Genomic DNA, 68,422 nt, shown 5'->3' on the forward strand with positions numbered 1-68,422 from the left:
CAGGAGGGAGTGGTGTTCGGGCAGAGGGGGAGCTGACAGACGGCCGAGCTGGAGGGCATTCAGAGGCCCTGGCGCCCCGAGAGCCAGTGTCCGGTGTCTGGCTGGCCCCTAGCCTCAGGCTGGACTGTGGGTGCCTTGCCCTGTCGTGCAGATCGGGACGCCGTTTCTGGAGTTTTAATGTTTGAGCAGGGCCGAGGGCATGAGGAGAATGATCGCTGATGGTGGCCGGCACAGGGCCACGTTGACGGAGAGGGACAGTGGCGGGGTGGCCATGGAGAGCGGCCGAGCGGGTTTTGGGAGCCGGGCCTGGAGGCTGAGAGCAGGCGGGCCTGAGGGGACCGCGGCGGGGCTGGAGGTGAACCTGGCAGGAGGGTGGGGCAAGGCCTGTGGAAGGCACTGGGGCTTTTTTCCAGTGACACCGGGAGGCGACACATCCGATCTGTGGTGTACACACGTCGTGACGCTTAGGGGAGAGTGGCTGGTGGGCAGACAGGCCGCAGGCTCACAGTAAAGGAGGCAGGTGACGGGGGGCCAGCTGACTGGCGTGTCTTTGCAGTACCTGCTCCACTACCTGTTGTCCGTCAAGAACTGGCTGAACCGTTACAGCTGGCAGCGGAGCCCCGTCTCCATCACCGCCTGGGCCCTGCTGCGCGACAGCTACCACGGGGGGCTGTGCCTCCGGTTCCAGGCTCAGCACATAGCCGTGGCGGTGCTCCACCTGGCCCTGCAGGCCTATGGGGTCGAGGTGCCCGCTGAGGCCGAGGCCGAGAAGCCATGGTGGCAGGTGAGGTGACTGCGTTGGCAGTCCCCCTTGGCGTGTGTCCCCCTCTTCTCTGCCTGAGGTCCCTGTACCTGGTGTCACATTTCTTTGTAGTAATTATCCACAAAGAAAGATACGGGCTACTTGGGAACCTTGAAGCTTGAGGATACTCTGTCCTAATAGTCTAAGGCAGGCTCTCGCCCTCGACACCGTGGACGTTCAGGGTCGGATGTAGGAGCAGGACAGCGCCAGACGTTGCCAAGTGCCTCGGGATAGGGATCGCCCCTGGCTGAGAACTACTGAGGCCAACCAAGCACTTTTTTTGAACTGAGTGGGAGCTTGTCGTAGATCCGAGGTTAGTAAGTCTGGCTTCACGTCAGAAGACGTACAGGGGGTGCTCTAAAAAGACAGCGGTTGGTAGGTAGGTAGATAGATGATGTGCGGATGGATAGGTGATGGTGGATGGTGGGATGGAGAGATGATGGAAAAGGAGGCAGTTGGATGATAGATGGGTGGGTGGATGCATAGATAGATAAGACAGATGACACCCCGCTTCCCCGAGACGTACTGAAAGCTGAGAGCAGTTTGTCGAGAGCTGGGTGAAGTGTGTCTGTCAGAAAGGCTGCAGTCCTAGCGGGTTTCCCTGGGTAGTCCCACCGTTCCTTAAAATGGGATTTTGACATCATTCTCCGTTTTTCCTTTCCTGTACTTGAAGTTTGCCGGCCCTCTCTTCATGATACCTTTGTCCCTCCTTGTCCTACAATGAGATTCCATGTAAGCAGACTTTGAGGTGACGGAAGGCTCCTCCTTTTTGGGCACCACCCCTCCCATGCGAACCCACAGTGGCTGCCTCCCCCTTCCTGAGGCTCCCTCCCCCGGCCTGCTCGCCCTTCCTGGGAGCTCACAGCTTCTTTCTGTGATTCACTGTCCTTTATTGCCTGTCTGCCCCCCAGCCCCCCACCGCACCCCAAGGCCAGGGACCTTGTCTGCTTCATCAGTGTCTGGGCAGGTGGGGGGCAAAGGGCGGCTGCGTGGACAAAAGCATTGCTCCGTGCCGGGCTTCTTGGGGACTTCCAGATCACGTGAGCCCAAGGTCCCCACTCTGTTGAATCAGGTGGCGGCGCAAGGGGCCGCTGCTTCCTGGCCCGTCCTGGGCTGCTTTCCTCTGCGTGTCCTCCCTGCTCTCCTTTCTCTTCACTTGTTCCTGACGGTGACCGGGGCTGGAGCTGCCGCAGCAACCTCTGCCTCCCGCTCTGGGCCGTCACCCCTCACCCCTCGTGAGAGGAGAGCACGGAGAGCAGCTCCGCCACGGGCCTCTTTTCTGGGCGACACACACGTGCCCAGCAATCGTTCTCCTGGACGACGACGCCCCTCTGGGCGGTACGCCCGCGCTTCGCTCGCTCTTGTCTTTCCGGGTGGCTCCGAGTTCCGTGCACGGGAGCGGCCGGGCATCCTTTGGGCATGTGAGGGCCGCTTGCTTGGTGCTGAGCGGCTGCTGACGAGCCGCCTGCCCAGCCCCGAGGTGCTGCCTCTAAATCGTGAGACATTCTTACTGCTCACCTGCTCTCAGCCACCACTTCTGTGAAGTCACCTGTCTGCCCTCGAGCGTGGCAGCAGTGGCAGCGGGGTGGCCGCTTGTGCCCAGGTGCTTCGGGCCTCTGGGTGGATGAGGCTCTGGCTCTAAAGCAGTAGCGAGTTGTAGCGGGTGTCGGAATCCCCGTCTTTTGGAGGCCGAGTCCTGTTCCGTGGTGTGGCTGGACCGCGTCATGTTGGTTCGTTCCTCCATGAGGGACACTTGGATTGTTTCCAGCTTTTGGCCCTGGACTACTTTTTTTTAAAAAAAATAGTTATTTATTTACGTGGCTGCGCCGGGTCTTAGTTGCGGCAGGCGGGCTCCTTAGTTGCAGCTCGCATGTGGGATCTAGTTCCCTGACCAGGGATCGAACCCGGGCCCCCTGCATTGGGAGCGCACAGTCTTAACCACTGTGCCACCGGGGAAGTCCCTGCCCTGGACTATATTTTAACGGTCATTTCTTGGCTTGGGGTCTCCAAGAGCATACAGCTAGTGGACCCTGACAAGCAAGCCTGTATTTCTTTTCTTTTTTTTTTTTTTTTAACATCTTATTGGAGTACAATTGCCTTCCAATGGTGTGTTAGTTTCTGCTTTATAACAAAGTGAATGAGTCATACATATACATATGTTCCCATATCTCTTCCCTCTTGCGTCTCCCTCCCTCCCACCCTCCCTAACCCACCCCTCTAGGTGGTCATAAAGCACAGAGCTGATCTCCCTGTGCTATGCAAGCCTGTATTTCTGAAGTATTTATTTTCCAACCGGAGTCCAGGGGGTGACGGCTGATCTTCCTGAGCCAGTGGTCGAGGGAGGGGCTGTTTCCAGGTCACTATCTCCCACCTGAAGTGACAGCCTGTGGAGAGTTCACGCTTCCTTTGGTGGCCATGCAGGAGGGTGGACTCAGGTCCAGCTTTTGCCCCAGCTCAGCCCTGGGCCTTGACCTTCGTGGTACCTTGATTCCCCAGGCAGCACCCCCCGGCCCGGGGGCCACGGCATCCAACCAAGTGCTCCTTGTTTTGCTTTTTACTTGCCGTGTCATCGGGGTCCCCAAGAGCATCCTCAGGCTCGCTGTGCTGCCGAGAGGACTCACAGAGTTCAGAAAAGCCCTTATGCTCGTGGTTATGGGAGTTCGGCTTAGTTACCGGGGAAGGGTACAGGTTGAAATCAGCAAAGATAAAAAGGAACGGAGGACAGGTCCAGGAGAGACCAGATATGAGCTCCCAGGTCCCTTGGCCCTGGGCAAACCGAGACCCTCTCATCAGGCAGGGGCCTAGAGTTCCCCTCCCAGGAGCCAGGCCAGGACCGGACCTTCCTTGGGAACGTGCAGAGTTAAGCCCTCTTCATTTGGGCCCCTGGGGACTCACGTTGCAATTTTATAAGCTCCGTGGCACAGTCAAGTGGCGGTCTGGGGACTTCCCTGGCGGCCCAGTGGTTAGGACTCGGCGCTCTCACTGCCGGGGCCCGGGTTCAATCCCTGGTCGGGGAACTAAGATCCAGCAAGCTGTGCAGCGTGGCCAAAAAAAAAAAAAAAAAAAAGACACGTTCTGGTCCAGGTTAGAGAGCAGGTCCACGTGTTCCCTAGGGGTTGGCCTAGGGTAGAGTGGGGTCCAGGAGACCTAGCCTATTTCTGGAAATGAACTCCCCACCCCTGCTCCCATACCCAGAGACTGCGGACCTGAGAGCTCCAGGGGGAGGCAGGAGCCCGTCACCAGCTTCCCATGCAACCCAGGACAAGTCCCCTCTCCTGTATGAGTTGGATGATCACCACAGCCTCTTCCATCTGGAATGTTCTCTGCTTTGTGATCAGCCTCGGCAGGCTGGACCTGAACCGGCTGTGCAGAGAGCCGCCCTCGTTTCCAATAGCCGAGTCCCCATGCCATCCCCCACCCCTGTGCACTGTGATTCTGTGCTTAGTGGCGGGTGCCTTGTTTAACGGAGAGGGAGTCTAACCGGAACCTGTTTTCCTTCTCCTTTCTAGGTGTTTAGTGAAGACCTTACCAAGCCAATCATTGATAACATTGTGTCTGATCTCATTCAGATTTATACCATGGACACAGAGATCCCCTAAGGCCCTGGTCCAGGCCTGCCCAAAGAGAAGTCCGTGACGCTCGGCAGCCTGGGGATGGCACCGCCACAGGGCCGTGAACGCCGGCCCCCAGAGGACCAGCTGGAAGGGCTGGCGAAGGCGATGACTGTCCCCGGCAGCCGTGGTCTGGACAGTGACAGGAGCCACGCCTTCAGCGGGCGGGCTTGGAGTTCACCGCGAGGGGCTGCCGAGGCCAGGCGCCGCGTCTGCTTTTGTCCTTTGAGAGGACCTGACTGCCGTGGAGGGTGACGTCATCGGAAGGAAAATCAAAGAAAGGATGGGACTGAGCCCCTGGGGATTTTTTAAAAGCCTGATTTATAGAATGAATGAATGTGCAACATAGATGGAACTTTATTTTGTGTAATAAAAGATACAAATGAACTGGGACACCCGGTGTTTGCTCTCTAGCCCGTGCTGCCCTGGTGGGTTTGTGGGTGCCATCCAGACTCGATTTCCCCTCAAAGGCTCTCCAGGTGGAAGTGCCTGGGGTAGGCCCTCCACCACTTCCGGAAGGTAGGATGGCACAGCGTGTGCCCGTGTCACAATGACGTCCCCTAGAAGGGCCCACGTGTCCTCCCTCTGCTGGGACCCTTGCAGGGCTTGGCAATCATTCTGCTTGGCGAGTGAAGTTACATCTTGGAAAGAGGGATTAAGGAGTATCATTTGAGTTCAAGAAGACCAAAATGTATCCAGAAAGTTACAACTTTTTATTAAGGCCAAGAGAGTGAGTCAAGATGCCGAGTCTAGGGAATCTCGGAGCCGTGCCCCGCCCCCCGACTCCCACTCAAATGGCACTGCTTCGGGAAGGACTGCTCTTGGGTGTGCCCTGGGGGAAAGAGGCCAGCCTGGGCGGTTGGTAGGACGCACGCTGGTAGGACCATCCCTTAACACATGATGGCATGGGGGCTGGGGGACCGTCCCAGGCAATTCACCACATTTGCGAGGTTGTCACCAGGGGAGCGCAGGCTCTGGCCACTGGCCACCATGCCCTCTGGCACCCACAGGTATGGGGGCTGGTTGGCACGCCCAGGGTCCACTGGGTGAGGGGCACAGGGAGGGGCCACTCATGGGTGACAAGTCAGGCAGTAGGGCTTGCTTGAGTTTGCAAAGTGATTGTGTTATTTGTCTTTAGGGTGAAGGATATGAGTAAATGCCCCTCTTCCACTGTGTCCTTTCCAGCTCAACTGGGTACCCTCTGATGACAGAGTCTGTGCCAGAGCACAGGGCCGGGGCTCTGAGCGCGGACAGTGGAGGGTGAGGGGCCTGGCTGGCAGGCCTCTGAGGGCGGCTTCGGCTCTCTTGCCAGTCCTTTCTGCCTCGTGCTTTTTAAAAAGCACCTTGCCTCCATCACCCCCTTCCTCCCCGCAGGCTGGACCCAGCTGCCCCCCACCCCGGCCTTGCCTGCCCCATGTGGCCTAGCACTGCCCTTGTTGTCCCCACCCCAGCCGAGAGCCACCGTGCTTAACAGGGCGAGCTCTGGGCTGCGGGGCTGACAGCAGCCTCTCTGGAGTTTCTGTGGCCCTAAGTTTCCTCTCACGATTACCAGGTATCAGTCTCTCGATGGGACTCAGTTTCCCACTATGTAAATCAAGCAGGTTGGACCAAACAACTTCAGACTGTGACTGCTCACTGCTATTTAAAATCCCTCCACCCATGTGTGTGCCTGTCACACTGCCCTGGGGACTTGCTGGCTTTGTGTGCTGGCCTCTGGGCCTGTCAGCTCAGTGCTTGTCACTAAGGGGTCATCTGTGTGTCTTCCTGATGCCGCTAAGGCTGTGAGCCCCACCTTCAGTGTGTGTTGTCATTGGAACAGAGATAAGGATAGGTATTGGGACGTATGTGACACTTTTGAGGAATACGTGACACGGCCAGCTGTGCTTTGTGCTTTGTAAGGACAGTTCAGCCACAGACTATGAATTAAAACCTGTTGCAGGGTGGTTTCCTTTTGTTTGCTTTGGCTTCCTATTACTGAGGCTTTTATAAAAGATAGTATGGATTAAAGATATACAACCTTCCATCTCCTTTATTTTAGGTTCAAAAAGGAGAGATTGAGATAAGATTTTCTAGAACCTGAAGCTTCCAGGAGCTTTTCATTCCAGAGCACGTCTTAATTACTGTAAAGTGATAAATGTTTGATCCTTCCTCGGCCTGTCAAGCCAGAGGAAGGAGGGGGCAAAGCAGGTTCTATGTGGGGCTCGACCCATCTCTTCTTTTCCAGCTGGGATGGGGAGTGGTGTCCCCCAAAGACACGTTCACATCCTAAGCCCCGGAATGGGACCTTATTTGGAAATAGCCTTTGCGGTGTTGTCAAGGTAAGATGCGATTCTACGGGAGTAGGGTGACCCTAGTCCAATATGCCTGGTGTCTATAAGAAGAGGAGAGAGACACAGAGATAGGCCTGTGCAGAGGGAGAATACCAGGTGAAGACAGACTCACAGGGACAAGGCCCTGCGACGATGGAGGCAGAGACCAGAGTGATGTGTCTACAAGCCAAGGACTGCCGGCGATGCCAGAAGCTGGAAAAAACTAGACTCCTCCCCTAGAGGCTGCAGAGGGTACGTGGCCCTGCCACACCTTGATTTCAGACTTCTGATCTCCAGAACCGGGAGAGAAGAAACGCCTGTGCTTTAGCGCCCCCCATCTTCCGGTTTGTGGTACTTTGTTACAGCAGCCTAGGAAACGCACACGTGGGCCTTCCCCCAACTCATGGCACCTACCCCCGTTCCCAGGCTGCCAGCTGGTAAAGATGGCGTCCGGCTTCGTGAAGGGATGGGTGTTATAGTACCTTCCTCGCCCCAAGGCATTTGGCTGTGTACCAGTTTCTTCCCATGGGAACCTGGGTCATATTTGATAGTGGAAGTCCATGAAAAAGAGAATTCAGGCATAAATGAATGCGATCTCTCCAGAAGGTGCAGCTGTCTTGATATGGCATTTGGCCCAACCTAGGCTTACTTAGAGTTATGGTTCGAGGTGGCTTGTGTGTCAGTGAAGCAAGAGCTCCTGTATTTGTCTGTCTGCTGCTTTCTGCCATTTGTCTCTGGCCTTTTTTGGAAGTATGGACTCTGGTGGTTGGAAGGGAACGTAGAAGCCATTTTGCTCGTTTCTTGGCAGCTTCCCTGGAAAATGCTTTCTCTGGCACTGCCAAGTCTACAAGGGTGACATGCAGAGTCGGGGAATAGAAACATGAGGAAACAGGATGCAGGGACTTTTGGCACCATTGCCGCGGGAGTCATTCACAAATCTTGGGCCAGAGCTGCCTTCGTGGCTCTACTGGTACGGCACGGCTGTCCCCAGCACGGGTGTTCAAAGATGCCTAGTGAGCGAAGGAATGAACGGGGCAGTGACGCTCGGAGCAAGTGAATGGGTGCGATAATGGGCTTTCTTTCCATGGCTTTGGTTTAAAGAGGGAATCTGTGATTGGAACCCTTGTGCACTGCTGGGGGGAATAGAAAACGCTGCTGGTGCTGTGGAAAACGGTCTGGCCGTCCCTCCAGAAATTAAACGGAAGATAACCATAGGATCCAGCAATTCCACTTCCAGGTATCTACCTAAAAGAAGTGAACGCAGGGGCTCAAATAGGTATTTGTACACCCGTGTTTACAACTGCGTGATTCACACTAGCCAAATGTGGAAACCACCCAAGTGTTCATTGAAGAATGAATGGACAAACAAGATGTGGTCCATCCAATCAGTGGAATGTTATTCAGCCTTAAAAAGGAAGGTCGCTCTGACACCTGCTACAACATGGCTGGACCTACAAGGCATCATGGTCAGGGAAATCAGCCAGACACAAAGGACGGATACTGTAGGACTCCACTTGTATGAGCTGCTTAGAGCCGTCGGGTTCCTAGGGACAGAAAGTAGGATGGGGGCGGGGCACGGGCTGGGGGAGGGGCAGGGGGGCTAGTGTCTAATGGGGACAGGGTTTCCCTTGGGGAAGATGAACAGTTCTAGAGATGGATGGTGGGGATGGCTGCACACCAACCTGAATGTACTTAACGCCGCCCAGCTGGGCGCTGAAGAATGGTTAACGTGGTAAACTTGATGTTATCTGTACTTTTCCACAATAAAAAACGAAGCCGTCTGCATGCGTGCCAGGGTTCTGGCATTTGGGTGGCGTTCCCTGCTCCCACCCTCCTCTGAGGATGCCACCCTGGAGATTCAGGTCAGGCCCTTCCAGGTCAAGACAGTTTGAGGCCCACCATGCGAACCTGACCCCACAGGGTGGTCGAGCCCTCTCCTCCTTCCATTAGGATTGGCAAGGTGGCCACAACCCCAGGGGAACCCCGCTGCCCCCGGGGCTCACCCCAGCTTGGTAAAGGGAGGAAGACGCTTCTCTTTAGGTCTGGAGGAGAATTCACCAAATAATAAATCACACACGTTACCCAGACTGAGATTGTGGGAGCCTTTCATTTTTTTTTTCAATACACAGAAATTTTGGTCTATTCTTTAAATTAGGAAATTCAACTACAGACTTTAAATTATTATGCATCTGTGGTCTTCCTCATTAAGATATTTTTGTTCATCTTTATAACAGGCAGATAAAAACGTAAAACAGATTTAATAACTGAACACAGTTGACCAAGCCATTCCATATAAGATAATGCTTTAGAGAGAGGGGCTTCCCAACGAGATAGGGCCCCTGGCCTGAAGACGCACAGAAATGAGAGCAGCGATCTGCACCCCACACCCCATGGAAAGGCAACCTAGGGACTAAACAATCGCCGTGTACAGGAGGCAACTTTGGACAGCAGCAGCAAGGCTTTGTGTCTACAACAGAGGATGAAAAGAAGCCCGTGAGCATAGCATTACTCAGTGTATATTCTTCAATTTAAACATTTCCAATTTCAGTTCTTGTTTAAGAACACACAGACCCTCAACAAATTGAGTTGCCCTGTTTGTTGTTGTTTAAACAAGGACATTAGGGAACAATTTACAAATGGGTAACATTCTCAATGTGCCCTTTGGAAGAAAGGGATGGCTTTAAGTTATCGGTAGCTGGCATTTGAAGTGGGATTTGCTTTTCTAACCGAAATTCCTTTGCCCGGGGTGACATGGCATTAATGTTAACAGTGGGGACCGAGCACGCTTGGGACGCCGCCTGCCCGGAGGCACACAGACACAAGTGGAGGCAAGGCGAGCCCTGGCCAGGGGCTGTGGGATGGGCACGGGATGGGCGAACCAGCCTTGCCACTGGTCCAGCTGCTGCTCAACTGCTGAGCGAGCCCCTCCACCCCTCAGCTCCCAGCTGTCCCCCAGCGGCTCAGCCCCAGGCCCAAGCGACAGGCACCTGTACTAGCCGTGGCTGGACCCCAACCTCCTCCCTGCAAAATGTGAGACAGAAGAATTCTGAAGGTAAAAGAACCTCTGCTTTTTCTGCATTTCCCACCCCGGTTGTCACGCATTCGAGGAAAACTGAGGCTTGGCACGCCGCGTGCCCACACTGCCAGGAGAGGCTCCCGAGGGAACCGTCTGGGGAGCCCAGGCCCAGCTCTCCCCACCTGCAGACCAGGTGCTCAGCCGATGACGTGGCAGAGCTGACCTCCTCAGCCTTCCGCACTCGCCATTACAGCAACAGAGACGAGGGACCGTCGCTCCCAGGGGCTTGGCCTCCCCAAGGTCGCCGTAGGCGGCTGCAGACCCAAATCCATGCCCTTGTGGGTCACAGTTGTCCTTGAACGAGAACATCAGGATCCGAAGAGCGCTTTGCGGGTGGTGACTGAGAACTTTTCCCAGTCGCTTTATGGGCGTCTCAGCGACAGCTTCTTGGCATTTGCCAAAGCAGAGCGGGAGTCCAGGTGGAGGCGCCCAGGGGGCTGGGGTCTGCGCTGCGGCCGTGCCGGCTCCTCCTGGGTTTGGATGGAGCGTCTGTCTCCGCTTTCTTTCTGACTCTCTGCATTCTTCCCCACCTCCACCCGTGGACCTGGCTCTCCTGGGGCTGCTCTGGGGATTCCGGATCATCCCAGGAGGTCAGGCATGGCAGGTGGCCTGGCTTCGTGCTCTTGAAGTTGGGACTCTGACAAAGAAATCCTACCCACTGGCCAGATTTCAGGACTTGGAATTGGAGTTGGAACCAAAGGAAACCGAAAGCAAAACTCCCCCTTCGGCCTACTGGAGGGAATCATTCTCGTCAATACTTTGGTATTTTCCTTTTCAATAAAAATTCCATCGAATGGTGTTTTTTTCTCTATAGGCAGGGGTCTCAAAGTGCAAATGTTCCTACTGTTTCAACTGTAACCGTTAGTACGGAGGATGGAGGGGACTGGCGGGAGGGGAGCAGTGCGGGGGAGGCGCGTCCCAAGCAACCAGAAGGATATTCTTGCAGTCTAGTTCCCTGAAAAAAACCCTGCCGCGATAAATAATGAAATCTCAAAATGAAAACACCCGATAAGAGAAATGGAAATATCATGCCGTTAAGTAGTTCCTTATTCTTTAGATATGCATCTGGTCCTACGTGCACGTACACGTCTATACGCGCACACACGTGGCTACGCACACATGCACACACAGGCTGACTGCACGCGTCCTGGGGAGGGGGTGCTGGGCCGGTGGACCATCTGGGTGGGAGCATCCTTCCTGCAGAGCGGTGCTCGCCTCTTGTACCTGTTGAGCCAACTGCTCTGCAGCAGGTGCCGCGAAGCTCTCGATAAACCGAAACCGGCCCTCTGCCGCACTGCACAGCCCAAACAGGGAACATCTGGTGGAATTACAGTGTTCGTTTAAAAAAGCTTCCATAGAAAAAGGGGGGAACACGACTGTTCTTGGTCTCTCCTTCCTCCTCCTTCCCCTTCCTGGTCCTCCTGAGTAAGAAGCCTAGAATGCATTGGCTTCTGGCAGGTGCCTTGGAGCATCTTCAGCGGCCTGGCGGGCCCTCCTCGTGGCCGGTGCCCTCGCCCGGCCCGCCCGGGTGCGTGTGTGTGCGGGGAGTGCGCGTGCCGTGCCGAGAGCAGTTCTGCTTAGAGGGACGTCTCCACGCTGTGGAGCGGGCTCCCGGGGCGGGAAGAAAACACTGACGAGGTAGCTGACTTGGTGCCGCGCGTAGTCAGGTAGACGCCGCTGTCTATGGCGTTGTTGTTCTGGTTGGGGGAGGGCGGGGGCGGGGCCCGCAGGCGCTCCTCGTTCTCGTCCACGTCCGTGTCATCGATGAGTGGGATGTTGTGTGTGTAGTCATTGATCAGAAACTCGGGCGTCGCCATGAAATTATGGATGGAGGTCTTGGATTCGGGTCTCTCCAGGCCTTCGTAGAGGGAGCTACGGAAAGCTTTCACCACCCGGATCTGGAGGGGGAGGGGAGGGCCAGTGAGCAGGAGGGAGGAGGGGGAGGGCGAGGAAGGAAGAGGGAAGGAGGCCATCAGCGGTGAGTGCAGCCCACACCCACGGCAGGGGTCACTGCATGACAAACGTGTGTCTTTTGGAACAGAAAAGTCGGAGCCCTCCGCCCCGCTGCGTCTCCCTCCCGTCGCCTGATGCGCATGCAGGACAAATGGCAGTGACTTTCTCTAGGCTGAACTCAAGAGCAATGGATTCACGGGACTCCTGGCTGCTCCCTCCCACCCCTTCCCCTGCACTGAGTTGGGGGGGGATTCCAATGTGGGAGCCCGGAAAGATGACTGGGCAAAGGGACAGTGCTGGACACTGGGCTCTCCACTTTCTCTTCCCAGAGAGTCCGAGGAACTTTCCGGCAAGAGCAAGTCCCCAGCCTGTGGGCACACTGCAGGCCTTTCGCGCGTTGGCTCCCCTCCCTGGCTTCTCGGCGCCCTCTCCTCTGCCCCCCCGGCCCCTGTGGCAGCAGCCCGCGCTGGCCAGGCCCAGACACACCTGCCCATCACTCCCCGTGCTGCTAAGTCCGACGGCCCTTCTGTGTCTCCATCTTATTTGATCCCCCAGGGGCCACCTGCCCCTCTTTCTGGGAACTTCTCCTGGCTCCCCTGACACTGCCCCTGTCTGGCCCTCCTCCTACCTCACCGGTTTCTCTGTCTTCACCTCCTCCACTGCTTGTGACTCTGTCCCAGAGTGCCCAGAGCCCCGGCCTGTCCCTGTCCCCCTCCTCCCTGTGCACACCCCCAGGCTCACCTCCTCGCCCTGGCCACAGCTCTGGGCTCATCTGGCTATAACCATGGACTGCGGCCCAGGCCCCTCATCAGAGCTCCAGGCCTAAGAGCCTACCAGTCCCCCATCTGGAGGCATCCAAGATGGAAAATGGCCCCATTTTTAATTTACACCGGCCAAGCCTGTCCTGCTCGGATGCCCTGATTCACCAGCTGGATGCGTTTGATCTGGTCGTCATTTCCCTTCTCAGACCCTTCCGTCCTGCATCTCCTGCCATCAGAGGCCCTTTGTAGTCTGCCGATACCCGCCTCTACAGCCTTTCTCACTCTCCTCCTTTTCACTCTCCAAACCACACGACTTCTTTCAGTCCCCGGAATTTGGTTGGGGGCCATATGCTTCCCCCACTCACATTTGCTACACCTTGTTCCCTGGCTGCCCCGCTGGCATCTGCAGACCTCAGATCAGCACAAGTGCCCCCTGGGGAGAGGCTTCCCACAATGCCCTGCTCCCCAGCTACCGAGGCCCCAGCTGAGCTCAGGCACCCCTGACCTCCGCACCTCCCGCAGGACCCTGCTCTCAGAACTAGCCCCTTGGCCTCCGCTGGCTGCCCTGCCTTCACCTCCACATGTGCTCAAGTCTCCTCGGTTTGCTGCCTCTCTCTGCTCCTTCCTTGGGCCCCCAGCCTGGGCTCCCTCATGTTTCTAGAAGGCAGAATCGATGGGAAGCCTTCAGCTGGGCTTTGCACTAGCCAGCTGGTCCTGTGCTGAGATGGGGAGGCCAGAGCCTCCCTATGTGAGTGGGTGGACACAAAGTGAGCTCTAAAGCCATTTCCAGGTCCAAGGTCCTAGGGTTGGGTTTTCTTGGTTTAGACAAGGTGTTGGCAAACTGTGGCCCAAGAGCTAACTCTGGCCCTCAACCTGGTTTTGTAGATAAAGTCTTATTGGGTACACGGCCATGCCGTGTCCTCTGAAGGACATGTCCAATGTTCATTGCTGCCCCCTGGTTTAGACCATGAATCCCTTTCGACCCTCCAGTGTCTGGATCCCGGGGTCAGCCAAGCTCAATGCTCCTAGGTCAGTTTAACCCAGGAGAACCTCACAATCAAGGGCCAAAAAAAAAAAAAAAAAAAATGAGCCCAAGGGCTCCATAAAATTGGAAATTTCTGATTCCATATCTTAAATCCAGCTAGGATTTTCTCTGCATTTGGTACAGCCACATCTTCCAGGTCGTAGATGGCCATCATTTGCTGTCGGCCCCCGCATTCCCCAGACTGGCTTCCGAGATCGGGGTGACACAGAAGTTGACAATCATTTTCCTTTTCTGGTGCCAGGATTGTGGGAGAGCCAATGGGACACTGGCTGTGGCTGTGTGGTGGTGGAGGATCTACTCCGGCAGTCAGCCACCCCCTCAAGCCACAGAAATGGGAGCAAGTGGCGTGCTGCCGCCCTTGGCCCTGGAGGCCTTTGTGGTAAGTTTGCCAGCAGTGCCCCGGTGCCCCTGGCTACATCCTTTCCCCTCACCTGGACCCGGGTCATGTGATCAGGCCAGGCCCCTGCTCAAACTCATCCCCAGCTCCCCCAGAGGGTGGCCGGCTCTTCCCTCCCCAGCTTCTGTTGCTCTGGCCTGGAAGGCTCCTTCAGGGCCCTCCTCCCGGGTGTAATCAAAGACTCACTTTGATGCCCCTCACTAGCCTCGTTTGCTGCCTGTCGCCAGAGCCTGGCGCAGAGCGGCCGCTCAATCACCAACAGAAGGTGCCAGGGCTGCCCACTCCAACGTGCGCCGTTGGCTTGAGTCATCCTGAGTGTCTTACAGCTGACGGCGAGTCAGCTTCCCTCCAGCTTCCATTTCCCTGCATGCAAATCTTGGGCTCTTAACACATGGCCTGGGATTGGTCTTATGATGGGGAGTTTTCAGGCCACTCCACGCTGAAGGGCACAGTCAACCCCCGGGACACGGGTTTGGTGGGAACTGGGAAACGTTTCTAAGAGAGGGCCGCCCTGGAGGCCTGAGCTCGCACCTGGGAGTCTGAGGACACCCCCACCGCGGAGTTTAGCGCGTCCCTGCGAGAGCCTGGTCACAGCTGGGTGGGTCCAGCGCTCTTCCCCAGTGCGTGACCCTTACTGCCTCCTGAAGCTCCTCTCCTGGCCTGGGACTGTCCCAGGGGCCAGGGCAGGGTCCTCAGGCCACCTGTCCATCTCTAGGACGCCCAAAGGGATGTCATTGCCCTCAAGGCTGTGAGTGCCGCCCACAGCGCACAGCCCACCTCGACGCCACCAATGCCCCCTGCACCGCCTCCGCCTGCATCTGCTGCTCCTGTACCTCCTGTCAATGGCTAATGGGCCTCTCGAACTGGAGGAGGTCCAGGAGGACCGTCAGCCTTGCCCCCCGCCGACCCTGCCCCTCGCCTAGTCTTTGCATCCTGGTGCAGGGCTCTGGCTGAAACTTGCAGGCACAGGCCCAGTGCCGCACATCAGCGTGTCTTGGGGCCCCTCTTTCCCGAACCTCTCCAGGGCGGAGCCGTCCCCGCCTCAAGCGCTGCGGCTGTGTCTCCCCGCAGCCCCCGAGCGCAGAGACGCCCCCTGCCTGGTCCCTGGATCTTTCCCGGGCTCCAGCCTGTGCGGCTGCCGCCCCTTCTCTCTGGCCGCTGAGTCAGGCCCTGCCCTGGGTCCTGACTGGTGGCGCTCACGCTGCTCTGCGCAGTGTGGGACGCCCCCAAGTCCAGGTTACTGTAAGAGAATTTAAAGGTAGAGAAAGACGTGAAAAGCACCGGCCAGTAAAGAGGACTTCTAGATTACAGCCAACCAGAAGCAGGTCTGGCTGGGGCTGGGGGCTGTCCCACGGCTTCCCTCCCCTTTCCGAGTGAGGCCTGCTGCGCCCCACCGCCTGGCCTCTGACACCGCGGCCCGCTTCCTCCTTCGCTGCCAGCTCCGTCCCCCTCGTCTAGGTTACTCTTTGCCCCTCTCTCGGGGCTGCAGCCCCTCCAGCTGTTGGTACGCAGGGGCCCAGCTTCGTTTGGCCCTGTTCTCTTCTGGCCCCCACTCCCCAGGGACCTCTCCGTTGGGCGCCCCGTGCACCCCACACTGCACCCCTGCTTCCAGGTCCCCCTGCTGCTGCCCATCCCCTATCGTGGCCAAGGGCCCCAGAGTCGTCTGGGCCTTTTCTCTGTCCACATCCACGCATTTCCTGGGTGCTTCTAGCCATCTGCCTGCTAAGGAGCTCCCACCTCAATGTCCAGACTCGGGGTTCTGCCTGCTTCTTCAACTTTACCTCCCACCCCCCATGTCTCCTTCCTTGTCTCCCTGTTGCCACCCTTGACGTCCACGGTCTCTTCTCAGCATGGCAGCCTGAGTAATCTTTTCCAGCGGAAGTCAGAGCGTGTCGCACCTTCCACTGGTCCAAACACTTCAGTGGCTGTGTCTCCCTCAAAGGAAAAGTCCTGCCGGGGCCTGCCTCGGGCCATTCTCTTCCTCTTTCTCCTTTACCCTCTCCAGCCTCCCGGCTCTTCCTCAAGCACGACACTCCCGCCTCAGGACCTTTGCACTGGCTGTTCCCTCTGTCAGGAAGGCTCTTCCCCAGTGAGCCTCATGGCTCCCCCTTAGCTCTTTCCGTTTACAGCCACAATCCTCTCATCTCCCTCAGCACCCCAGCACCTCTTCTGCCTCCTTTTCTCCCCAGCATGGTTCACCTTCAAACACCCCACACATCCCATTATTCTCTCCTCTGTCTCCTGTCACTGGAGCATAAGGCCCCTGACGTCCCCAGCACCCAGCACAGCATCCGCCTGCAGCAGGGGCTCAGTGGATAGGTGCTGGGAGTAGGGGGCCCACACAGCCTGGCACGTGTCTCCCACCATAGCTCCCCCGACCAGCGCTCTCCGCCCACGGTGCTCGGAACAGCAAGCCTGGGTGTCCCCCAGGGCCATCACCCCTGCCCTGTCCCCCGCCTACACTCTTCTTCCGCCAGATCATCCCATGTCGGCCTTGTCTCCTTATTTGGAACTCAGCTCACAAATCATCCTCTGAGAGGCTGTCCCGGACAACCTATATCGAAAATAGTGCCACTAATGTTTCTCTCGTTCTGCTTCCTTTCCCTCTGAGGCTGGTGACCACCTGCACTCAGCGCAAACTTACTTCTCTGTTGTTTGCTGCCCGGCCCTCGCCCCCGCATGTGAGCCCTGGCCTGTCTTCCCCTCACCGTGAGCTCCATTAGCGGGGATGGGGCACGTGATGCTCCAGACCCGCAGGACTACCCCGGCCACAAGGAGAAAGGATGCTTGTGTCAGACTCTGCCATGGGACCATGCTACTGATGAAGAGTTGCAAGCAGAAGGGGTGAAGGTCGCGGCTGAAAGTGGATGTACCCCGCTTTTGTTTTGAACTTTAATCGCTTGCGTTTGCAATGTAGGTGGTGGTGGAGGCGGAGAAGGGACGTGGAAGCAGGGAGGAAAGCGAAGGATGAAGGATCTCCCACCCCATTAAAGGAAAAGGAAAGGAGAGAAAAATAAAAGCAAAGGCTCCCGAACAACAATGACAATGGCCACAACAGAAACTGGGTCTGACACCTTCGGGCTGTGGGAGGAGCAGGCCCTGGGGGGGTCGTCACCCTCTGCACCCTCCCTTCTCTCTCACTGTGAAGCTCACAGAGCTCAAAATTCTTCCATCCAACTCCTGCCCTGTCCTTCCGTACCAACCACTATCCAGAACCTTCTGTGGGAGGAAGGAACCTGGCAGCTTCCCTGGCAACGGGGCTTTGGATTTAGAGCAAATTCTGAACACAGCAGCCAGGGAGAGCCATGGCGCCTCCATGAACTTTAGGTTCCCAAGTCCCAAACCCTCCCTGTAGGCATGAGGGTGAATCATGACTTGAGATCAACACAAAGAGGTGTGCGGTGATGGACCCACAATCAAGGGGGTAGCAAGGGGGAAGGCTCCCTTTCCTCACCACGGAATTAGAAGACATGAAAATTCAGACTCCAGAGTCGGCTCTTTCACTGAGGGATCGAATCCCAAACAAAAGACACAGCTTTGTGTGTGCTGGCAAGCCGAAAATGCTGGTGGCTTGTGAGTTTTGTGAAGTTTACCTCCCATTCTGTGGGCATGCATGTGTGCCCAGGACCGGGACAGGCCAGACTCAGTGGCCGGTGTCAACAAGATGTTGCACTGAACTGACCCAGGCATGGAGAGTCCTGGGTTTTTCAGGGGCTCGGCCTTGCCTCTCATCCTGGCTGTCTCCAGCTGCAGGGCCTCAGATAAGTCTCCTGGGCTTCCTGGGCCCTGGCTCCCAGCCCCAGGAGTCGGCCCGGAAGTGTCTACGGGGGTGGGGGGCTCTGGAGCAGGGCTTTCAGGGTCTGCCTTAGGCTGCAAGCTGGCATGTGCTTTAGGAATTGCCTGGAAGGTTCTTCCATGTGGTAGGGTCCCTGGCTGCAGGAAGGCTCGGGCAGGGCTGACACTGTTCCTAGTGTGGAGACAGTGTGCACACTGTCGAAGAGCTGACCAAAAATGCCAATACACTATTCCCAGAAACCCACGTGGGCAGACTTGCCTCGAAATCAATGGATTTCCTGAGAAGGAAGCAAACTCCAGCAAACAAGACAGCTTTCACTTTGCAGGGCTCCTTCCTCAGTGGGGCTGGCTTAACTACTGCTCTAGGAGTGTGTGAGGGGCATGTCTCCCCAGGCTCCAGAAGGGCGTGTCCACAGAAGCCCCGGGGTCTCACCGGGCTGGGCTTTGCCAAGTCGGCAAAAGCCAATTAAAATAAAGCAACCGCCGTGATATGTTTTCGGTATGGTTGATCAGACCTGAAGGGCCCTGAGGGAGTCCTTCTGGGCACATCTGACCAAACTCGCCACCTGCCCCCGTGACAGTAATCGTTTGAGCATAGAGGCCCACTGTTGCTGCAGGATGGCCAGGCTGCTGGGGAACAGGCTGTGGATGTGAGGCTGCGGGGGGGGGGGGGGGCTGGGTGTGTCTGTGCGGCCGTGCTGGCACCTGGGGGCAGCCATCTGAGTGAATAGACACCTCCTGTCTGCCTCCACCCTGGGGATCCTAACAGCCAGCTGGGGAATGAGGCTGAGCTTCCTGAAGAATTATTGTGTGATACTGTGATTGGGGCAGGAATGAGGGTGACTGACACACTAACAGGGGATAGGATTTCACACCCCCTTCGTTTCCAGAAGACTGATGGTGGTTAGTAAAGAATGCTTTTTCCTAAGCCACTCAGGTGGGTGGCCTCAAGGCCATGCATGGCTGAGGTCCCATGCAATGGCTGTGGTGGGGCGGCCACTAAGGCAGGCAGGAGAGACGGCTGAGTGGGCAGCGGGGAGGCAGCCAAGGCCATTCTGGAGCCGGGGGCGGGGTGCCGGAGGTCAATAGGAAGTGTGCGTGGCTGTGAATGTGGGCGTGCTGAGCCCCGAGGACCATCGCACCTCTAGCCTCCCCCCATCACTCCTCTGAGGGGCTGTCCTCCCCCTCGGACTCTGGCCACTTGTTGCGTTGGTGTTGCATGCCGGGGCCTGCACTGGCTGAGCAATGTCACCTGTCACTCTGGCCTTCAGGCTCCTTGTCCACACCCGCAACCAGGCCTTCCACCTACACAGCCTGAGGCTCTCACCGGAAGCGATGTTGGGCCGAGACTGGCCGCGGCGCTCAGGAGGAGGCGCGGCCTGGCCGGGTGGTAGGCAAGGAGGACAGAAGCCTTCCTGAAAGAGCTGGGTTTTCCTGAGGAAACCTTGTGCCCCGTGACCACTGCACCCTGCCTTTCTTCTGGTAAGTTCCAAGAGAGAGACTGAAGGCCTAGGGCTGTCCTCCACTCTGCCAGGACTTCCCCTGATTTGTACGATGTGGGTGCCAGGCTTGGTGATTTCTCGGGGTCTTTGAAGCTTGGACTGGGAAGCGGTGATGGTGGCAGGAAGTGGTCTTGGTCGGCAGCTTCTGGAAGCAGGAACGTCCCCTGGTGCCACCTGGCCCTCCATCCAGCATCTTGTGAGTCAGGACATCGGGACCCTCCTCAGGCAGAAGGTGCTCATCTCCCAGTGGTACGTGGTGTGGATGGACAGTGACCCTTCTTCTGGCCAGGAGCTACTTAGGTTCCCCGGGAGCGGCTCCTACCCCACGCTGCTGGGCTCCCAGCACTGGGAAGGGGGACAGGAGAGGTGGCCGCAGAAAGAAGGAAGGTACTAGAAGCCGAGGAAGAGAGAGGAGAAGGAGGCTGCCCCCAGGGAGGAGGCCTGAGGCCCCCAGACAGTGCAGCCTCAGCAGGAGTGTGGGGAAGGCCTAGGGGTGAGCAGAGGAGGGACGGGCTGCCTTCCCCCAAGTCAACATACAGGCGGATGGACAGACAGACAGAGAGGAGGCACAGAGAGAGATGGCAAAGGCACACGTGAAGGAAGTGGCAGGCGAGGGCAGCTGCGGCCCAGCAGGCCCTGGCCGAGCCTCCTGCCGGCTTCCCCAGGTGGAGTGGTGCCAGGTACCCTGTGGGACAAGCTTTCCAGCTCGCCTGTGACGGCCGTCAGCCAGTGTCTGTGGCCCCGGGTGGGTGGCTCAGTGAACATTCGAGGGAGCTGGACATGTGTGTGGCCTGTGGGATGGGGAACACGCTCGTGTGTGTGTGTGTGTGTGTGTGTGTGTTTACGTGTGCGCTGTTTCCAAAGGGGACAAGGTGGCCCCAGTGGGGACCAGTACATCCCTTCCATAAAGGGCAGAGTGGTCTGAAAGGACAGCTTAAGCAAGAGGAGGGACGCCCTCCACTGGGGACCTCTTACCAGTTCCTAAAAAAAAAAGAAGAAGAAGAAGAAAAGAAAAAACAAAAAACAAAACACAAGACAAAAGAAAACAGGAAAAGAGAAGAAATCAAGCAAAAAGAAAATCCCAGAGTCTGGTGTGGGAAAAAAGCATAGTTAACAACTCCCGTCCATGGGGAAGTGATGTGCTCACAGAGGTGAGAGTTGCCGGGTCCCACTGGAAGGAAAGGAAACAGGTAGCAGTGAACCATCCTGGCAGGGGCTCTGGGCTCACACTTGAAGGTGTACTGTTTGGCTTTTGAAATCTCGAGTTTGCTGTGAGAAGCAGGTGGCCCTGGGGGGCAGTGGGGGGCAGTGGGGGGCCCACACTCTTCCTTGTGTTGTCTCTTACTGGGCGGACCGTGGGGTGGTGGGCTCAATGGCCTAGTGGCTTGCCCTTTGTCTTTGTAAAGAAATGTGAGCAAATATGGAACTTTCTAGCTCTTTAGGACAGCCCCTGGGTTCCTTTTAAAATGTGACAGACATGGCGGGAACTTTTCAGAGGGACGTATAAAAAGGAATCAATTTCTCCCAGCTTCTCGAAGGAAGGAGGAGAGAGAGTATGGACCAGATCAGGTTAAGACCTTCCAATCCTGAGGCCTGCTTGGAAAGAGCGAAGATGCTTTGGGAACAAAAGGAAACGTGGCCGAGGGCGGGCTCGAGGCATGAGGAGGGCTCCTGGGGTCACCTTTAACGCCCGGGGGCCCAGGTGTACTGCCTTTGGAAACCACTTCAAGGAGAGCTCTGGAAGCTGCTGCTTTAGTCCCAAGTGGGCGGGCTGGGTTCTTCCGCTGTGAATGGCGCTGCAAAGGCGCTCGCCTCTCCTTCCAGTCCTGGGGGGCGGCCCTGAGCCCGCGCGCCTCCCTCGAGCTGCCCCGCGGAACACTGACCAAGGCCCCAACCTGACTGACACCAGACACCGCCAGAAGCGGCCAAGTTCATGAAGAACCATCAGTTCAAGAAAAGAAAACCAGCGACAGAAGGAGCGCTAAACAAAACCCCAAAACCAAAGGAAAGAACAGAAGGTCCAGCAGTGCCATGGATTCAGTACATTTCATAAGAGGATATGGCTTTAGAGAGACACACCGTCTGGGCGGGAAGGACTGAACAGGGCGATAAAGAAAGAACGGAAAAGCCTCGGTGAGCGGAGGATGTAAGACTGGAAAAAAAGAGAAGGAAGAGGCGGGAGGCTTTTTCCTCCCCCAGAGATGCCATTTATGAGAGAAAAGGGGACTCAAGACTCACTCCCAGCGGCACTGGCGGGATTGGCAGCAGAGAGAATTACGTGAGTAGGGGTAGAAAGATTGGTTACGTCATGGAGCTGGCTGAGGACCGAGGACCGCCGGCGCACAGCACCCTGAAATGAACCGCTTCTCTTGAAGGTACTCACTACCTCCATCTGTGGGAGAGAAAATGAGATAAAGGTTGGCTTGCACTGTTGTCCCCTCGACCGCACGGGGGTGGGGCTGGGTGGGGACAGGGGCCACACTGGGTGCATATCGTGACAGCAAAGCCTCATTGAGGTCGCCTCGGTGCCTCTGCGTCATCCACCAAGAGAGGCTTTGCTGAGCAAATTATTAGCGCTCAGGAGACCTGGCGCGCGGGGGCTGACGATGGATCGGGCACACCGCAAGCACTTTAGAAAGAGCCATTTGCATTCACGATATGTTCATCGCAAGCCACTCATCAATAAATACCCTTCCCTGGCCCGTCCTGTGTTTATATTGCCGCAAGTGGGGCCGTCACTCTCCTTCTGCGGCTCATCCAAGTGACTGAGGGGTACTCCGTGGGACGTCCCAGTGTAAGAATGGATTTTAAAAGAGGGGGAGGGGGTTTCCCCAAAGCCCCTGCTTTCTCTCATCGGAATGCCTTCCCACAGAGCCACAGGCAGGGCAGGAGGGAGAGTGGAGAGCCTGGGTCCGGGGAGCAAAGATGGCTTTACTTTGTCCCCCACCCTTAAAGCCTCCTAGGAGGCTTCAGGAAATGAGAGCCATGGGGGTGAACTTGCCGGAGATGCAGTATCTCTGGGTCTCCCGACCCGCCTTTGGCTGGCAGGGGGGCCTGGGGGTGGAGCAAGCCCAGGCGTGGGGTCCCAAGGAACCGTGGCTGGGTGGCCACTGTGAACGTCCCCCCATCAGAAGACCGTGTGTCTAGATTCTGGGAGGCCAGCCCGCTGTGGCGTACTTCGGGCCGCTTCTTAGAGAATGTCCCCTCTTAGCGGGGAGTGTGTGTGGAATCTCTGGCCTTAGAAGGTGGATCTGGTTTCTAGAAAGTGCCACAGAGTTCACTGGGTGATGTGAGCAGCAGAGCGCTCAGACGGCCCCCATCCCAACCAAAGTGAAGACGGCCGGCATTTCAACCCTTGGACGCGCTGCCAGACAGACTAATTGTTGTGTGCGCACCACTGAGCCCCTTCTGCCCAGCAGAAGTAAGGCATACTGAGTGCCCACGGGGACTGGCACAGTGCCGAGTGCCCCAACACACTGAAGGAAGATGACCCATGCCATGATGTCGCTGTCTCTTTGCGGGGCAGGGGGGGGGCATCTCCTCCCTAGATTGAGATGTTTCTAAGGCTACGGAGACAGGGGACTGTCTCAAGAGGGGACTCTTACTGTGGCAAAGGCGACAAGGGAAGGGAAGAATGCCTTTCCTGCCTCTGATTGGGCCTCTCCGCATGGTGTCCCGAGGCGATGATGGTATCAGTCAAAATACCACAGAATTATCCCTCTGCCCCACGCCTGCCCCGGAAGCCCCCCACACTGGGCCAGGAACGAGGCCCAGTCACTGCTGAAGCTTCTCTGGTTTAGAATGGAATGCGAAATAGACCACGTCGTGAGCACTTTGAAAAGCTCCACGTCCTGCATTTGGAGGACTCTTTTATTCTGGAATGACACCCTTCCTGGCTGGTGCGTTTCTATGTGCCTGGAATGATGGTGAGAGCGGGCAGCAGCTTAGGAAATGCCTCCACTTAGCAACATAAAAACTTGTGCTGGTCTCTGAAATCTGGGGAGCAATTTTGTGTCTTGCAAAAGTTGGAAATCTAGGGCTGGCTGCCTAGAGAATGTTTCTCTTGGCATGGGGTGTATGCAACTTGAGGGGCTTTATTTCTCCTAGGCTTTATTTCTGCTTTGCAAGCAGGTATTTTGAATCAAAATGAACAAACGCTCTTAAAAAGTGAACTAAAGCAACTGGTTAGTTCGGCGTTCCTGAGAATTGTGGCGGATTTGATGTGACAAAGTCAAGGGGAGGAATGAGTGGCTCCATGGAGAGGCCAGGGCTAAGGGATGGCGGAAGGAGACTTGGGTCACCTTGGGCAAGTCCCTTCTCTCTGGGCCCCATTTCTCCGTGTGGAAAGCAGGGACCCGACCAGCCCGGAACTGCAAGGCTCTGACTGAGGGGACCCACTCTACCAACGGGGTGGCAGTGTCAGGTCCAAGAGCCTGCAGGCAGTAAGAAGACACGGACGCACAGGTGGCTGGGGCGCCAGAGACCTCTTCCCGGACACCTAGGATCGGGGCAGGGCTGTGCTCTTGGCTGCTAGAAGAGCTAACACTGACTTTGGCTCAGCGATGGAAGCGAATAGGCTCTGCTGCACAACCCGCCCAGCATGACACACCAGAGCCCGTCGGGGCGGGACGGGTGGCTGGGTGCTCACAGTTGAGCAGCCAGGAGGCCACGGGGAAAACCTAGACAGCTGGTGACAAAGGCTCCTCCCATTCTACTGGGCGCTCAGTGTTCTGGCCGGGCCCAAGACATCCTTCCCCCGCCACGCTGGCCAAGGCGCCTGCGATGCCGCGAGGGCTGAGCCAGAGGCCCGGAGCAGCCCCTTGGGACTCTGAGAAGGCTTCATGGGGCCGCCGTGGGATGAGGAGGGGCCCCAGGGGACACGGTGGGAGCTGCGGAGGCCTGGGGCCCAGACAGTGGCCAGCATGGAGGCACAGCAACGCGGGCGAGCAGAGTGGGAGTCTGGGAAGGCAGCAGGGGTTCCGGGGACGCAGGGCACGTGGGGTGATGCCGAGAGGCAGACGGGAGGCTGAGAGCTTCTGGCCGGGGAGCTGAGGCTGGCGCCTGGGGAGGAGAGGGGCGCCCGGGGCTGCGTGGCGGCAGCTGGTGAGCCGCGTGCACTGGGAGGGCGCTTTGGGCACCTGGCATGGAGGATTCTTTGGGATGAGCCCATGGTGACTTGTGACAGGCTGGAGGCGGGCGCTGGGGAGAGCTGTGCTCTCAGGTCCTGGCCCGGGCCAAGCGGCCACGCGGGAAGCCGCCCGAGCAGGCGCCCGGTGGTGTTCTTCCTGCCGGTGGGTCTCCAGGGCAAGAGCAATTGGAGCTGGGTCGGGGCAGTGGGGCTGTGGGTCCAGGACAGAGCACGGAGAAAGGCCCGGGAGGAGCAGGGAGTGATGGGGTGTCACACGCTGGCTATGTTGCAAATAGGCTGCAGGGGTCCAGGGTGGACCCCGGGAGCCTCAGTCCAGGCAGAGACGTGGGCGGCTGGGCCAGGAGGATGTTGGGGGCGGGGCCGGAGGTGGCTGGACCGGGCATGCGCGTTCGAAGGGCCATGCCAATGTGCCAGGTGTGTGGGGAGACGGGAAGAGGGTCTGGGACAGCTCCAGGGCTCTGGCTTGGGCAGTAGAAGTGAGGGAGCCATGGATCAGGAGCTGGGGGGCGGGAGGAGGTGGGCTTGGGGAGGTGGGGCCTGGGTCTGGACTGACCTGAGCCCAGGGTGGGTAACGTGAGGCAGAGGAGAAGGTGGTGCGTGAGGGGCGCCTGGTCGCCATCTGGAGGCTGTGCGGGGAGGGCCAGGCCATGGGGAACTGGCACGAAGAGACCAGTGCCCCCGGGGACCGTGGGACTTCCAGCAGCTAGGGTCACAGCCAGGCGACAGGGCAGACCACGGTCTCAGTGGGAGGTGGGAGTGATAGGCAAGGAAGATGGAGAGGGGCCAGCAAGCTGCCAGGAGAGCAGGGCGGACTGCACTTCCGGAAGGGCGCTGGGAAACAGTCTGCAAGCGGGAGGGATGGAGGGACGGCCCAGCTCGGGAGCCGGGAGGGTGTCTCGCAGACCTTGGTGAGAACTGCCTCTGGGGTGTTGAGGGCTGATGTCAGGCTATGATGAGAGAGACAGCAAGTATGGAACATTCTGGCAAGAAGGCTGGCCGGGAAGAGCTGGGGGCAGGAAGCGAGGGTGGCTCTGTCAGGCAGACTCTCACGAAGCCTTTGCAAGTGCCCACAGCTGGGCAGTCGTTGTGGCTGTCTGAGTTTATAGAGGAGATTGGGATGCACAGAACGGACCAACTTGGTTACCAGAGTTCACTTCCCAAATGAAGTCTTTCCATAGAATTCACAGTATAACCCAATGAATGGCGAGCTCACCAAAGCCTATTTGAAACGGGCATCTGCCTCATCCCGAGAAGGCCCCTTCCCCGTGACCTGGGGCAGCTCCCAGCAAAGAAAACGAGTCCCAGCAGCTATTCAAACAGTGGGTGGCCCGTGCCCCCATCTCCCTGAGATACAGCTCTGGGTCACAGCACACGCCGTTAGCTGACACCTGTGCCCACTAGCGGGGAGGGCCACCTGGGCTCTGAGCGAGGCGTCAGGGAGAGGCCATCTTGGAGACATACTGTCATCTGGCACATCCGGCAACTGCCCTTGTGATCGTGGCGGCAAGCCCCAAGGGCTTCCCTGTCGCTCTCAGGCTCATCTCGCCCATTCTCTGCCTCTGGCTTGCTTGACCCCCTCGCGAGGCGGGAGAGCCAGAGTGGCCGAGCAGCCCGGCGGCTTACCTGCGTCTGGATCCGGTTGAGGCCCCGGAACCAGAGGATCTGGCCTCTGCGGAGCTCCCGCTCGGCGTGGTCGATCTCTTCCTCGCCCTCAGCCAGCTCCTCGTCAGTCATCTCGTCCTTCCCGGGCCCGTGCCCCGCTTCCTTCAGGCACTTGAGCTGGCTGGTGGGGATGGTGGCGATGACCTGGGTCGCCAGAGGTGAGGGACAGCAGGCAGAAGTGGCCGTCAGAGGTGGGAGCTCTGCTGGGGCCGGGAGCGGATGCAGGCTGCCCGCCTCCCGCTGATGCAGGCCCAGGCCAGTGTGTGTGCCCGCCCCTGCACAGGCCCCGGCCCTGTGTGCAGCTCCTTCCTCAGTGCTTGTTTCCTGCGGGCGGCCCCTGGGCCGCCTCTGCCTGCTGCCGAATCCTGCTCTCCAAAGCAGTGTGCGTGCCGGTGGACCCTCCTCCATCGACGCCCAGAGGAGCGGCTCATGCCACCTTCCCACACAGCGTGTGATGTAAGGGACTCGCTTCGTCAGACCAAGGTCTGGCCCTGGCCTGGCTCATGGGAGGGGACCTTTAGGCCCCTGCCTCTTGGTTTAGCTGGGGCCAAGGGCAGGCAGGCTACACTGCCGCGGTGATTTGGGGCGGGTCCCTGGGCGCGGAGATTGAGTAACTAAGTCACACGGGCTCCCCAGGCCTCCAGGACCGACGCCACTCAAGTCCCCGGACCGCACCGCTCAGGGGAGCTGCCCTGATGGTGGTACCCATGCGTGTCATCACACATTGCCACTGGGAGAAACTGCACTGCCACGCAACTCCCCTGGTGGGGGAGCTGGGAGCCCGTGCCCGGCCTCTCCTGGGCCTGCCCTATGTAAGCATGATCTTGGACATCTAGCCTCCAGAGAATAACACCTGCCGTTGAAGCCACCCTGTCTGGAAGGTTCACAGAGGTATTGTGTAGCTTCAAATATGTGAGCATTTTCCAAGCCACCCAATTCTAAGGCACGATTTTCAGCTCCTACCGTGGCAAGGGGAGCGGTGGGTGGTTTTGCTGGGCGCTGTGACATCCCAGCCATGGCCCTTTGCATGCTCTCTGCTGAGGCTGTCACTTGTGGCCCTGCACCTAGGTCATGGCCTGTCCCAGAGGCAGGCTAGGGGACCCTGGGCTGCCCACAGTTCCCCAGACAAATGGGAAAGGGGCAGGGCTGGCAAAGCCACCGAGGCAGACACTTACCTGTCCCCAGACCAGCTCCCCAACACCAACAAACAGGCACCAGAGCCACTGTTCCGTAGACAGCGGCGAGCAGCTGAAGGGCTTTCCGCCGAACTGCACGATGACAATCTGTGGAAGAGGGGTGGGCGGGAGGCGCGTCCAGCCAGCTCCTCTAGCCCTCGGGGCTCCCCCTGTCCTGTGGGCCCAGCTCAGGGAGTCAGAAGGCTTGTTGCTTCACCCAGGTAGACAGGCAGTTCCTGGGAGCGTTCTTTTCTCTGGCCTCCTTCCCTTCATCCCCACCTCAGCCAGTGCCTAAAGAAGCTTCCCAGACCGGCTGACCACAGGCCGTGGGTGCTGTGCCGGACGGGCACGTGGCCTGGCTTGGTGCAAGGTGCCCACTGACCCAGGCGCCCCGGACTGTCCCTCTTCCAGCCTTTGGGTGAGGCTCGGTCATGTTAGCCATGTTCCTGGCTTCTGTGAAGGTGGTGCTTGAACGTGCGTATGCCAGACACTCTGATCGGCCTCCCGCAGCCTCATGGCCCCTCCATGGGAGGAGTCCTCTTCCAGGGGTGAGCTTTTCAACTACAGACCAACTGGTCCCAAGCCCACACTCCAGCTCTCTCTGCTCCTGGGCTCTTAACCTCCAGGCCACTGTCCCCCTCCCTAACCACCCAGGGCTGGGTCCCAGACCACAAGGTGGACAGCCCTACACCCCAGAGCCCGGGAATTATTCACACCATCAAGTGCTCAGCCTGCCCCTCCCGCCTCAGCTCCTGCTCTGGGTTCCTCGCTCTCCTTCTGCCTGCCGACCAGCCCGGGTGCTTCCCCAGGTGGTCCCCGTGCCATGGCTGGCCCCCCTCTGAGAACTGCGAGAAACCAACTATCCTGGCCTGTTGGCCTCGCTCTACCTCACATTTTCTATCAATACGCCCTAGTTTTGAACACTCAGCGTCTCCTGGAGTTCAGGTGGCCTCCCGCCAAGGAATCGAGTTCTAGAAATGGGAGTGGCAGACCTGGAGGGACCTGCAAGAGTGGAGCCGCCCCTCCTACCTGGATGGCAAAGGTGCCCAGCACGATGGTGCAGAAGATGGGGTTGCCGAAGATGCCGTGGAAGACGTTGCGCTCGCCGTGGATCTTGCGGGCGTTGATCTCGTTGAAGAGCTGCATCATGACGAAGGTGTTGAAGATGATGGTGTAGTGCTCGGAGGGCGGCGAGTGCAGGGGCGCGTTCCTCCCGCTGTCAATGTCGAAGAAGAGCTCCCCTGCAAGCCCAGGGCCGCGTGAGGGGAGCCGGGCCCAGGTGGGCGCGTCACCACCGGGCGACATGGCTGGAAGTCATGAGCCCCCCAGCCCCCAGGCTAAGCAACGGGAGCTCACAGCCAAGGCCGCGTCCAGACCAGGGGGGTCTGGCACTGAAACCCCAGGACAGGGGTGAAGACATTAAGACCCATTTGCACACTGGCTCGAGCTGGGGAAGGAACGGGAGCTGCAAGGCTCAGGGCAGGCCCGGCCCTCCTCTGTGCCGCCCTGCCTCTGGAACGGCTCTCGGGTCAGCCATGACCAGCTTCTGCTCCCGAGATAGCAGAGAAAGGCCCCATGAGAGGACCCCCAGGTGCTGCGGTTTGGGTGCCCTCACGTGGTGACTCTTGCCCCTTGGCCACCGCCATGCCTGCACTGAACTTTGAGTCTACTCCCAGGAACATGTGCTGAGAGCCAAGCCGCCACGTGGTCAAGGGTCATCAGACCCGTGGAGGCCCTCTGACGTCAGGAAGAGACAAAGCGACAAACCCGCCCCCATGTAAATAAAGGAATCTCCTAAAAGGAGCCAATGCCGTACAGAGAACAAAACTCCCAGGATGGCAGGGAGGTGAGGGCCGAGGGGTCCTCACCAGAAATCGGGTCCCCAGGTGCCCGTCTGTCCCTGCCACTGCCGGACAGCGCCAGGGCCTGCGGGGCTGGCCACAGCACAGGGTGCCCTGGGCCAACCTACCGACGAACAGCAGCGTGAAGATGGTGGTGAGCTGGTAGACGGCGTGGCCCAGAATGTTCTTCATCATGGTCCGCGAGATCAGGGGCTTGTCCCGGCCATACGGCTTCCGCAGGAGCAGCGACTCAGTGGGCGGCTCTGTTGCCAGGGCCAGAGAGGCGAATGTGTCCATGATCAAGTTCACCCACAACATTTGCACGGCTTTGAGAGGAGAGTCCTGTGGAGACGAGCCAGTTACCCCAACGTGGGCCTGGACACCCCACCGGCCCCCCGTCCTGGGAGGAGACTCAGCTTGGGCTCAATGTCACTGGAATTGAATTCAAGTGAAAATGCAACACCATAAAAACGCGACATCTCCATCCCTATGTTTTCTTAAAGTTAGCAGAGAGTTTTCGCTGGGCTTTCAGATTCCTGCTCTTAAAATGTTGTCAGTCTCCCTTCTTCTCTCACCTGCTGGCAGTGATCTAGAAGGTGTGGTCCAAACTGTTAGCAGGAGGCTGCCACGCCCTGTCACTTGCCCCAGACCATAAAAGAGCCCGACGGATGCATTCCTGCACCCAAGGGCCAGGAAGAGGTAGAAACTGCACTGGATCTTCCTTCCCATCGCCTCTGACTTGTTGGTTAAAAATGAGCCTCACAGAAGACAGACACCAGGGACCATATCCTGTAGGATTCCATTCCTGTGAAACTTCTGGAACTGACAGACCCATGGAAACAGAAAGCGAATGGGTGGATGCCAGGGCTGGGGGAGAGGAGAGTAGGGAGTGGCTGCCTAGTGGGTACAGGGGTGATGAAAAAGTTCTGGACTGAGGTATAGGTGACGGTTGCACGAGATGCGCAATGCATCAAAAACCACAGGTGGTACACTTTGGTTCAAATGGCTATTATGGTACAGTTTATGTTATGCGGATTTTATCTCAATTCAAAAATACCTTTGAAAGGGAGACAAATTCTGGACACTCACTAATGGGGAGGAGAATTGGAGAACTGAAAAAGGAAAAGAGGCTCCTGCAAAGGTTAACCACGGAGTTCCCAGCAGACCCAGGACAAGCGCAAATGCAGGTCTACCAAGACTTGCACACGCATGTCCACAGCGGCCACAGGTGGAAACAACCCAAATGCCCATTGATGGAGGGATGCAGAAACACAAGGTGCTCGCTCCATACAATGGAACATCAGTCCGCCATCAAGAGGAATAAAGTACCTGCTACAACATGGATGGACCTCGAGAACACTGTGCTAAGTGAAGGAGCCAGACACAAACAACCACCTATGATTTGGTTCCATGTAGCTGAAATGTCCAGAATAGGTAAGTCTGTAGAGACAGAAAGCAGGTGAGCGGGTGCCGGGGGCTGGTGGAGGGCGAGTGGGGAGGGACTGCTCATGGGGATGGCTCTTCCTCTTGGGGTGATGAAAACATGACGGAACTACATAGAGGTGATGATGGCACAACACTGTGATGTACTTAAAAGTCACTGAATTGTATACTCTCGAACGGTGAAGTTTTTGGTGGGTGAATTCTATCTCAACCAAAAAAGTCTGCAACAACAAAAAAAACCTGGCTCCCGCCACTGGGTCCTCAGGTAGGGGCTCTTCAGCCCTCACCCTGCTGGGGGCGGGGTCCCCTGGGCTCGCTCTGCACACTGGGGTCCAGGTGCACGGGGCGGGAGGAGCCCGGCCATGGGAGGGAGAGCCCGGGGTCTTCCTTGGGCCCCGGTGGCCCCCAGTGCCCACCTGAGTGATGCAGGCACCCGTGAAAGCCACAATCACGGCCACCACATTGACCGTCAGCTGGAACTGCAGGAACTTGGAGATGCTGTCGTAGACGTTGCGGCCCCACATGACGGCCTTGACGATGCTGGTGAAGTTGTCGTCCGTCAGGATGATGTCCGAGGCTTCCTTTGCCACGTCAGTCCCCGCGATGCCCTGGGGGACACACACACCGTGTCCACGGGGCCCCTTCCCCAGCCCCCCTCACCCACTCCAAACGTGTCCTTGTACTAGAGAGGTTTTGCTCACAAACAAAGAGGGCGCCACCGCTGCAGCAGCCAGCAACAGGGCAGAGCTTGCAGAGGCCCAGGTGGCCAAGATGTGAGAGAAAGAAACTTCTGGCACTCTGCAACTTGCCTCAACGCTAGCTCCCACACTGCTGCACAAAGCTTATGTCCTCCATCACAAGGCCCCACCTGGCGTGGTGAGCCAGGCTGACAGCGGGTGGCTTACCATGGCGAAGCCCACGTCCGCCTTCTTGAGGGCTGGCCCATCGTTGGTGCCATCCCCGGTCACGGCCACCACCTGCCGCTGCTCGCCGGTGTTGCTATCGATGATCCCTGGAACACAGATCAGGGCAGGTCTGGTGCCATCTGTGGCCCCGGGTGACCAGCCCGGGGGCGGGGGGGCGGCCAGTAGGCTCCAGTCCTCCGTGCGCTCCACCATCTTTGGGACCAAGTCCTGTGCCTTCACTGGCAGTCCCATCCCCCTTCTCCCACCCTGGCCCATCACCCAGTGCGATGATACAGGGTGGTGGGATTTCGTAGAAGGCAGGGGCTCGGCACTGGGCAACTTGGAGAAATGTCTCCCTCTCCTGGGCCCCAGTTTCCCCATCTGCTATGAAGAGAGCTGGTCTCTACTGGCGTCTTCCATTGATACTGTGAGCGCAGAGAAGTGGAGGCTCGAGCTCTGGCAGGTCAGCCCTTTGAGGGAGTCTCCATTATTATCCCCATTTTCCCGATGAGGTTCAGGGAGGGCAGTGACTTCCTCTGAGACACAAAGTCTCCAGCAGCAATGGGTCCAGAGCTGAGTACCCTGAGACCCAACTGGAAGCTCAGCTTTGGGCGTCTGGGAGCAGACGACGACCCGAGGGGTGATGGCCATACCCAGCCTGCGTCCCGCCACCCGGGGCAGGGGCAGGGCAGGGTGAGGAGTGAGCCCACTCCATTACCTTTAACCAGAGTGTGCTTGTCGGTGGGAGACGATCGGGCAAGGACCCTCAGCTTGGGCCACACCTTGTCCAGACGCTCCTGTTCTATCTGGGAGGGAAAAGCACACAGACGCTGCAGAGCCTCGGTGGCAGGGCGGGCAGTCAGGGCTGAACAGAGGGGGCGGCGGTGGAGAAAGTGTCAGAACCGTGGACTCGAGGGAGGGCTGACGGGCCGGGAACTACCTCGCCTTTCTCGTTTCGGATCCGCCGGTTGAACTCCTTCCCCTCCAGGCACAGGAAGTCCTCCCCGGGCTGGATGATGCCGCACTTGGCTGCAATGGCGCGGGCCGTGTTGATGTTGTCCCCAGTCACCATGCGGACTGTAATGCCAGCGCGCTGGCATTTACGGATAGCTTCAGGGACCTGGAAGGGACAAGATGGCTGGAGCCCAGACCCGTTCCTCCATCCAGATCTGGAGGAGGCGGGAGAGACGGCCTGTCAGCTCTGCCCCGGCTGGGAGCCTGGCCCGCAGGGAGCAGGGTGCCCCCAAGCCCAGGTGCCTCCTTCCCTGTGCCGGCCCCGGGGACCACCGACGACTCAGAACCAGGCCCTGACACCACGAGCAAGGCTGGGAGAAGCCACTGGAACGCTGTCAAGGGGCACCATCGGAGCCGTGTGCAGCAAGGTGACCGGAGAAATCACCCAGCTCTTTCAACCTCAGCTTCCACTGGGGAAATGGAGACCCAGAGCAGCCGAGCCAGGACCAGTCCCATTAGCAGGCCAGCTGGCAGGGGCCGTGCCAGTGAGCTCCGGAAGGACAAGAAAGGAACCTCTGGCCCCAGCTGCCCCGCCAGCTGGCAGGACCCACCTCGGGTTGGACCCTCTCGGGCCCTGACTCAAGGCAGGCTCTGGCCTTGTTGGCCGAGCTCTGGGAAGCTCTCACGTGTTTCCCCGCCACTTTTTTTAACAAAAAAATAATATAAAACCTAAGACATTTAGAGCCGTAGGCTTGACATGACAAGGCATTCTCACTGCTCATTAGAGGAAATGGGACATTGCTCTGGTTCCTTAGTACCTCTCCATTTTCCAAACATAAGATTAGATTCCGGAAAAGGGAGAAGAACAAGACATCCCTCCAGTGCTGAAGGGAGCAGGGGCCAGCTGGGAGGGGGTGGCATTGGGGAGCGGAGACACTCCCGTTCCAGCGAGGAGGGGACTTGTGAGCCCGAGACAGCAGTGCAGAGGAGAGTCGCGCCGACCGCGCCTGAGGGGCCAGGAGGGGAGAGGAGGGCAAGGAGATGCGGCGGGGCCAGGGGTGCGGCCCGGGGACACCCGGCTCCCTGCTGAGTCCGCTGGGCCCGGCGCACCCCACTGTGGGCTCCCGGTGGGCACCGCCGGGCTGAGCCCCTGGAACCGTGTGAGTACGACAGAGAGCACGGGAGCACGCGGTGTCCCGGGGGTGGCCTGGTGGCCAGGCCGGGGGAGCTGGGGCCAGGCGCCGGGGGGTCAGGGCAGCTGGGAGACCCCAGGGGAGGTGGGCAGCAGGCGGGGCCAGGTCGGCTGCAGGGGACCACTGGTCCGGGAGGTCTGGGCACGCTGGTGGCCCCCGAAGCCAAGGTGTGGAGGCTGTGATCTCAGGCAGGGAGAGAGTAGGAAGAGGAGGGGTACCCGGGGCCCAGCCAGAGGGGCTCCCACTTCAGGGCTGGGACAGAGTGACCTTACGATCCCTGCAGCAAATATGGCCAGGCGGCCTAGAAGGCCCAGCCCCGGGAAGGGGGCTTGCATCCCACACCCCCAATAACGTGTCTCCTCACTCAGCCTCAGGGACGCTTTCTGCTCTTTGGGGATCCTTGAGAGCTAGAGGATGAGCTGCGGGGAGATACCTCCCTTTCCAACAAGCTCCCCCCACCACCTCTGATGCGTCTGGGAGGAGCAGCCCCTCTGCTGCCACCAAGTGGCCGTGATGAGCCTGAGCCCTGGGAGCCCCAGATCCAGCCTCTGCTGGCCTCCTCTGTGTGGGCTCAGCCCAGGCCCGGCTCCGTCTCTGGTCTGAAAGGCCCTTGGCCTCCAAGCCAGGTGGCAGGAAGCTCCCTCCGTCTGCAGGCGCCCTCTCCCTCACCAGGTGACTGTCCTTCCTCGCCTGCCTCCCACTGGGCCCAGCCGTGGTCCTGGCCTGATGGCTGAGGCCCGACAGCACAGCAGGCAGCCAGGTGTCTGCAGGAGCCCCCAGGCCCCTCTGGCATAAGTACAGCCTGCCTACAGGGTCCACGCAGCTCCCCAGGGCAGAGACACCCCCCTGCCAGGCCCTCCACAGGCTGTAGCCGTCCCAGGCCCCCAGGCATCCCAGCAAGTTGAACAGCACCCTATCGGCCTTCCCGCCTGCCGTCAGCACCTGGGGCTCCCCTGGGCCCTCGGGGCACCCTCCTTGGCCACTGCGCAGATGGCTGGTCCCCGTGGGCTTCTGCCTGGCTTCCCCACCTGCTGCCCAGCCTCTCACTCAGCCACTCTCCAGCCAGAGAGGAGCGATCCTGTCCCCTGGGCCCTTTTACCAAGGCCGTTTCTGGATCTTAAATGAGCTGCCCATTGCCTGGCCTTGGCGGCTCTCTCACCCTGTGCTTCTGCCCGCCGGGGCAGCCACTGAGGCTGAGCCTTCAGGGTGACCTTCAGGGAACTTTTATCCATGTTTTCTCTAAGATGAAAACGTATAAAAACAATAATATCCCTCTCTGAGAAGAGCACTGACCGGGGGAAGGGCTGGGCCTCACCCCGCCTATGTGCAGCCCTTCTGGACTGTTCCATCTAGCCCCCACGTCCAGCCCCCAGTCTAGCTCATTGGCGCTTCTGTAAATGAGCCGCCGTGGGCCAGAAGAGGGCCTCTGCAGCTCTGTCTTGGAGATCTACAAATACATCTCAGGCCTCCAACCTTACATCGATGACTAGAGCTTCAGTTTGCAACAAATATTTATGCCGGAACTTAGGGGAAGCTTGCAGGGCTCCTTGGCCCAGGGGGTCAGGCAAGAAGGGCTCCCCGTGCTGTGCGGCTGCCAGCCGCTTCACACCTCACACCCCTCCATCCGGGCAAAGGGCGGAGGTGGAAGGGCTGGGCGGGTTTGTTATGATGCTGTAGAAATGGCCTTGGCCAGGGCCCTGGGGGTCCGTGAATGTCGCCTTCCTGGGTCTGTGAGACATTCCAACAGGAGCTCTGGCTTTCCGGCAGCTTCATTCAGCCCCAGTTATCTGGATGGAAAAGTCTAGAGCTGCTACTGTCGACACCTCCCAAGGAGTAAGGAGAGAACAACCATCACCCTGGAGCGGCCACCTGGGGGCCGGTGGTGGCGAATGGCTCTGTTCAGATGGAGAGGCCATCGGGTCTATGCAAGGGCCACATGGCTTTAGGACTCGGCTCGCCGTATGGACACAGCCTTCCTCTGCGCCTCAGTTTCTCCTTGGTCTGGCGAAGGGAAAGGCCCAGTCCCTGTGTCCCTGGAGGTAGCCCTGCCACCCTCAGCGGCATCCTGTGCCCCTGCTCTCCAGGCAGCTCCTCTCCCCACCTGCCTTCTCTGGGCCCATTCCTTGGCTCTAAGTCTCTCTCCTTGCCTCTGCCACCACCTGCTTCCTCCTGGGGCCAACTCCGCGTGCCCCTTCTCTGCACACGATGGTCCCTATCTCCTTGGAATTCGGGGATGTGCTGTCGCTGATGACCCCTGACTTCTGAATGGAGGGTCTGTGGTGCCTGATCCAGTACGTGAATGCCTGTCTCCCGAGGGAGAGCTGAGGGCAGCCCGTGCACACACATGTTTTCAGGCTAATTGGCAGGATCAAGGTGCCCGTGCTTCTGACACGAGGTGGGCGCCACTGGAGAGGCCCTGGGAGAGAGAGGATCCTTCCCTGCCTCACAACCTGCACCCCCTGTGCCTTGCACACTCTCTCTGGGGGCTGGTGTCCTGCAGCTGCCGCCAGCACCCCGCTCCAGGGCCAGCCTGGCAGGCTCTCTCCCTCGGGGGTCTTGCATCTTGAAGGACCAGCACCGCCTCCATTGCTCTTCCTCTCTGCACCCTGAGTAACCTCTGCCCTGTCGCTCCGTTCCCTGTTCAGCACAGCTCTGGGTGAAGTTGTGTCCACACGCTGGCTGCCCTGCTCAGCCACACGCCCCTCACAGTTTCCCCTCCCTGCCCGGCCCCTTCCTTGGAGTCTCCTTCGCAGGCTCCTCCCACCTGTGCTCCGCTGCACCCACGACCATCACTCATGAAAAGACGCTTCTGGAGAATGTCTCTCTGGCCAGGACCTAACCACGTGACATCTCCGTGGGGATGTCCCGAACCTCACTCGGCCCCAACCAAACCCTCGACTGAGAACTGCCTTCCCCTCCCCCAGCCCCCCAAACACCATCTACCCAGTTCTCGGAACCAGAGCCCTGGGAGTTGTCCCCGGCTCCTGCGTCTCCCTCACCAGCCCCTCTGGTCCATCAGTCCTGCGGGCGTTGGCAGCCGTCGAGGTTCTAACTGCCGCCCTCTCTTACCTGGCGGAGGCCAAGCAGGAGGGGGCCTTCCAGACGGCAGGACCGAGCCTCCTGAAGGGTGCAAGGGCAAGAGGACGAGGGTGGGGGTCCAGTGTGCCGGGGAAGGTCTGATCTGGGGCATGTTGGCCATGCCCCTGGAGGACCCCGAGGCTCTGCCAATGCCCACCCTCCCCAATTGGTCCAACTCTGGCGGGCTGCCATTTGTTCTGCCTATAAAGTCTGGCAGGGAGTGGCGTGACGGCCAGGAGGGCAGGAGAAAGGGGCAGTTCCCTCCTTGCATTTACGTCCAAAGGCCTCACCACCGAGGCCAGACGCGAAGAAGGGTGGCCCCTCCACCCGTCCCGACAAGCGGGCAGCTCACAGAGGGGCTCTGGCTACCTCGGGCCGCACGGGGTCCTCGATGCCCACAACGGCTATGCAGGTGAGGTCGCCCACGACCTCGTTCTCGTTGTCCCAGTCGGGCTCCTGGGCAGCGGAGAAGTCCCGGTAGGCGATGCAGATGGTGCGGAGCCCATCGCAGGCCATCGGCTCGATGATCTTCTGCACCATGTCGTCCCGGTCCCGAGGGCGAAAGCTGCGCAGCTCCCCATTGCTGTTTAAGATGTTGGTGCACCTGGGGCGGACAGAACAAGAGGAGCCCTCGCCGTGAGGCAGGGGAGCCAGGCCTCCGGCTGAGCCCTCTATGTGATGCAGTAGAGGGCTTCTCCCAGAAGGGGGCGCTGTGCTTGTGCGCGGCCTAACAGTGTGCCCCTCCACGTTCTGCCCAGAACCTCAGAATGTGACCTTATTTGGAAAGAGGGTTGTCGCAAAGTTAAATGAGGTCACAGTGGAGGAGCGTGGGCCTTCAGTCCAATGCCTGCTGTCCTTATAAAAAGAGAAGCGGGGGCTTCCCTGGTGGCGCAGTGGTTGAGAGTCCGCCTGCCGATGCAGGGGACACGGGTTCGTGCCCCGGTCCGGGAGGATCCCACATGCCGCGGAGCGGCTGGGCCCGTGAGCCATGGCCGCTGAGCCTGCGCGTCCGGAGCCTGTGCTCCGCAACGGGAGAGGCCACAGCGGTGAGAGGCCCGCGTACCACAAAAAAAAAAAAAAAAAAAAAAGAGAAGCGGACACGTCGAGACACAGACACAGGGACAAGGCTGTGTGACGATGGCGGCAGAGATTGGAGAGTTGCAGCTACAAACCGAGGGAGGCCAAGGGCATCTGGGACAGACAAGGGAGGATCCTCCCTTGGAGGCCTTAGGGGGAGGGCGACCCCACCCACACCTTGATTGAGGACTTCTGGCCTCCAGCACTGGGAGAAAATAGGTCTTTTTGTTGTTTGAAGCCCCCAGGATGATGGTACTTTGTTCCCACAGCTCCGCACAGACTCGACGGGAGTTGGGGGGCTGTCACTCTTGCCCCGTTGCGCTTTAGGGAGAGAGGTGGGACATCAGCAAAAACCGAATGCCACGGAGCAGGGCCACGACAAGGCAGCGACCACAGAAGGGCTGGGATGGGGAGGGCTGGCAGGATTCAGGTGCAGAAAACGAAGGAGCAGAGGAAACACGGGCCCCAGAGGCTGGCATGGCAGACGGACAAATGGGGGCCCCGAGCAGACTGGTGAGGAAGGAAAGAAGCCGGCTGTGGAGGCCACGGGAGGAGCCCAGAGGTCCTGCTCGGGACTCTGTCCTGAAGGCCCCAGAAAGCCGGGGGTGAGCGCGGCAGCACAATCAGGCCAAGTCTTAGAAGGGTGCGTGGGCGCTGCAGAGGCCAAGGCCGAGGGGAGGTGTGAACGCTGAGCGGGTGCGGGGCATGGTGCACTCGGAGGCAGAGCTGTGTGCCGCCCACCTCAGTTTCCCTAACAGCTCTGTTGAGATACAATTCACACAGCACACGACTCAGCCGCTTAAAATGTCCCATGCAATGGCTTTTAGTATATTCACAGTTGTGCTACCATCACCACAGTCAACCCGAGAACATTTTCACCACCTCTAAAAGGAACCCCGCACAAGCGACAAAAGAGAAAAGCTGGACTTCACAATTGAAAGACATTTGCGCATCCAAGGGCAAATCAAGGCAGTGAGCAAAAATCTATCAAGGGAGTGAAAAGACGGCAGCCCACAGAACGGGAGAAAATACTTCAAAACCAGATATGTGTTAAGGATCTAATACTCAGAACATATAGAAACTCTTACAGCTCAACAATCAAATGACAAAGAATTCACATCCAAGATGGGCATGGGCTGGAATAGATATTCCTCCAGAGAAGACAAACAAATGGCCAATAAGCACATGAGAAGGCGCCAATACCAGTGGTCATCAGCAAGATGCAGATCAAAGCCACCGTGAGATCCCGATGGCTACAACAACAACAACAACAGTAATAATAATCAGGTAATAACACGTTGGTGAGGATGAGAAGCTGGAACCCTCATGCACTGCTGATGGGGAAGTGAAGTGGGGCAGCCCCTGTGGAAAACAGTTTGGCGTTTTGTCAAAAAACGAAACATGGAATATACCCAGGAGAATTGAAGACACGCGTTCAAGCAGAAACTCGTACATGACCACTCAAAGCAGCATGATTCACAGTCGCCGAAGGTGGAAACAACCCAAGTGTCTGTCGATGGATGACTGGATAAGCAGAATGTGGTCTACCTGAGCGATGGAGTATTATCCAGCCATAAAAAGGAATGAAGCACTTGGATGAACCTTCAAAACACTATGTTGAGTGAAAGAAGCCAGGTGCAAAAGGCCACATATACTGTATGATTCCATTTCTATGAAATGTCCAGAATAGGTAAATCCACAGAGACAGAAAGCTGACGAGTGGCGGCCGGGAGCTGCGGGAGGGGGATGGGAGCGCTTGTGTGATGGGCACAGGGTTTCCTTTGGGGTGATGAACTTGCTCTGGGATTGGGTGGCGGTGATGGCGCACAACCGTGCGAATGCACCTAATGCCACTCAACTGTCCACTTTAAAGTGATTAAAAGGGCCAATTTTATGCTATGTCTACTTTCCCGCAATAATACAACCAGAAATGCCATACGCTTTAGCCAGCCCCAGCCCCAGGCTGGGTCCTGCTGCTCGCTCACTTTTTCAGCAGGATCTCCGAGGCGCCCTTGCTGAAGAGGCGGAAACCGCTGTCGGGCATGCGTATGACTGTGCTCATGGACTTGCGGACCGAGTTGAAGGTGTACACTTTGTAAAGCTTATCTTCAGGAATCTGCTCCCGCACGGGCTGGAAGTCCTGCTTCAGGTCCAGGACGAAGCCCAACAGAGCGCACTCCGTCTTGTTGCCCACTTGGCGTGGGAGGGCGCCTTCCTTCTCTGGAGGCTGCGAGGTGAGGAGAACCAGCATGGCCCTGGAGGCCCAAGGCCACCCTCCTTACTGTCCCCAGGCGCAGCCCAGCCTCGGCCGCCACGTCTTTCAGGTGTGGTGGCAGGGAGCTAAGGAGGGCCTCCAGTACGGACTAGATGGGCAGGTTTTCCACGACTCACTGGGCTGTGAAGGGCTTCCAGAACCTGCAGGCCCCGCCCAGTGTCCGGGGACGAGGAGGGAGACCAGCACCCCAGAAACGATTGTGGCTCTCGGCTCAAAAGTCCTTAAGAGAGCCTAGCAAGCCCCTGGTGACGCCCACGCCATAGCCGGGCCAGGTTCCCTCCCCTCATCCTACCCCCGCCTCGGCCCGCCCTTGCTCCCAGCTCACTAGTATTTTGGTGGTGTAGGCACTGTTGATGGAGATGGCGTGGACCAGGAGGTCGAGGATCTTGGGGGTCAGGGCGCTGGGGGCCGGAACCTCTTTATAGTGGGTGTCCCCGAGGTAGGACTGCACCACGGTCATGCGGTTGGTGGTGAGCGTGCCTGTCTTGTCTGAGCAGATGGCTGTGGCATTGCCCATGGTCTCACAGGCGTCCAGGTGGCGGACCAGGTTGTTGTCCCTCATCATTTTCTGTAAAGGGCACAGATGGAGGCTTGGGGTAGCCAGCTGTCCTCGCGGGGTGGGGGAGCACAACAGCATGTAGGATTCTGCTCCGCCCACCAGCTTTCCTCGCGGCACTAACAGCCCGGGACCTCGGGCAGCAGGTGCACAGCTCAGATGGCAGTGGGGTGGTGGTCAAACCGAGGCAGCGGGCCTGTGAGACGTAAGGACTCTCATCAGACAGGCCGAGCAGTCAACTCTGGGTGGCCACTCTCCCTGGAGCTCAGCTGGAGCCTCCCTGCTGCCCAGAGCCCCCTCTCGGGTCACCTGCAGGCCCTGTGGCTCCCCTGCCCACCCCGATCTCTGCCCTGCCCACTGTCTCCCAGGGGCCCCCTATCCCCCTGCCCCCACCTCAACTCCCTGGCCCCTCGGCGACCCTGCCCACATCCTGCAGATGCTAGCTCGTCACACACCCCTGCCCAGGGAGCCAGGTAGGCGAGGATGTGCAAGTCCAGCTCCGCGCCCCTGCTTGGCCTACCGTTCTTCCCCTGAGCAATCCCAAACTTCATCCAGTCCTTGCTTCGTCCAAGTTGCTTAACGGCTTTGCACCACAAGTTCTGGGTCTGTACCCTGGGATCGCGGAATTCTTATTTGTGTCGTGTTTATTTTATTACCTTGACAGAGTAAGCTAAGGAGATGGTGACAGCAAGAGGCAGGCCCTCTGGGACAGCCACAACCAGCACAGTGACACCGATAATGAAGAACTTGACGAAGTACTGCACGTAGACAGGTGTGCACTCTGCCAGCCACGCCCGGCCATCCACCACGAAGGTCTCGATCACAAAGTAGACGGCCAGGATGATGACGGTGACGGCGGACATCACCAGCCCTGCCCAGCCACATCAGAGGCCACGGAGCGTGGAGGCGGGAAGGGTGGCCGGCAGGGGTGAGGGAGGGGGAGACAGCAAGAGGGAAGAGCTAAGGGGCGTTGCAGCCACATTCCCTTGACCCCGAGTCGGGGGAGGCGCTCCTTGTCTCTGGCCTTACGGAGCTTTGCAGTCCACGCTCGCCAGAGGGGGCGGAACCAGGCCCTGAAGGCCATCACCTGCTCCTAGCCCGTGCCCTTGCTGCCTGGCCCACACCCCACGTCACATCCCTTTTCCACTTGTTCTCCTTGGTCCGGCCTCGAGTCCGGGAGCCCAGTGTCCGCCCCTGCCCATTGGTGGCCCCTGGGCCGCCCCCTCGGCTGCCCCCACCTGCTTTCCCGATCTGCACAGCCAGTTTGGTGAGCTTTCCCTGAAGGACCGACTTCTCCTTCTTGGGCACGTTGGCTTTCTTCTTTTCCCGCTCCTCCGTCTCCCCACCTTCTGCGCTCTTCAGGGGCTGCATCTCCATGGCAACTGCCCCATCCTGCTTCTTAGCTGCACACAGAAGAAACCCGCAGCCAAGGTTAGGGCCTGGCCGCTGGGGTGACGGCTACAAGGGCCTTTCACGGAGAAAGATATGCCACACCATCCGAGAGGAAACAGGGGGCTCTGTCCTCTCCCTCCTCTCTCATCAGCCCAGGCCCTCCTGAGGTGGGCAGTGGCTCCAGCGCTGTCCTGGGCAGGACAGAGATGCTTCTCTTGGGGCCTCGCAGGGGAAGGGAGGACAGACACAAGCACTTGGGCACACAGACAGCGTGGCCAGTCCTGTAACGCCCCAAATCTCAATACCTGAAAGCAGAGGCCTGGGGCCCATGGAATGTTCCAGAACCCAGAGCTGACTCTTGCCCACTGCTGTCTTAGCCACGTTCCCACTCCCCTCAGGGAGGCCCAGGAATCCCCGCTCAGGCTGTCTCTCCTGCCAGCCCTCAGGTGGACACCCCTCCGGTGGATGCCTGGACTTCCATCGGGGCCCCAGCTCAGCACGTGCGCCGTCCTCAGCCCATGCCCCGGCTGCTGGCGGGCAAGCCTTGCACCTTTCTCTCGCCATGGGGCCTTCCCTCCTCTCCCCTAGATGCCTCTCCACCTCCTCTCCGGAACCGGCAGCCCTCTCACAGCCCCCTTGGTGGACCCTAACGTGGTGGTGCTGTGTCCCCTGCCCCACACCCGCCTCTGGCCCGTCCACCGCCTCACACGCCGCCCCGTGTAATCTCACCACCCGCAGGGGGCACCCAACCCTGCCACTCGTCCTTGTCCCCCCACCCAATGGGGCTCTCAGTGCCTCTGCATGCCTCCTGCCACCATGCAGTGTCAGCCGCTCCCTCTTTCTCCGTCTCCCCGCCCATCCCTTCTCCCCTTGGCTGCCTGAGACCACTCACCGGTGGCCCCCTCTTTCCATGGCCTCGGGCCACAGCCTCGGCGACACTCAAGGTCCCACCCCACTGGGCCACTCTAGCCTCTACCCCACTGACTGCCACTCCCTGCCCCTGCCCGGGGCCCTGGCCATTGGACTGTCCTCCTGTCCCAAATGCCATCCCAACCCCAGCCGGCCTCTGAACTCCAGTCGTTTGTCTGCGTTCCTGGGTCCCACACTGCACTTGAGTATTGCCCCTGGGTTCACGTCTGTGGATCGTGACCCTCCTGAGGTCCAGGACCGTACTTTATCCATCTTTGGATTCCCAGCACCTTCAACCCTTCACCCTGGCTACAGAGTATCGGCACCCACCAGGCATTCTGGCTGAAAGGGGCGCAGGCCTCGAAGGCTCAGCAGAAAGGCAGCTGAACCAGGAAACCCACAGGCCCGATTAAGTCTTGGGTGAGTCACCCCTCTGGAGCCTCAGTTTCCTCAGCAGGTTGCTGGCTCACGGGCCATATTTGCGCACTTCCGGTGGGGTCTGCAACCGAGGCGGGCGGCCCCCCACCCTGCGCCGCACCCTCTGCCACCCATCCTGAGCGCAGGGCGCGCGTTACCTTTGGTCTGGCTACTCTCCATCGCCCCATCCTGCTGCTTGCCTACAACGGGAGAGGAACGACAGACACGGAGACTTGAGAACACCCGTGGGGCCTTGGCACACACACGCGCACACAGGACAGCACAGCCGGTGAGTGCGGTGAGGGGCGGGCGGGGGAAGAGGGCCTGCTCTCCAGCCCTCCAGAGAAGCCGCGGGCCAGCCCTGGACAGACCATGGCTCACGCATGGTCGGCAGTGGGAGGTTTCTGGAAGGGCCGGCACCACGGGTAATGGGAGCTGCCAGGTGTCAGGTCCCAGCTCTGCTGCCTCAAACAGGGCCCCCCAGTCGGGATGGGTGCTCCCCCCAGAACCAGTGCGAGGGGGTTGACCTAGATGGTTCCTAAGTCCTGGTGGCCTAGAGATCAGCTTTCTGTGCAGCGTGGCCAGCAGTCAAGTCCGTGGGCGCTTTAGAGGATAAAGGAGCGAGACGCCTAGCCTCAGGGCACCCACAGTGCTGGAGGGGGCGGCAGGGGCACCGGCCGGGCTGGGCCCCACTTGGAGCTGTGCGGGCGCGCCTTCACAGACGTGCTCTGCCACCATAAAGCCCACAGCTGGGTGCTAGGGACTGGGGCAGTGACCAGCTTCCCCAGGCCAAGGTAAACAGTGCTGGCTGTGCCTCTGGTTTCTGAGGCCCGGGAAGGACTGCAACTCTGGGAGGGCCCAGGAGAGCCGGCAGGTGACGGGCTCTGAGCTGGGGGTCAGGCTCCGCCCCCCAGCTCCACCTGCCTCACCTGCCCCAGGGCAGCAGCCGGGAGAGCTCTCTGCAGGCCACACACACACACTGCCCTGGATCCAGAGACGACCAGCCTGGGACAGGAAGGGCTAGTGGGCCGGCTTGTCAGCCACGACCCAACAGCTCATGTCACTGGGGACGCAGGGACACAGACCGGAGGCCAGGTGGCTCCCAGGCAGTGGGGTCTGGTCTGGGGGTCCCAGGGAGGAGGGAGAGGTCCCCTCGCAGCCCCAGTGGGGTGTCAGTTGGGCCCTGTGGGGCATTCATAGGTGAAGGAGATTTCTGGGGCGGGGCAGGGGAGACACCTGTAGACACACGGTGGGTGACAATGCAGCACAGCGCGGGCGTGTTGCCCTGGGGCCGTGGCAACTTCTGGAGGAGGGAGGGAGGTTTGAGATGAGCACGGTGGGAAGACGAGGGCTGGGCCTGGCCTGAGAAGGGGCATAGCTGAGGCAGGGGAAGGAGTGGGGAAAGAGGTCAAGGCCGGAAGGCAGGAGACAGGCGGGCGAGCAGCGCCCTTGATGGACAGATCGAGAGGTGGCAGGGGGCGTTGAGGGGGGATGTTGAGGGCGAGGTGCCACCTTCCGGCCTCTGCAGCGGCCAGGGCCTTGGCGGAGACGTGGGGGAGGTGAGGGGTCGTGGGTGCCGCTGCCCCCTCCCCGGAGCCTGGCCATCTCTGCCTCCCCTGCAGGGCCCCCCCACGTTCCCCTCCTCCAGGGAGCCAGCTGCTGCTGGTGTCCCCTCTGACTCTCAAGTGGCACAGCAAGCCAGGGAGAGGAACCGGGGCTGGGGGAGAGCCGGCGGGGGGGCCTGGAGGGGTCTTGTCAAGGTCGAAGAGAAGGGGCCTAGGACCGAGTCCTGAAGGACGGTGACATTTAAGGGAACCTAGCGGGAGGGGAAGAGCCTGGGAAGGAATGTGGAAGAGGCGTCCTGCCAAGCAGCCATCAAGGACTCCAGTCCAGCCCAGAGGAGGCCCAGGGCCTGCCTACCCACCCACTTGCCCTCCTGTGGGCCCCAGGGTGCTGACTGTGGCGAGACACCGGGCTGAGCCCTGCGGGGAGGGGGGCCTGGTGTGGCCAAGGTGGCCGAAGGTCCGCCAGTGCCCATTGGCTGTGAGGGGTGGGCCGGGTGGGCCAGGAGCAGGGAGGAGTCCAGGAAGGGAAGCCAGGCCCAGGCTGCCAGGAGGCGGGGCCCATGGAGGCTTTTAGGCAACAGCGGCTCATCCGTTTTTCCTCCCTCACGTGCCCAGGTCTGGGAACACTAGTGCGTCTTTCCTTACGCTGACCTGTCCCCACGTTACTGGGCTGGGCAGACCGATCCCGCCTGCACTGCAGGCCCAGCAGGCTCGGTTGACTGAGGCGGAGCTGGTGACCCGCACGCCCTGTCCCCAGGGCCCTGGCTGCACGCTCTGGCACGTGGTCTCCCCGTACTCGTGCGTGTCTTTGTACTTCTAGTGGGCCCAGGTGGCTTCCCTCAGAGGTGGGGTGCACATCTAGAGAACGTCATTCCTTACCTGGTTTGATGGCAGGAGTGGCCTGAGGGGAGACCCAGGTTAGAGCAAGGTGAGCAGATGCAGGCCTGAGTCGTGGAAGGGATCGGGGTCCTGACTGGGATGGGGGCGGGGGGGGGGATGCTGGCCGAGCTCTAGAGCTTTGTAAACCCTGTTCTGAGGAGTGGAGGGGGCACCAGCCACGCCTGGGGCTCGGGACGCTGGCAAGAGGAGGCAGCTGGGTAGCTGTGTGCCAGGTAGGCCAGGGTGAATACAGAGCTGGGCCGCCAGAAGACATCTGTCCCTCGACACTGCTTTCTCTTAGGGTGAGGGCCCTGGCCCCATCTCAGCTTCCTCTGGCCCTGGATGTCCTTTGGGGTGTCTAGTCCTTTCTGCTTGGGAGCCCTCCACCTTTGGCTGCATGGCCTGTGTTTCCCTAGCTGCCACGTTGGCCTGGGGCCCTCAGTGCCTCACCATGTGGGCTGACCACTCCCAAGTCCGGGTGGCTGGTCCCTGTCCCTCCAACCCCATTCCTACCCAGGCAGGGCACTCCCCCGACCCTGGCACCCACGCCCCCAAAGCCTTAGGGGAAGAGCCATCCGAGGGAAACTGCCTCACACAAAACGGGGGGCCCCCAACCTGCTGGCTCTGGGGCAAAGACCCCAGAAGAGGGGTCTCCAAAAGGAACCAGGAGACAGGGTATGGCCCCCCACCCCCTGAGGGCTGGTTCTCCCCAGTGCCAGAGCCAGGGCCTGGGCCAGCAAGGGGCCGTCACCAGGCAGGCGTGGAAGAGAGCGCGGCTACGTCCGAGGGCCAGCGGCCTGGCGGCACTGGGAACTGCAGGGTACTGTTGCCTTACCTTTCTTATCCTTCTTCTCCTCCTCTCCACCAGCCCCAAGCAAGGTAAAGATGATGCCTGTCTGGGAGTTCACACCAACGGCTGTCACCACCATTCTTCCAGAACCTTCCATGACATGAGTGCCTGGCACAGCAACACACAGAGGCTGAGACAGAGATCTGCACCGCTGGATGGGAGGCTTGCTCAGCACCTACAGGTTTTGTCCTGGGCATTCCAGGAGCAGGGACTCCGGTCCCGTTGGGCTCACCTGACAGCAGCATGGGGTCTTTGTCTGCCGACTTGCGCACGTGGTCCGACTCGCCCGTCAGGGAGCTCTCGTCAATCTTGAGGTCATTGCCCTGGATGAGCACGCCATCGGCGGGCAGCAGGTCTCCTAAGGCCGGCCAGGTGGCCAGAACCACAGACCATGCGTCCAGGAGGCCTTCCTCCATGTCGCCTCCCATCTCCCCCAGAGGAGGTCCTGTCGGGTGTGCGGCCCTCTTCCTTTGCTCTGCTTTCTGGGGGTACCCACCCACTCCTAGCCCTGTCATCCGTCTTCCAGGGAATGGGGCCCACAGGAGCGCCCTGCCGTGCTGGGGAGGCCCTCGACAGGCTGTGGGGACAGCCTGCTCCTGGGGCGCTGAGGCCGCTGACACGCCCCGTCTTTGCTGGGCCTGCTGCCCGAGCTGCCCGCCTGCAGCCTCCCACCCCACGTGCTCCCCGGAGAAGGCCTGCCCCTGACGTGGGAGCTGAGCCCCTCCGCAGCGTGGGTGGCGATGGGCGCGCTCACCATACTTGACCTGGGCGATGTCCCCTACCACCAGCGCAGCCACCGGGACCTGCAGGAGCTGCCCGTTCCGGATGACGGTGAACTTCTGCTCCTGTTCGATGCGGCTCTGCAGGCCCCGGAACTGCTTCTCCTTGCTCCAGTCGTTGAAGGCCGTGACCAAGACCACGCAGATGACAGACAGCAGGATGGCGGCCCCCTCAATCCAGCCCGCCTCGGCCTCCCCTTCGTCTTCTGCCCCAGCCGACACATTCCCGCACGCTGTGCCCGAGGACAGGAGGGAAGGGCAGAGGTGGCAGAGAAGTCCCTCTGCCAGCTCCTTCCTCCCCCCGTCATCTCAGGCTCTATCCCTCCCCTCCTCCTGCCAGCACCTCTGCGCTGCCACCCGCGTCCCGCCCCCGTCCACCAGGTCCTCCTTCACCGCCCTTCCCAGCCCTGCCCCTCACCTTCGCTCTCCTCTCCAGGTGGCGCATAGAATGAGAGGCCCAGGGATACGATGGCGGCCACCTCCAGGATGATGAGGGTCACGTCCTGCAGGGCCTCCCATACCAGCTGTAGGAAGGTCTTGGGCTGCTTGGGAGGGATGAAGTTCTGCCCGTAGATCTGCCTGCGCTTCTCCAAGTCATTGGTGTTGTCGGCCAGGCCTGCGCAGTGTGGGCACGTGGAGCAGAGGCACAGAAGGAGAGGATGGGAAAGGCCAGCCCCGCATCCCCCTGCTCCTTTCTCCGTGCCTGTCTTTCCCTCTACACTGATAGCTCCCAGAAAGCGGGCACTGCACTGGCCTGGCACCTGGAGCCCTTCTGCAAACCCTGGGGGCATGTAGGCGGGAGCGCTGGCAGCCTCTCCAGCTGCCTGGAGGGCACCGGTGCGCAACCGCGCCCGAGCGCAAGGAACGGGGGACCATCCTCCTGATGCGCCTGCGGAGCTCCAGGAACTACAGTCCCCTCCGCAGCCCCGACAAGCTGTGTGGGCCAGGAGGGAGGGAGGGAGGGGGGCCGGTTTGCGCAGCGGCTCAGAATCAACACCCACAAGGGGGCCCGCCCCAGCTTTTGGAAGCTGGGCCCTGACTTCTCAGTCTTGGGACGACCCACTGCCCACCCAGGCCTGCACCAAGGCCGCTGGGTCTCTCCTTCTAGAGCATGAGTCTCCTCAGGCCCATTCCTGAAGGTACCGAAAGCTTCCATGTGGGACTGGTATCCAGGCCACTGCCTCCGAAGGCCAGGCATCCACTTGGCCATCTTCCCCAGAGGCAGGCAGATGGGATGACACAGTCCCCTGGCCCCGACCTCAGCGCTTGGGACTCTGCTTCCTTCCAGGCCCATCCACGGGCCCCCCACCCCCCAGTCCCCCCAAGCCTTTCTGGCTTCTCTGCCCCCAAGTGCCTGGTCCCACACTGACACCTCGTGGACAGACAGTGGCTTGCAGTTCCCAGACCTGAGTAGCTGCCACTCCCCAGGCCTTCAGGGGGGAGGGGAGGGGCAGGGGGTGGGCAACCAGAAGGACCCGGGTGCCAGCCCTTGGGGTGCCCCCTGCTGGCTTGGAAAGCCACACAAGACCGGGTCCCAGATGAGTTGAGAACAAGGAAGTGCTGGGTGTGGTGCAAAGGGGTTGGAAGGAAGGAGGGTGGGTGTGTGCTGAACAGGGAAAGGTGGCTTCTGGGGAGGGGGAGGGGGAGGGGGAGGGGAGGGGGGAGGGGGAGGGGGGCCCCTCGGGGTGGAAGGACTGACAAGAGCAAAAGCCCCCAGACACACCGCCTTGGCACGTCTCCCGAGCTAGGCCATGACCGCACACTGTCCGCCCCACCCAGCAGGAGCCACAGCTGTCTCTGCCCTTCCCCTGCCTCACTGTGCCTAGGCCCGGCCACGGCTCAAGTTTCTGGAGGCTGTGGCCTCCCAGTTGGGCGTCTGGGAGAAGCTCAGGACCTCAGCTCCTAAGGGCTGGGGACCCAGCTCAGGGCCCATGTCCCACTCCCTTCACCTACAGGAGATGTGAAAAGTGGGGTTATTACTGGGAAGGTCCTCGAACCCTGAATCTCCCAGACACTCAGGGTCTCCACTATCCCCGCCCTGGCAAAGGGCACTGATCTGGAGGCCCCGAGAACGATAGGGGCCCCCGCACCCTCTAGAGAGCCCATGGGTCCTCGTCACGCCTCGGGAATCTGCATCTTGCCTGCCCTGCCCCCTATGCCCAGCTGGTCCCCGCAGGAAGCTGGGCCCTCAGGGCCCCTTCCCCAGGAGCTCCCTCCCTCCCTCCCTCCTTCCCTCAGCCTGTCCCTTGGCCTTGGTTTGCCCTTGGTGCGGCAGCAGTACTTCTCTATGCCTTGCTCTAGACCAGCCAGAGGCCTTGGCCTTCCTGTGGGTTCAGGGGTCCGGAGAGCTGCTGTTGCCGAAGTGCTTGCTGGGGTGACCGAAGGCAGCTGCAGCCCCTCTGGCTCTGAGCACGCACTGGTCCAGCAGGGCCCCTGAGGTGGCCCAGGTCCTGGGTGCAGGGGCAGTGGCCGGCAGTTGGCATGGACTCAGGTGGGCACCCTGCCCAGAGCAGAGGCCAGATGCCATCAGAATTGGATTAGGACCACATGGGGCAGCTCTCGGCTAATCTGCCCTCTCCTTTCCACGAGTGCCAGTGGAGGCCAAACGGGGGAAGGGCCGGGGCCCAGGTCTCCCCAGCTCGGCCTAAGACCCAGCTGGCTTCCCTGGCTTCTGGAATCCTCCTGGATAGCTGACAGTGCGGAGCCACTGATGTATTTGCTGCCCGGAGAACAGCAAGTGCCCTCCTCCAGTAGAGCGCGCAGCGCCCTGGTCTCCTCACCCTCCCCAAAGCACCAGTCTGCCGGCACCCCAGAGTCTGCCCGCCTTGCCAGGGGGTGTGCGGGGGGCCTGGGCTCAGCTAAGTTGCCCCTCCCCCAGCTCAGGTCACTGTGTCTGAAGCAGGAGCGGGAACGTCCAGGTGAGAACCCTGGGGCCTTGAGGGCTCCCAGGGTCGGAGATGGGAGGGTGGTCCTCGAACCGCTCGTTCTTCGGGATGCAGACCAAGCCAGGCTGGGGTCCCTCTGTTGGGGCCACCCACCTGGGCACCCGCCCTTCTTTACGCCCGCCCCTCCGCAGGCACCGGGCGAGCGCCAGAGCCTCTGTGGCAGAATCGGGTGCGTTCCCAGGGGCCTTGACATTTTACATATTTAACAAGGCCTGACAGGCAGAGGAAAGAGCTACCAGCTGAAGCCCATCTGCTTCCTTTCATCTGGGAGAGGCCAGAGCCCTTGCGGCTAAATGGCCCTCCACCCCGGCCTCCCCCCCCCCCACCCCCGGCCCCAAGTCCGGGGGCTGGGGGGAGGGGATGGGCGAGGAGGAGAGCAGGAGAGAGCTCCTCCGGCCCTGAACCAAGCCATCTGCCCCGATCACACACCCACACCAGGCCGGGTCCCTTTAGAGCACAAAGCAGGAGAGACCCAGGCGGCCCCCCGGAGCTCCTGAGCTGGCCGTGCGGGCGCCCCCTCACCCAGCCTCAGGCCCACCTCCTCTGCAGGGGGGGCGGGGGCAGGAGGCATCTCCACTCCCCGTTCCAGCCCAGGTGTCACCTGCACACAGACGGAGCCAGAGAGCAGGAGACAAGGGTGGCGGCCAGGGCCCTGGGTGGACAGAGGTGTGATAGCCGAGACAGGAGCTGATGCAATCGGCCGGCACTGGCCGGCAGCAGCCCTGGCACCAGCAGCCCTGCCGGGGAAGCGGCAGCTGGGCCAGAAATGCTCCGGCCTCTGGAAACTGGGGCCAAGCCTGGCTCCCGGGGTCCCGGCCTCCCAGCACACCCAGCGGGCAGGACTGGGGAAGGCTGGTGCAGGGCAGGGCAGACGTCTGCTCTGGAGCAGGGGAAAAGGGCCACAGGGCAGAGGGGGGGACCAAGGTGGCAATCAGGCCTCCACCCCTAGAACCTTCTAGAGGACACACCCCAGGCTCCCTAGAGGCTCCCTGCAGCAGATCTCAGAGATCAACCGTCTCAGATTTGGACCTCTTCAGGATGGCCTGCGCTGGTGCCACCTCCACTCAGCAGTATACCTGCCCCCCCCCAAGCCCCTCCCTAGAGGACCGAACCCTACGCCTTTCCTCCTCTTCCTGCCCCCCTTAACTGCACAGAGGGCCGAGCACATGGGGAACCGGGGGCACTCGGTCAGGGGCTGCCCCGCTCGTCTCTTGGAAGAGCTGCTGGGGTTTCAGTTTGGGGCCCATCCCGCCAGCATGTGCGATTCGGTGCCGGCTTCTCCCTTCCTCTTCTCTGTCGTTCCATTTCTAGTTAATCCAAAGAAGAGATGCAAGCGGGAACTGCTGATTACGGACGCACAGGTGCAGGGGGTCGGGTTGCCCCACACAGAGCATGTCCCACTCACGGGGAAATGGGAGCGCACAGGCACGACCATGGTCATGGTCGTGGTCAGGCGTGCCTCTGGGAAGCTGCTGCAAGCCCACCCAGCCCTTGACGGGGCCTGCCCCCGGGGCTAGAGAACGTCTGCAGGGAGGAGTGAGGGGCGGTGCAGGGCCGTGCATCCCCGGCGCACACGCCGCCCGTGCCAGGGCTCTGCTGGCAGACTTACCCTCCGTGGGTGAGGTCTTCAGCCTCCTGCAGAGCCCGCCCACATCCCCGTAGGTTTCCTGGACTTTCTGCAGCGCCTCGGCCCCTCGGAGCTCCATGAGGGAGCGCAGCTCAGCCAGTGTGCACCCAAAGCCCCCTGCATGGGGGGCCTCCCGCTGCTGCTGGGGTTTGGGGTGGAACTCGATGGAACTGTTGGCCACGTCCCCCATCCTGCCTGTGGCGCGGGAGGGGAGGGTGTCCTCCAAGGTCCCAGCGCCTGGGTGAGGTGCGGCGAGGCGGCGGCAGAGGGAAGTGGCCGCACACAGACACCTGGGGAGAAGGAGGTGAGAAGAAGCCCGGGGCTCGGTTGAGAAAAAACCAAGGTCCACTCTCCTGGAATGTTCTCTGCAAATCTGCACTCCGTCTGAGCCACGACTCACTGAATGCAGAACTGCCCTCCCAGGCCCACCTGCCAGCTCACCCTCGCTGCGTGGGGAAGCAGGCGGCGTCAGAGGCTCCTGGTGGGGACCTGCCGCCGCCAGCAGTAGCCAACCTGGGATGCGAGGCTCTCACTGCCCCCTAGTGCATCTGGGAACCCACACCGAAGCAGGGGTGACGTGTCAGGGTTGAACAGTGGCTGGTCTTGCCCTGGCGCGGTTAGGTTATCTGTGCCTGTGCCCAACCTCGAGCTTTCCTCGTCTGCTCCAGCACGCTCCCACGCTTGCCTGATTAAGACTCGCCCGGTGCAGCCGGCATGCTATAAATCCCTGGGGGCAGTGGTCTTCTGGCGCGGCCTCTGCGGCTCAAGGTTTCAGGCCTGGCACTGTGCAGGGTTCCGGGGAGCAGGCCAAGCCATGGACAGAGCCAGCTGAGCGCTAGGTCAAGGCTTAGCGTGCAGGGTGTTTCTGCTGCCTTGAGGGGACCTGGGGTCGGGGGGCAAGGGAGGAAGGGGGGTGCGGTGGGGCAGGTAAAAGGAGGGGAGAGGGAGAGAGGGAAGGGGAAGGAGGGAGGGAGGCAGAGAGCGGAAGGGGAGGGTGGAGGAGAAAGTGGAAAGCAGCCACAGGTCACTGGTGACTTCTCCGTCACCCTGGCCCACAGCACAGTGCCACCCACTCCCCTCCACGCCCCTCTGCCCTCCAGGTTAACAGCAGAGCGTCAGAAAGTTGTCGTCCCTCGCACTGTCCCCACACCCCGCCGCCACCAACCCACCTGCCTGAGGAACCTCGGCACCTGGCTGCCCTGCCTGCCGCCTTCACAGGGTCTGGTGGCGCGGGCCACGGGGGCCTGCTGGGCCGCCCCTCCTCGGGCCCCTAGCTCCTCCTGCTGGCCTTTCCCCACCTCTCATTCCCAGCTTGTGGCCTGAGTATGAGTGGTAGCATCCCCCAAGGCCGTGCACTAAGCTCCCCGGACTGAATCAGTCTCAGCGCATGTGGCCTTGGCCTTCACACCAGCAAAGAAGCCTCCTGGCGGTGAGGCTCCGTTGGGCCCGATCCCTCACCTTTGGGGAAGCTCCTGGCTCAGAAGGATCCTCTTGGAAGCAGAACTCGGCCACCAATCCAGGTTTCTGATCTAGAACCGCCCATGGAAACACAGTAACCCAGAGCCTCGTGGCCTCTGCTCTCAGGAGAGCCCTTACCTCTCTGTGAGGCCAGCGGACGCCAGGAGCATGGACGTGCCACAGTCCTCAGGGGATGAGACCAAGGTCCCTGGGAAACAAGGTCCACTCCCCCATGCCCACAGGCCTCAGGGGGTCTCGGAACATGGTGGAGGCCTCAGTTCCTCTGGACACTGGCCTCACGCTGTCAAGAAAAATCTCACGTACTTAAGGCAGTCCCGCCAGAGAGGTCTGGGAGACAGAGAGGCACCTCAGCTAATGTCCATCCAAAGTGAGCCAGGTTTTAAAAGTTTGGGCACCTAAGTGTTAACTCTCTAGATACTTTCTGCATGGAGCAGCCTTCATTGCCAGAAGATGTGGGGACAAGATGGCGGACACACGAATGCACCGTCCTCTCCGCTCCCACGCATCTCCCCACCTCCTGTCCCTGCTGTTCACCATCTGACCAATCTTTACTGAGCATCTACTGTGTGCCCGTGCTGGCCACCTCTGCTGGGGACAGAGGGGTGGGCAGGACTGGATGGGTCCCTGCACTCTCTGGCCGGGATATGGGTGCCTAGCAGTTCCCGCTGGTGGGAGAGATGGAGATAAGAGCTTCAGAGCAGTGGGGGCGCAGTTTCGGTTGGGGCCGGGGGGCCAGGGAGGGAAGAGTGTTCTGATACCAGGAAGGAGGCGGATCCCATGAGGCCACGAGCGGCAGAGGTCACCACCGAGCAGAGGGCTGCTGGGTGATGATGGACTGTAGGGGCAGAAGCCGGGAGACGACGGAGGGGGGCTGCAGGAGGGGTGGGGGCAGGGCAGGCTCCTTCTGGGGTGCTCTGTGAACGCACCTGCCCAGCCAGGTGGGCACAGCAGGAATCCTCTACCATCTGTCAGCTCGGGAAACTGAGGCTTGGCCAGGTGAAGTGGCAGAGCCACAGGGACGCCTGGGTGTCCCGCTTCTGACTGCAGGGTTTCAGGAGGCGCTGGAGGCCGTGATAGCAGCTTTCGGGCCACCCGAGCTCCGCGGCCCTCTGCAGACGCCGCGGGCCGTCATTCCCCCGCAGCGGTTTCCTTCCCCTCCTTTCTCCGCCCTGAGCTCCGTGCCCCTGTCTCTCCATTCCCAGAAGGTAGCACCCTGGGTGAAACTGGCGGGGTCGGGCTCTGTCTCCCCAGCCCCCTAGCCTGTTGGTTGCTGGAGGGGAGGGCGGGGCCGGGTTCATCCGCGGACGCTCCGCTTTGCCTTTGACCAATGGGCGCGGTGAGTTCCGGTAGGATGGGGGGCACCCAGCAAATATGTGAGTCACTTGTCCCTGAGCAGAGTTCCCAGCCCTGGCTGAGGGGAGTGGCCAGCGCTCACCCGGGGCTCTGATGCCCCTGCATTCCAAGACCTTGCAAAGTCGACCCAACGAGCTACCAGGGCCTCTCCAGCACTTCTCTCTAAAAGGGAAGCCAGATGGACAATTTGTTCCTTTTATCCTTTTGGCCTCTACACCCTCTCTGTGGAGACCAGTTGAAAGGCACCCAGCCCCGCCCACATGACACTGGTGGGTTCCAGGGGGTGACCCAGTCAACCGCCCATGGTTGGGTGGGCTCTCGGGCCTCCGCCCCGACAACCAGGGCTCACCCAAGGGCGGCTTCATCTCCCCCCGCCCCCCGCTCCCTGCTCCTGTCCCCAGGTGTGGCCCTGCCCTCCATTAAGCAGCAGCCGGGGCCTTGGGCTGCTCCTAACTGGTGTGCTGTCGCCACTGCGGCCAGCTGGGCCCAAGGTGACTCACGGTAAGGGGACCGGGCAGGGAGTCGAGGCCTGGCCTTCTGCCCTCGCCGCAGCCCCGTGGCTGGCCTTGCCGTCGCTCCACGCCTCGGTACCCCCGGCACCCTGCCTGCGCCGCAGCCCGCTCTCTCTCCCTCGGCCCCCGCCGGGCCCCACGTGCCGACCAGCACCCCACAGGCCTCCCTCCAGTCGGGTGGCTGGTCACCACCGTGCTCTGGTCACCGCATTGCCCAGTTCAGGTGCTGTCACCCTCTCTGCCTCCAAGCTGCACTGGCCTCCGGAAAGCCGAGCCCGTGTTTCAGTCCTCCCCTGCCCCGTCAAGCAAAAGGCCACATTCCTTCAAAGGACCCCCCCACCCCCCCAGCTCTTGTCGTGCGCTGGCTGTTCAGCCATGCCCCACACCGGTCTGTCCACACACGCCCACAGCACTGCTGGCCCTGCCACAGCACACAGCCTGGCTGCCACACCTTTCTGTCCCCTCTCCCCCAGTGGCCTCTGACGAATCTGAGCGGCCATTCAAGCGGACCGTTCTCCAGAGGGTCCCCACCAAAAGCGATTGCTGCCGAGTCCAGGATCGCGCGACTGGCTCTACTTCGCTCCGCTTGGCATGACAACGACCCGTGAGCGGGTCTTTCCCGCAGTTGGGTCATCAGCTCTGAGAGACACATGGTTATTGATTCGGCAAGAAGTCTACCGCATGGTCAGCCCTGGGTGGGGACAGGGTCCTGGAGGAGTGAGTGAGCGGGGCCTGGGTGGCCCAGGAGGAGCCGGGAGCCTTGGGAACGCCATGACCCCCAGCTCGGGGCCCCTTAAGCCGGAGACGGTGGTCCTGCTAAACTTCCTCTTCGTTAACTCCACAGGCCACCGGGTACAGGGGGCATCAGTAAAATCAAGGTCTGTCTTGAGTGACTGGTGGCCGCTGGAGAGACCAAGCAGCATATACTCTTGTTTCCCTGGGTTCTCCGCAAGCCTGGGCAACGGCCTCCCTCCGTCTGAATAAGGACAGCAGCCATCACCGAAATGGCCAAGAACAGAAGTGACTTTCCGGCCTGGGCTGGCTGCCTAGAACGGTTTGTAGGCACCAAAAGGGCAGGGAACATACCATTTCTGTACTCTTTCATCTCTCAAACCTTAATTGGCTTAATTGAGTTGAAAACCTCCACAGAGGGGGACTCGGACCTTCTGGCTTTTGCTCCATCCTGGCCCAAACTGGCCTGCACTGGTGGGTGGTGGGAGCAGACCCGCTGTGGGCTCCCTGGCCCGCCTCCCCATGGCTCCGTGACTTTCAACAGGCTGCTACCCAGGGGGGCGGCAGGCACGGTAGGAGATAGCTCAGCTGCAGGCCTGGACATTTTGACACCTGTTGCCCCTGGGCCCCGTGACTCATGTCCACCCAACCAGAGACCCAGGAGTCCTCTCCCCCCTGCGCCAGGCCTCCCTGGCCACCGCGGACCGGGCTTTGGGGGCTCTCCCAGCACCTCTGACTTAATTTGCCCGGGTCCCCCACTTCGTCTCCTTGGCCCTCCCTCCAGGCCCTGGACAGCTAGGAGCTTCCTGGATGAGATGGGGGCACTTGCGTTCCCAGGCTCCCCTTTCTTGGCATGCTAATCCAGATGCTTCCCTCATTGCATCCTCATAGACACCCTGTGAGGGCAAGGAGACGCCTTCTCTCCTTCTCAGACCTCCTGGCCTCGCCTTCCAGGTCGCTGAGGAGAGAGTCAGGCCACCCCTGGCAGCTCAGCCCCTTGGCTGCCCGGAGCGAAAGCCCTTCTGCTTCCCCAGCAGCCGGTCCTGCGCTCTACCCAGCGCCTTCACAGGGGAGGCAAGGGATGGAGGACGAATCCCACCTGCCGGCCCCCCAAGTCACAGGTCGCAACGCATTAGAATTTACCGCTGTTCACAGTTGTGGAGACACAGTCCCATGGCAGCCGCTGTCTGACCCCAGTCTGCAGTTGCTGGGGGCCGAGTGGAATCTGTCCCCACACTGGTGACCGGGCATTTGCCGCTGGCACCGCCACCTCCCTGGGGTGGACGGATCCCGGCTGGTGGCACCAGCCAGAAGCCTCTGGGCCCTCAGCCCTCCTGTCAGTAAGCTGGTGGTGAGAGCACTCCCCCGTTGTGAGCGCGACCGGCCCAGGACACCACGCTCCGAGACGAGAGGGGAGCAGAAGCCCCTGAAGTCGAGTCCCACGTCCCATCTGAGTCCCATCCGAGGCAGTGTCCCAGGGCACAGGGTGCCGCCTGACGCCCGCCCGCCCGCCCTGTGCCCTCCCTGCAGACCCAGCAGCAGAGGCACTCGCCGTGGGGATTCCTTGAAATAACAGTCCCCTCCTCTCTCCACCTCTGGGCACCTGGAGACTGGCCTCCCGGCACCTTCAGACAGGCTTGGGGCCAGGGAGCCTGCAGGGGAGCGAGGAGTGGCTGCCCTGCCCTCACCTTGCCCTCGCCCTGCCCTCGCCCTGCCGTTGCCCTGCCCCTTACATCCCAATGATCCCAGGCAGGTGAGGACCGTGGCCAGCTACCCCTTTACCCCTTGATTTCCCACACCGCCCCTCCCCCGCCAGGCCCTCTCCCTCCTGCCGGCCCCGCCCCCTCCCCTCTGCCCCACGCACCTTGGCGACCGCCCTGCAGGGGAAATGAGGGCTCCAAGGACGAGGCCCCGCATTCAGCCAGGGAGGGAGGGAGGGAGGGAGGGAACCCGGGGGGAAGGAGCCGAGGCAGAGAGCAGCCTCATTAATATTTCAGAGGCACCGTCACTGCAGCTCCTGGGCCCTCACAGCTCCACCGCTTATGCTAGTGGTGGGGGGAGGATGGGCTAAAAGAAGGAAATAAAACAGAGAAAACAGATTTAAAGGGACAGCTCAGTCCCCCCGCTCCGTTCCTTCCCCGCCTTGTTCCTGGTACAGTCTGTGCGCACGCCAAGTGGCTCTCGCGGAGAACAGCTTTGGGCAAAAACAATAACAGCAGAAAAGGGTCAGTCACCGCCACGGACCCTCTCCCCAAACTCCCGCCTCCACCCACACGGGGCTGCCCCTGTTGTGCTGTGACCAGGGCACCGGGGCCGCCTCAGGGACCCACGGGGGCTGCCAGCAAGGCCAAAGGATGCTTCCTATCCAGAGCCTGGTCCAGACCCAAAGGACCATGTGAGGCCAGCAGAAAGACAGATGCACAGACTCTGGGCGTTGGAAGTCCCCACTAATCAGAGTCCATTCAAGGAGGATTTGAGAACCCAGGGAAACACAAGCCTAGGTTCCTGGAGGTGGCAGGGACCGGGGTTTACCTGATTCAGCCCCTCTCCTCGGGCGGGTGAACCTCCTCAGTATCCCTTGCTACTTGATGGCCCAGTGCTTTAGCCTTATCTAGAGCAGTGGACACCAGACCTGGAGGGGTCCCCACTCCCCCCAGCCCTGGGGGCTGTAAAAATGCATAGTCCCAGTCAGAGCTTCAGTCAGGAGGGGGTGGCACTGGGCTCTGTAAAGCTCCCCGAGAGGCTCACGAGGCCCAGCCAGGTTCGATGCCGCATATTTGCCTCTGCCTTCAGAGGCTCCAGGGAGGGCCCAGAATCCTCCAGTTAAAACAAGCTTATCCTTCCCTGTTGGCGCAGTGGTTAAGAATCCGCCTGCCAACGCAGGGGTCACGGGTTCAAGCCCTGGTCCGGGAAGAGCCCACATGCCTCGGAGCAGCTAAGCCCATGCGTCACAACTACTGAGCCTGCGCTCTAGAGCCTGCGCGCCACAACTACTGAGCCCGCGCGCCACAACTACCGAAGCCCGTGTGCCTAGAGCCCCTGCTCCGCAACAAGAGAAGCCACCGCCATGAGAAGCCCACGCACCGCAACGAAGAGCAGCCCCCGCTCGCCGCAACCGGAGAAAGCCCGTGCAGAGCAACGAAGACCCAACGCAGCCAAAACCAAAACAAATAAATAAGGTTATTTAAAAAAAACCAAAACAAAACAAGCCCATCAGGGAATATAAAATGGTGCAACCTCTATGGAAAACCGCATGGCGGCTCCTCAAAAATTTCAACAATTACCGTAGGACCCAGCAATCCCACACCTGGGCACATGCCCAAAAGAACTGGAAGTAGGGTCTCTAAGAGATCTGCACGTCCACGTTCACAGCAGCATTATTCACAGTGGTCAAAAGGTAGAAGCAACCCAAGTGTCCATCAATGGACAAATGGATAAAGAAAATGTGGTCCATCCAATCAGTGGAATGTTATTCAGCCTTAAAAAGGAAGGTCGCTCTGACACCTGCTACAACATGGCTGGACCTACAAGGCATCATGGTCAGGGAAGTCAGCCAGACACAAAGGACGGATACTGTAGGACTCCACTTGTGTGAGCTGCTTAGAGCCGTCAGATTCCTAGGGACAGAAAGTAGGATGGGGGGGCACGGGCTGGGGGAGGGGGAAGGAGGGCACGGGCTGGGGGAGGGGTGGGGAGGGCACGGGCTGGGGGAGGGGGAGGGGGGCTAGTGTCTAATGGGGACAGGGTTTCCCTTGGGGAAGATGAACAGTTCTAGAGATGGATGGTGGGGATGGCTGCACACCAACCTGAATGTACTTAATGCCGCCCAGCTGGGCGCTGAAAAATGGATAACATGGTAAACTTGATGTTATCTGTACTTTCTCACAATTAAAAAACCAAACAGGCCCTACTGGCCCTTTTGCTCCATATCCAGACTAGCTTTCCGCCGTGCCCCAGGCCACACACTGATAGCAGGAGTTCTACCACCTTGACTGGCCGATCAGCTGACGATTCTGCACATGTGGATTTTGACTTCCTGGAGCGTCCCCTCTACCCGAACGGAAACCTAAGCAGACCTTTCTGCACCCTCACCCTTCGGCCGGCCTCAGGGCCCTTCGGCACCACCCACATCCTGTCTCAGCTGGGTGGCTGCCACAGTAGGTGGCAGAGGAGCTGAGAGGCTAAGCTCGCTGGCAGCCTTTGGCACTGCTCTTGCCCCCTACTTGAAAGAAGTGTGGCCCTAAGGGCCTCCCCGTGTGCCCCCTCTCTCCCTGCTGCTAGTATGCACTTCCTCAGGGGCTCTGACCCCACCCTGTCCTCAGAAGGAACCAGAACACCTGGGAAGGCCTGGTCTCCAGAATGCAGATTCTGAGCAGACAATATGGCTTTAGGAGGTGCTCACGAATCCCCAGGAGCTCGTGGCAGAGACTCGCTAGACTTTCCCTGATTTCTATTCCTGTCTTCCCACGTTGTATTTTAATTTTTAGCTATAGGCATCTTGTCATCCAGCTAACAGCTATCTTCCCCCAACTCCAGCGCAGCTACGGAGGACCATGTGACTAGGCCCTGGCCAATGGGATGTGAGCAAAAGGGACAAGGAACCGCCTTACTCTTGGACAGCACTGAGGGTTCTCAGCACAAGGGACAGAGCCAACTTCAAGGTTGTGTCCTTAAAGGGAAGGATGTGTCCTCCCCCGCCCCTCTCCTCCTTCCTGCGGGCTGGAATGATGATGTGAAGACAGGGGCAGGAGCAGTTGCTTTGCTCCACCTTTTGCACATGGGATCCACACGTCAAGGATGACAACACCATCGAAGGAGCCCAGATCCCTGATGGCCAAGCAGCCCTAGGTTGCCTACCTAGACTTATACGCACAGAAGAAATCCTCTCTCGTTTTTGTCTCCATTAAGCTGGGTCTCTGTTACAGAGCTCAAGCCTGTCTCCTAGGTAATTCAGGTGTATAGGGAGGAACCCAGCCTGTCACCAGGTAAGATGCCTGTCTTCCCTCTATGACTAAAGTCAGCCCTGGTTCTGGGAGATCCAGGAGTCCTTCCCAAAGTTTCCATGACCTACCACCCCCGACATTTCCATGGGCTCCCTGGGACATGGGACGGTTCGGACCTGGGCTCCCTTTCACCTGTGTCATTTGATATTGTCCTAGAAGTTCTAGGCAAAGCAGAAGACAGAACCAAGAGAGTATCAGAGAGAGAGACAGACAGAAATCTGGTCGCAGGCAACGCCGAGCACCCTTCTCTGTGCCGTGGCGGAATTCTACATTCCCCCTGTGCTCCAAGCCTCTAAAGTGGGAGGAGTAATTATCCCCACTTTAGAGCTGAAGCCGCTGAGGCACAGAGAGGTTAAAGAACTCACGCAAGACCACACAGCCAGCAACGAGCTCATCTGCCAAGTGCCCAGAAAACCACAGAAAAGCAAAGAGTTCACCAAAGGGACCAGATGGGAAATCTGTCCACATATACCTCAGGGCTTGGAGGTGCAGGTGCTGGGGTGAGACCTGGCTGTGTGAACCGACACAAATCACTCAACCTCTCTCTGTCTCCGCTTCTGAATCCGGAAAATGGGTCCTCGTTCCTCCTGGCTGCATTGGTGTGAACTCCAAGGACAGGGCACCACCACAACACACACACACACACACACACACACACACACACACACCTAGGAAGGGCCCCAGGGGGCCCGTTTCCCTGCAGGGTGTCTTCGCACCCACCAGCCCTGCCTGCAGCCCAGAACTCATAGGCAGGACCAGGCTCCACCAGGGAGGCCAGGGCATTCTGCTTGGCCAGAGGCTGACCCCATGGGCCTCTCCCATGCTTCCCTATTTCTGAGGGCCATCCTCAAGCCTGCCGAGGCCCTGAGTCCCTCCTGGGGAGCGCTAGGCACTGGCGGCAGGGCTGGGAAGCAACCAGCTCCCCAGGATGCTTCTGGAGGGAAGTCCACACTTGCACATGGGTGGCCCTCACAATCCCGGGTACCCCCTGGTCCCCGAGGGAAGCTGGAAGCCTTTACTCTTGCTGGGGCCTTGAAGCGTAGTTACGGGGGTCAAGCCTCTACCCTGGGGGGCAGTCATTTGTTTTCTGCCGGAGAGCGAGAGTGCGAGAAAGCAGGAGCAGAGAAGCCGATGGGCAGGAAGCATAATGACACTAATTATCCAATTACGGCAGCTGTGTGAGGAGAGCGCCACATTCGCAGCAGGGAGCCGGGTCAGCCGCCCCTCCCCCGCACTCCGGTCTGGCCCACTCTGGCCCACACCCCTGCTGCTTTACCCTGTGAGCAGGTGGCGGCCAGTGAGGTCCCGGGCCTGCCCTGCAGAGCGTGGCCTGGCCTGAAGTCTCGGGAGCATGCCTCTGGCCCCAAAAGGGGTAGAGAACACACACGTGGGGGCCAGGAGGTCGCGAGGCCCTGTCCTCCAGGCCTCCACGGCCAAGAACACGCAGACAAAATGAAGGCCCCTCCATCCCAATCCTGCCCGAAACATCCCTGGCTCTGTCCATGGTACCACACGGCCCACCCTGCCAGCTTCCGGTCCCCAGAGCCAGCTCCGAGCCACCGGAAGCAGGCAAGTCCTAAACAGGTAATTAAGGAAATTATAGACAGCTGGAGGCCACGGGATGCTGCAGGCCCAGGGTGACTAGATAAGGAGACTGCCAGGACCCAAGTGTCCTCCTAGGGACACGATCCATGGGGGCCCCATGGTGGGTCCTGCTGGGGAAGGGTCCGGTTTCTGGAAACAGGCTGAAGCCCTTGGGAAGACAGGCTTGGAGGGACTCTTAGGGTGAAGGTCAGGGGCGGGAGACTGTCAGGGAAGGACACCCACTTCCCTGTGGCCAGCAAGAGTCCGGAAGGCCAGGCTGCAAATGCGGGCCCGGAGATGTGCCGCTGACTTGGGCTCCACCAAGGGGGTCTCTGAGTGCCGGCAAAGTAGGTCTCCTTGTGTCCCTCGTAGGACCCAGCTTGGCTGGAGGTTAGAGCCAGGTCCAGTGCCCTGGCTGAGTCCCCCATGGAGCCGGCTCAACTGGGAGAAAGAGGTGATGAGGACCGTCGTCATACAGGGACCCTGGGCACAGGCCACTCTGAGCACGTAGAAAACACCTTGGTCTTGGGCATCCCACTGGGAGGGCTGAGTGGCAGCAGCACGAGAGTGCCGAGTGGGGCAGAGAAGGCGTGTTCAGACTGAATACGGGAGTCCAGTCTAGCTGGCCTTCTGTGACCCAGACACGAAGAAATAGCACACCAGAGCGTTTGGGCCACCTTTCCAGGCTGACCTCAGAGGGACACGTGCCAAATGTGTGGATGGAGGAGAGAGTGGCTGGTAGTGCCACCCCAGAGGATGCCTCGGAAGCTGCAGCCCAGGGACGGGCATCTGCAAGGCTCTCAGGCTCCGTTCCAGCATCCTTACCAACCCCAACTGGCAGCGACGGCAGGACCTGAAGGTCACCAGGGCACCAGACGGCAGGGGCCTGGCTGCCATCTGAATCACACAGACGGCACTCTGCTGGGTCCTGAAAGCTATTTCTCATGGAGAACCTGGCACACAAATCCAGAAGTATTTCCAGCGAACCTCTGAGAAGACACCACAAAGCTCCGCAGGCCCACGGTGTGCCCAGGAGGGAGTGGGGGGTCATGCAGAGGCAGGAGGGCCCCTGTCACACGGGAATGTCTCAATGACAACAACGCAGGGTCCGAGTCCCGTCCCCGCATACCCCTGCTGATTGCAGCGCAGTGAGGCCGAGAGCCAGGAAGGGGGTGGGGGACGATGGGGGAGAAGATGGGGGGCGGGCCTGCCGCCACGTGCAACGCGATGAAAGTGCTGTCCCCGTGCCACCCGCAGGCGCAGCCACGGGGGCCCCTCTGGGGGCCGCCAGGGCAGGGGTCCCGGGCAGCAGCCCTCTGGCCGCACGGATGGATGGCAGGGTCGGAGGGACTCTCGCTCCGCTCCGCTCCCCGGGACAGAGGTGTCCGCGAGAAAGAGCCCGGCCACCGGCCGTGGCGCTGCGGGCCCGTGCAGCCAGGGGCCCGGGAGGGAGGGATCAGGTGGGCTGGGGGGCGCCCAGGATGGCCGGCGCCTGCGTCCCAGCCCCTCCCTCCGGGCCTGCTGCGGGCACTGGGCCACATCAGGCGGGAGCCTCCCTCGGCGGCAGGGCCGCCCGCTCGCAGGGCAGCACTCGGGAACCCAGCACCGAGGGGCCCGGACCGCCCGGCCCCGGGCCACGTGCCTCCCTCCCAGGCCCCTGGCTCCAAACCAAGATGGGACGCTTTGCCCAGCTTCTTCCAGGAGGAACAGAGCTGAGGCCCAGAAGTGGGGAGGGGGTGCCAGGGAAGGTTCCCCCGGGCCTGGCGTGGCAGGTGGAGGCCCGCTCACGGCGGGGAAGCGGGCGCCTGGCCCTCCCCACGCTGTGCACCGCCGCCGCCGAGGGCGCCCAGCGCTTGCGGTCGGGGGCTGGTCCTTTCGCGGAGAAGGGCCCTCCCTGCGCGGTGGCCACCATCGTGCCCAGTGATCGTGTGCACAGACGTTCGGCAGGGAGGCCACCACCGCTCCCCGGTCTGGGGTTTGTGTCGGGACGCGGGCGTGCCGGGATTACCAGCGTCCCGTGGTCCGGGGGGCTGAGGACGTTCCCAGGCCAGTGGGGAAGAAGCGCTCGCAGAGGCCCGGTGGCATCCACCTTCGTTCCGGGCCGGCCAGAGAGGTGGCTCCAAAGCACAGCACGAGGACCAAGGCCCCGCGCTCTGAGGTCCCCCGCGGCCGGGACGGAGATGGCCGGCAGTGACGCCTGCGTCTCCCTGCCCCTCCCTTGGTTGCCGGCTTTGTTCTCCTGCCTCTTAATCAGGAGGGTCTGGCGATCCTGGGCTGTCTGGCCATCCTGAGCTGTGGGCCTTTGCTCTGATCACGTTCTCCTGCCCACACCCGCCTCCCCTGTGTCCCTCTGTGAGGAAAACCCACGGCGTCTGCGGAGAGCCAGGCACCACCCGAGTCCGCAGAGAAGCACCCGCTGCTCTGGGCTCTAAAGAGGTGCAGAGAATGAGAGCTTGATTTGGGGGACTGGACAAGTGGCTCTGAAGATCAGGGGACAAGAAGAGCAAAGGAGTTTTGTTTTGCTTTAAGATAACTGACGTGGGACCTGCAGGCCAGGTATCAAAAGATCCAGGGTGTGGGCAGTTACCAGTGTGGGAGCCCACGCCCGAGTCCACAAAATGGGACAGACAGCCCAGAGACAGGCCCTACCACACATCAGGATCACACATTAACCAGCGGACAAAAGGTTTAATAAAAGAAACAGGGATGATGGGTTACAGCTTGAGAACCTTACCTCATACTATTCCCCAACACAGATTGTTTTTGGATAAACAGGGCTTTTGGCAAATTCCGGCCTCAGGGCCAAATCTGTCAGCCAAGTGTTTTTGTGAATAAAGTCTTACCGGTACACAGCCATGGTCAGGACAGAGACCTTGTGGTTTGCCAGGTGGAAAATATATAGTATCTGACCCTTTGCAGAAAAAGTTTGCCCACCCCTGGATTAAAGAGTTAAACATCTTAAAAATGCAGCTACACATGCGCTCACTCACACACATGCAGACACAAGGCCAACCCAGAGACGGGTAGTTCTCAGATTTCTCCAAGGGATTGTGTAAGCCTAGAAGCAATGGAAGAAATCACAAAAAAATTGTGAGATACAAGGTGTTAACCTTTTGCGTGAAAAAATGAAAAGGCAATGAACGAAGAGGATTTAAAATTATTTGCAACAAGTATGCTAAACTGTTTCATGGATAAAGTGGATATGTTTCATGGATAAAGTTTATTCAGACCCACAAGAGGAAACACTTGGACCTCCACAAATAAAGCTGAGGAACTGAACAAGAAGAGATGCAATTAATAAACATGTAGAAAAATGCTCACCGTCAGGAACAATTCAAGAAATAGAAACTGAAGTAGATACTCTGGAGCTAGATATTTATGCCAGGTTGTTTGATTACAATGACTAACGCTGGCAAGGCTGCAGCGAGCCAGCCCTTCAGACGCCCAGAAAAGCCCTTTGGCAGAATGAGCTTCCGTCTGGGCACTCTCTCCTCAGGACAGAACGAGTCACCCACCGAGATGCTCTGGAGATGCCTGGATCTCCACAAATAGCCAAATAATTAAGTGAATTACAATCTCTTGAGAGAATATTATTCAGCCGTTAAAAATTGTAATTACAGCCCCGAGGACCGCCCTGATACATCCTGGGTGCTCGGGAAATAGCTGTCAAACGAGCCAACGATCATGTTCTTTATTTTTGTAATAAGTACTTACTGATTTCATAATCTTCCAAAAATTAAGCCACATCCATTTTGAAAAGGGATTACATTCATAAAGAAAATGCTCGCGTGAAGTAAAAAATAGATTACACAATTGTGCCCGTGGTATAATTACAGTAATGTAAAAATAAATAGCCCGTGCAAAGAAAACGGAGCAGAAACGTGTCCTGTGAAATGGGAAACACTGACTGGTACTTTGGAGATAGGATGAGGGGGGTGGGGTGTTCCTATATCTTCTACTTCTCAGCATTTCATGAATTTTCTGTAAAGAGCATGCATGTTAAGAGCGTCATTTTTAAATGAAAGAAGTAAACGTTATTTTAAAAAAACGCCCAAGAGCCTCCCCCTGTCTGCAGACCTGCCCAGGTGCCTCCAGCATGCCCCATGAGCGATCCTGAACCCAGGGCAGGGGCCAGATCCGGATTTGCCCAAAGTGGCATGCTGGGGCCGCTGGAATCAGCATCCCCACCACGTGGTGGGCTGCTTCTGGAACGAGGCACTCTTGCCTCCCTTGCCCAGTTCTGTGCAGGCACCTGGGCTGGCCCTTGGCGAGTGTGGCAGAGCCCCCCAGACTCTCCAGGGTGCGGACAGGCTGCCTGGAGGCGTCCACAACCTCTTTACCGGCTCCCTTTCAAGGGGCCACTGGGGGCGCAGGCTTGAGAGTGGCCTCAGGGTCCCTGTGAGGACTTGGTCTGCATTGGCTCTAAAGCGGCACGGGGTGACAGAACGTTCTGGAATGAACACTTGAAACGTGGTGTGTGGACGAGGGACGGAATTTTCAACTTTGCTGAATTTTCATTCAGTCGCCACTTGTGGCGAGTGGCGAACATCGAACCTCACAACGGAAGAAAGCGCCTCGGGCCTGCGGATGCAGGACAGAACTTCTCATTTGAATAAAAGACTTCCCCTTTACTGAGGAGCCACCTACAGAGCACTGAGGCAGGCCCAGGACCCCGTTACATAAGGTGCTCCCCAAGGACACTGGCCACAGCACCCCCCCTCACAGAACTCTGATTTGGACCCAAGTTTCCGGAAACCTCTTGTGCTCCAAGATCCCTGCCAGCCCTCGGAGGCGGGACTCAGGAGAAGCCTCCAGCCCTGCCCCCAACCTGAGCCTTTCCCCCTCGCCCTGTGGCTCTGGTGCGGGTTCTGCCATCTACTAGGCACGTGAACTTGGCCTCATCCCCTCTTCCCAACCTTGGGCAGTCTGGGAGGCCCAGCCTCCGCTCCTCCGGTGGAGAGTCTCTGTCTTCTGTCCTGGTGGCGTGTGGGCTCAGACCCTGCTCTCCAGGTGGCGCTCCCAGGCCCACTTCCAGCACCTCCCACCCAACAGAAGGTGCCCAGGCAGGGGAGGGCTTTCCAGCCGGGCACCACTTGGCCTGGCTTCTGCCAGCTTAGCCAGGGCAGGGAAGAGAGAAACAGCCAGGAGCTGGGGTCCTAGGTAAAGAAGTGGCCTTCTGGGAAAGGGTGGGGGTGAAGTGGGGAGGAGACATCTGCGCGGTCCAGGTGTCTGCCTGCTGTGCCCGGCAAAGTTCACAGCCAGAGCCTGGCTCCCGGGCCCATCTCAGAGACGGCACTGGTGAGGCGCCCAGGCAGCACACACTGCGCTAGATTGAAGTGTCTGCCTCTGGCGCCGCAGCCCAGGGCTCCACCTAGCAGCAGACGTTCACTCACCTTCGTAGAGGCGCCCTGGACGGGCCACGGGGAAGACTTACTGAAGGGACTCAAGTCTACGGTTTGTCTGTTTCTCTCAGTGGGTAGATGGGGGGCCCAGGTGGCTCAGCTTCTGACCTGCAGGGTCTTCCCAGGACTGGAAGTGCCCTTGACAATCGGCTCACTCATAGAATGCGCCATTCTGCTGAGTTCAGCACAGACTTCCAGAGGCTCCGGAACCAGTGGCTACACGCACAAATCAGACTCAGGAACCTGACGGCCTGCCTTCCAATCTTGGTTTTACCACCTACTGGCTGTGTGACCTTGGGCAAGTTGCCTAACCTCTCTGGGCCTCAGTCGCCTCATCTGCTTCATTTGGTTGTTTCGTTGAAGTGAGAGAATGTCTGTGAAGCACTGAAAACAGCGTCTGTCACAAACTATTATCACTGTCACTACTGACATTAT

At 59.8% G+C, this 68,422-nt stretch overlaps 2 protein-coding genes across 8 annotated transcripts in view; one reads left to right on the top strand and one right to left on the bottom strand.

Annotated features, from left to right (window-relative positions):
- The window catches only part of CCNQ (cyclin Q), a 10,450-nt gene extending 5,644 nt beyond the window's left edge, over positions 1-4,806 (top strand). For 3 of the 4 annotated variants that reach the window (XM_022565944.2, XM_022565945.2, XM_089903982.1), the window contains exons 4-5: positions 557-784; positions 4,312-4,806. In XM_022565944.2, coding sequence (XP_022421652.1) covers positions 557-784; positions 4,312-4,401 — 318 coding nt within the window. In that variant the 3' untranslated portion in view covers positions 4,402-4,806. The remainder of the gene's footprint in view (positions 1-556; positions 785-4,311) is intronic. The other variant, XM_022565946.2, reaches the window with a different exon arrangement.
- A 6,170-nt stretch (positions 4,807-10,976) lies between these two features.
- Positions 10,977-52,238, bottom strand: ATP2B3 (ATPase plasma membrane Ca2+ transporting 3). Of its 4 annotated transcripts, XM_089903993.1 has the most exons (21): positions 51,905-52,238; positions 47,769-47,966; positions 47,326-47,583; positions 46,804-46,929; positions 46,557-46,679; positions 43,436-43,477; positions 41,798-41,962; positions 41,216-41,430; positions 40,329-40,571; positions 39,714-39,955; positions 37,021-37,255; positions 32,367-32,546; positions 32,145-32,232; positions 31,427-31,533; positions 30,938-31,129; positions 29,207-29,420; positions 28,267-28,478; positions 27,238-27,345; positions 26,024-26,206; positions 21,530-21,643; positions 10,977-11,696 (listed from the first exon to the last, which is right to left on the bottom strand). In XM_089903993.1, exons 1-21 carry the CDS (start codon positions 52,110-52,112, stop codon positions 11,376-11,378), a joined length of 3,774 nt encoding a protein of 1,257 aa, XP_089760119.1. In that variant the 5' UTR covers positions 52,113-52,238; the 3' UTR covers positions 10,977-11,375. The 4 variants fall into 4 exon arrangements, with proteins under 4 accessions (XP_089760119.1, XP_030616850.1, XP_022421603.2 ...); XM_022565895.3 differs by lacking the exon at positions 10,977-11,696 and having other exon boundaries at positions 18,431-21,643; XM_030760990.2 differs by lacking the exons at positions 21,530-21,643; positions 43,436-43,477.
- Positions 52,239-68,422: the final 16,184 nt, after the last annotated feature.

The sequence above is a fragment of the Delphinapterus leucas genome, chromosome X (genome assembly GCF_059928025.1).
Source record: "Delphinapterus leucas isolate spDelLeu-1000000601 "Yukka" chromosome X, BTC_Dleu_Yukka2, whole genome shotgun sequence".
Lineage (NCBI taxonomy): Eukaryota > Metazoa > Chordata > Mammalia > Artiodactyla > Monodontidae > Delphinapterus > Delphinapterus leucas.

What these genes read in the sequence shown, in the direction of transcription:
- ATP2B3 (XM_089903993.1), bottom strand. Translation starts at nt 52,112, where the DNA reads ATGGGGGACGTGGCCAACAGTTCCATCGAGTTCCACCCCAAACCCCAG. An exon ending in CCTACACCACCAAAATACTA is followed by an intron (nt 39,956 to 40,328) that starts GTGAGCTGGGAG and finishes CTCACCTCGCAG; the next exon opens with CCTCCAGAGAAGGAAGGCGC. An exon ending in CTTCACGCTGCTGTTCGTCG is followed by an intron (nt 28,479 to 29,206) that starts GTAGGTTGGCCC and finishes CTGGGCTTGCAG; the next exon opens with GGGAGCTCTTCTTCGACATT.